Raw genomic sequence first — 72,089 nt, 5'->3', positions numbered from 1 at the left:
CTCAGAGATCCTGTACTAATCTTTACATTTTTGGCTATTTGGCGAATAGTAATGCGCCGATCTTCCAAAATGGCAGCCTCAACTTGACGGACAGATGCCTCATCAATAGCAGAAGAGGTGGGCGACCAGATCTGGGAGCTGTTTTCACAGACTTCCGGCCATGTTTGAATTCAGGATGTCAGCGTTTTACAATGTCATATGATGGGGCATTATCACCATAAGTTTCTTTCGTTTCATCAAAACTCTCCTGTGGTGTGCATCTTTTCAAATACAAAAAAAAACGGATCACTGCTCGACATTCATCAGGCTCCATTTCACAACTGACTCAGTTCAAACACATTTAAAACAGAAACCACAATTAGTACAACGCTGTAATTTGCCACATATTCCGTAGAGATATTAATCATTGCACATGCAAAATTTCAGCTAGATCAGACAACTGAAAGTGGGTCAGAAGCATTACTTATTGCACGCCAATCGTATCTTTATTTTCTCATAGTTTTTCTACAAATAAAATGTGGCTACAATTTATGCTTGTGACAAAAGAAACTTGACGCACGTTCCAAGCAGAAAACAACAAGACAACGAAGCAAAAACGAAACAATGAAATGGAAGGTTTTCTGATATTTTTATTACCGAAATGTTTTATTGCTGTTTCTCTTCCTGCGTGAACACAAATAATGAAATGTTTTAGATTTGGTATTCTCGCTTTTCTGGAACAGGTACTTGACAAAATACAGATGAATATGAGCTGAACATTTAGATTTTGACTGCTAGACAACATTTTATAAGTGATTTTGGTGATTTTTTTTGATTATGTGGAAATTTTATGAATGATTTCTGGTATAGTGATGATAGCTCAGTTTGAGTTTGTTGTTTGCTTTAAGCAATATTTGTCAGTAATAAATAATCAATTCTGGCTGAATAAATTTCTAAGTCAAAAGAGGTAGACCTTGTCAATTCTTTTGTTTTTTTGTTTGTTTTTTTTACAAGGAGGTCACCACTTATGGAGGATCGGAAGCCACTCAGGAATAAGGGTAATTGCATGGACAGTACGTTATTTTTAAGATTTCATAGTGTCTACTTAAGGGGGTGGTTCATCAGGAATTTGTTTACGTTGGATTTGAAGACATCCGAGTTGTAGTCAGGTGGGAAACTTCAAAAGAGGCCTGCAGTATTAATGCTGGAGGCCCTCATGGGTCCATCCTGGGCCCAACTCTCTTCCTGATCTACATCAATGATCTCCCTAAACATTCGTTCTATTTATTTCAATAGCTAAATTACTTTTTTAGTTGGATTCGCGTCCACCAAATTGCCAAATTTAATTCAGAATTTCTTTTAGTTATATCTACTCAATACAGTCAGTGCAGCATCGATCCTCACTGCCATTCCATCAACCATATATCCGGATTCGACACCGGTTTTCACAAAACTCCGAACAGAAGCAGCGCTATCCACAGAATAGCGAGTTGTCAAACGTAAATTTTCAAAAGTCGTCTAATTGTCCTAAAGATGGTTTAGAAAACTGTTGACATATTGCAATTAAATGTTCCATTGTCTTCAGCGACCCTTAAGTGACAAGTTTTTCTTTTTGTTTATTTTTTTGCACTAAATTAGAGTTTGCGCAGCACAAAAATATCTCCCACCGTCGCATGTAGGGTTATTTTTCATTAATAATTGGCTTGTTGTTACTTTTTTGTAATAAATAATAAATCTTATTTAAGAGCTTTTTTGTGTGGTTAAAATATGGGTATGTACGGTATTTTGGATTATTTTTTCCTCTATTTTATAATTTGCATGCATCTAGTTACAATAAAATATATTATTATTATTATTATTATTATTATTATTATTATTATTATTATTTTTATTGTTTTATTATTGGGGGTTAAGTCCAACGACAGTATGTAAAAAACTAGAAATGCTGTGTACGCTTTTATGCCACATAGCAGAATGTGTCGCCAAAGATAAAACGTACATCGGTATAACTCGGACCAGCATCTCTCGTCGACTAACATGCTACCTATCTTCCCCGTATAGCTCCATTAATCAGCAGCTCACATAATACCACACCCCCAAAACCGAATTTAGAGACATACTAATAAAGACAACTGCCATTTTAGCTGCCTCACACCGTGATGTACGACTCCCAATCATTGAAGCTAAATCCGTATTTAAAAAAAAAACAACCATTAATCAAGCTCATTACGAAGCGGATGGCACACTTAAATGCTTTTAAGTATTTTTAACGATTTTGAAATATTTTAATCGTCTTTTTTATTTAATTCATCTAAAGTTTTTTTATTATGTTCCATCACTCGTCTGAGGACGACTTATGGAGATCGAAAACGTTCGTGAATACGGTAAATTTCTTTTTGAACTCAAACAGCATGTTCCGAATTTAGAGACATACTAATAAAGGCCACTACCATTTTAGATGCCTCACGGCGTGATGTACGACTCCCAATTATTGAAGCCTTGTAAATCCGTATTAAAAAAAAACATTAATCAAGCTCAATAGCTTCCCCGTATAGCTCCATTAATCAGCAGCTCACAGTATACTACACCCCCAAAACCGAATTTAGAGGCATACTAATAAAGACAACTGTCATTTTAGCTGCCTCACACCGTGATGTACGACTCCCAATTATTGAAGCTAAATCCGTATTTAAAAAAAAAAAGAAGCATTAATCATATCCGTAGTTAAAAAAAAAACAACCATCAATCAAGCTCAATACGAAGCGGATGGCACACTTAAAATCTTTTAAGTATTTTTTAACGATTTTTAAATATCTTAATCGTCTTTTTTATTCAATTCATTATCTAATTTTTATTAGTTTCCACCACTCGTCTGAGAACGACTTATGAAGTTTGAAAACGTTCGCGAATACGGCAAATATCTTTTTGAACTCAAACAGCATGTTCTGAAACTAGTCCGTCAAAAAGAAACAAAAGGATTGTAAGAGAAACAAGAAAGAGTTGTCTATGATATTTAATAAAACGTCCATAAGTTAGAAAAGCTGCCCAATTATATTAATGAAGAAAAATATATAAATGTTTCGCGAATATTGTATATCGTTATTCGTATGCATAGGTGGTTGCATATTAGATGTTCAAGATGAATTCAAGGGTGGTTTGCGAGTGTTCTGGTATTGTTTATATTCCATAGTATAGAAAATTATTAAATCATTTCTCTGATAGTTTAATAAAAGTAGTGGATGATGGGCCTACCTCTCTTCCTGATCTACGTTAATGGTCTTCCAAATCACATCCTTACATCATTCGTAGACATTTATGCTGATGACACTACTATCTATAGTAGCACATCTAAGACCGTAAACGACCAAGTTCTCTCCGATTCTCTCTCCTCTGATCGAGCGCATGGTACAATAGGGAAAGCGGTGGTTGTTACTTTTAATGCATTTAAAACCAAGCTTTTATCTTTACATCATCAACGCTCTGATCCCCATCTGACATCAATTGAAATGGATGGCTCTCGTCTTGGGGAGGGGCCATGCTTTGACAAGCTTCTGAGAGTGACATTTACTCCTGATCTGAAATGGAACACATATTAAATCCATTGCCAAGGCCGCTGGAAAAATGGTTGGATCCTTCTATCGATTTAGTAAATATCTTACTGCTGATACAATTCTCTATCTATATAAGAGCCAAGTATGTCCAAGGATGGAGTACTGTTACCACATCTGGGCAGAAGCTGCTAGAAAGGACTTATCCTGCCTTGATAGAGTCCAAAATAGACTTCGTAGCCTCGTAGGAGATGTCCTTTTCTCTTCCTGAAACCTATTTCTCACAGAAAGGATGTTGCGGGTTTGTGTCTGCTTTATCGTTATTTTCATGGAAAGTGCGTGACTGAGCTCCAATCTATGGTCACCCCTCGCCAAACTTTCACAAGAAACATCCGCCTAGCAGAAAACACTGTCAATAATTTCCTTAACTCTTTGTGCCTAAACGTAAACGTCGATTCCATGAGCAAATCTTCTTTCTTAGAACTGCTCGCCTGTGGAATTGTCTTCCGTTTTCCTGCTTTCCAGCTGATTACAATATGTTTGTCTTCAAGTCTAACGTAAACAAATTTTTGATGATATAAGTTAATAAATTTACTGAATTTCCATTACTAACGATGACTATATTGCCGAATTTCTACTGTACACTCTTTAACCATTACCATCGAGGGACCTGCTGGCCTTGATAAGTGTTGATGCCTATACATAAAAACAGGTTAATCAGATCATAATCACGGACTATATTCAAATGTCAAATAGTTAGGCAGAGCGGGTCGTCGATAACTTTCACATAAAATACTTACCGACAGATAGGATGTTGTAATAGTTACTGAAGTTGTACGAATAGCACTTTACCCAAATAGACCTATCGGCCGCATGCCAACGGAAACTATGTTTGCATGGAAAATAAAATAGGCGTTGGGAAAACTCATTTTGTTGGCAAATAAACTTGTAAAATTCTCCTTAAATAACGGCTCGTCTTTTCCTAAAAAAGTGTTATTCAAAGTTTATAAAACATAACGTTTTTGGAAGTGGACGAAATGATAGAAATAGATTAAAAGAAGACCGTACATTAGCGCCATTTATAATATAACTAATTTCGAAAACCTTAAGTTAATATGTCAAACTGGCTTTAACTTTTCACTAACTAATGAATCTAATATTTTACCACGACGAATTTGAGAAACGCTAATATATATTATATTCGGGAATTTACTACGACGAACCCCAGGCTTCTCATAATGTTACATGTTCAAATATGAAAAGGGAATTTAAGTATCCCCTAGGCTTCGATGCTACAAGAAAAAGAAATGCTAAATAGTTGTTTTTTTCCTGTAGCATTAAAAAATCTCTTGAAAAGCGTGGGGGTGTTATGAGACCGTTACCTTCTCATCGATAGACTTTTTCAAATACGATATTCTTCGGCAGGCGAATAATCACGGGTATATGGGACTCAGTCGGATATTAAACCGGACAAAAAAATTTTCCAAATGTTTTCCAATAGTCTGAGAATGTGTTTCTTTGTCGATTCCAAGGCTTCGAAGCTTGTATGAATGCACGCTTGACTCTTTAGCTCGCACCTTTAACTAGTCATTTCTGTACGCCATCCACAAACAGACACGTTTCAGCTAATTTTCCAAACATTATAACTAAAACTTATTTTTATAATTCAATGACCAATTTTATTTCGATAAACAGTAATTCTTAATATCAAATATTTATACCAAGATAATTGGCCCTTGCCTAGTCTAATATCCAACTCATCATCCGATATCCCTCTGGCCAGTAAGCTTAGCGTACGTCACCATTTTTCTTTGTATCTTTTCCGGAATATCACTAAAACCTCTACAGTTTTCTGGGTTTCTTTCAATGTAGACACCTAGTCTACACCACTTTTTGTGAAATTTCAGTTCCTATGGTGTATTTTAAAAGGGTTTGATGGAGCATAATATAATCTCTATTTCTGATTTGAAAATTGCAAATATTTCACGTTTTATGAAGTTATTATATAGACACCAATAAAAAGATTTTTAATTCATTCTATTTTCTTTAGACGATTTAAGCCTAGGACTTAAATTTCGAGACACGTTGTACTAGAGAAAAGTTTGTATGAGATTAACATAAATGTTGGTAGAAATAACTTAGGCGCAATAGCTGAGTATATTTATCAATTCTATTTGGATTAAATTTTTTCAAGCGGAGATAAAAGTTGTACAATTCGGGAAGTTTACCTCACTTTTCTTTATACATATATTAAAAAATATATATTTAAAAATATATTAATTCTAATATTCAGATGATAACGTCTAACTGTGATAGCTGTTCCTATGTTTGATATCAGATACAATATGTTCTATTTCATCTAATTATTTCCGATATTAAACATTTTTCCAAATAAAATGGATTTAGCGTGTCGCGAGATAGGATTTCCAAAAAACTTGATGGAATAAATAAGGTTTACCTAATGTGACCTTGAATAAAATTACATTTTATTCAACGCACACATCCAAAAATATTACTACTGAAAACGTAATCGTGGTATTTGTGTTCGTTTTTGCGATAGGTTTGGAATTTATTAAATTATTTACGAAAGTGCATTTTACCGAAATGCGAGTTGGGAATACTATCCCCTTTAACCACTTTGATACCCCCATATAGGGAGCGGCATATATATCGTTTTAAAAAATATAATTATCCACTGACACGTCTTTCGTCATCTACAGCTAATCAGAGTGGCTTAATCTAGCGATATATATATATATGTATATATATATATATATATAATATAAAGCTGAATGTCTGTGTGTGTGTGCGTGTGTGGGGGGTCACGAATAGGCACCTATATGGGTGACTATTATAGAAAACTGATCACATATAATGATAGAAATGTATCGAGACACAGGAATGGGCATGTTTGATCTGGCAGAACGGTGGTTCATTAAAATTGTGCGGTCTGCGTTCGCGCCTGGCCCACAGAGTATGGAAATTAAAAATTTTAAAATAAAAAGAAAGGTGTACAAGTGTTTTTGATATAGATGTACATAATAATACTATGATAAGTATGTTTTAACTTAAATAGGGATGGTATAATAAAATTGCGCGGCCCGCGTTCGCGCCTGACCTCCATAGAATGTAAATAAACACAACCTTTAAAGTTTAACAAGGTGTTTTAATATAGATCCACAGAATATTGTGAAAGTGTTTCAGTGTGAACAGGTATGGTATAATACATTATGGGGTTTATCTATTTTATTTTTACTTTCATCATATTTTGCTTTGGTTTTGATACCCCCAAATTCAACCAAAAATTACAACTCTTCCTTTTGTTCTTTATATATATATATATATATATATATATATATATATATATATATATATATATATATATATATATATATATATATATATATAATATCTTGGAAGTTTTTTAATCTTTAAAAGTATATAAAAATGTTATTTAATATTTATATTTTTCATCATAATTTATTATACCATACCTGTTCTCACTGAAACACTTATCACAATATTCTGTGGATCTATATTAAAAAAAAAACGTGTTAAACTCTGTGACATATTTCCATTCTTTGGAGGCCAGGCGCCAACGAACACCCCATAATTTTATTATACCATATTTCTTCAAACTGAAACATAATTATCAAAATATACTTACGCAGATATATATGAAAATCTTTGTTAAAGTTTGTGCCTATTCCCATTCTGTGCAGGCCAGGCGCGAACGCAGACCCCACAATTTTATTATACCATCCCTATTTAAGTTAAAACATACTTATCAAAGTATTTTTATGTACATCTATATCAAAAACACTTGTAAACGTGTTTCTTTTATTTTTTTTTTATTTCCATACTTTGTGGACCAGGCGCGTACACAGACCCCACAAATTTAATATATATATATATATATATATATATATATATATATATATATATATATATATGAGTTTATTGCTTTTGAGATGTTTAGTTATCAATGAAATTTAACGAGATTAATACAAGAGTGCTCAACACATAATCCAATCCACCCGCTATTTCCTCCTCATTACATAAACTAAATTATATTTTTCACATCTGACGTAACCTCCTGAATTTAACTTCCTGTGACGAAGAAGAACCGATATTTTCATTGCAAATTCTGTTTTCGTATAAGTTGTATTGCCTGAAGATGTCTCTAGTTACTCATAGCTACCTGACCGAAACATGCTCAGGACTGTGTAACTATATACTGCTGCTCATGTAAATATAAATAAAGAACCTTGAATGTCGTACAGATGCTCGGGTTTCAATCCTGGCTTGAAGTACTTGCCTGTCTAGCCGCACTGATGCGCTGTGAAACAGCGAAACAGTAGTGTGTGTGAAAATATATATATATATATATATATATATATATATATATATATAATCGTTCACATTCAGCGAAACAGAACTTAATACGCTAATGGAAGTTTGTGTATTAATTCCCAGTATACCCAAACCAAGATAGGGACCATTAATAAAGGTTTTTAAAATAGATAGTTATAGGCACTCCAAGAAAATATCTATATTAATAATGACAGTAATAAAGGATAATTCTAAACGGATGCAAATGCTTTAGACACAGCGTGGAGAATTGGTATGAACTGGAAAATGGAAATGCTGTAAAATCAATTCATATATATATATTATTAATTACAAAATACAAGTGATGCGGATAAATATTCACTATAGAGTCTCTAATAAATGAGTATATCTACAGAGTAAAAAAGTTAGCATTATAAGAGTAGTAAGATGGTTATAATGTTAGGTCAGTACGTAAATTGAAATCTTTTAAAAGTGGGAAAATAATATATAGGCATATAAGTCTATAGGATATACCATGTTTAAACCACCATTTAATTTAATGGGGATGTAACAACATCCAGAAAAAGATGTCTTGAAATGTAGGTAATAAAATTCATATTGAATTTGATACAATTAAAATAGTAAATACTGTCGGTAAGCTTATTAAAATATATCCGCTCATATAGATCGGCGCATGCAAATAAAAGTTCCGATGTGGAACACGCATATCATGAAACGGAAAATGTATATAAGAGGTCTGTAACAAGATATGCTTTGGGCATGCGTGGAAAATTAAGGTGAAGTACAGTTATAAAACATTGATTTTTTTTTTACCCTCTAACTTCTACCGAAACCAATATGATTCCAGAGATGAGAGACTAGCTACAAATATTTAGATGTGCTGGAAGCAGACACCACTAGAACAACAGAAAGTAAAAAAAAATTGGAAAGGAATATCTCCGAAGAACAAGAATACTCTTAGAAACAACACTATACAGTAGAACCCAAATTAAAGGAAAAAAACACATGGGCAATATTACTTGTAAGATACTCTGGGCCATTTACAAGACAAACCAAAGAATATCTTAGCAAGAAGACCAAGACACTCATAACAATGCACAATGCTATACATCCAAATGATTACATTGACCGACCCTATGTAAAAAGAAAAGACGTTTTGGGGGTTATTCAGCATATAGGAAAGTAATTAGAAACACGCATAATGCAAAACATAAAAAAGAATAATAAATGCAGCTAAAGACACAAAAAGTACAAAAAATATGAAAAGAAGAAACAAGAGATTCGGCTATAAAAGAATACTGCCAATAGAAAGAACTACATGAACGATAGAGATTAATTGCAAAAGAGTAGACTAAAAAACACTTAGTTACGAAAAGGAAATTTGCACAGAAAAACACGAATCTTTAATAACAGTCGCACAAAATGACGCGAATAGAATCAACCTCATAAAAGCTAGGATCGACAAGACACAAGAAAACAGCAACTGCAGACTCTGCGAACGAAGAGACGCAGCAATGAACCACATAATGAACGAATGCGGCAAACTAGCTCAAAAAGAATAAAAGAATAGACACGACCAAGTGCAGAAGATAGTACGCTGGCACTTACCCAAACAACTTCATCTTGAATATCTAGATAAATGGTAAAAGCACAAAACTACAGCAGTACTTGAATATGAAAGTCATAAACTGTTATGGGGCATGTATATACAAACGGATAAAGCCATATAAGCAAGACGACCGGATGTTATACTAGTTAACATGAAGGGAAAGACCTGTTAGATTGTAGGGGGTGTTGTCTCAGCAGACTATGGAGTGAAGCTAAAGGAGACGGAGAGGTGAATCAAATACACTGAATTGGCCAGGATCTCAAAGGAATATGGAAGATGAAAAAGTCAGGATAACACCGTAGGAGCGGTAGGAAAAATACAAAAAAAAAACCTTTGAAAATAGAAAGAAAGAGATCAGACTAAACGGGATGACTCCTCAGATACAACGGATAACAGTAATTAGAACTGATGAAATATAAAGAAAACACCTTGAATGCGGAGATTAATACAGAGGAACAACAGACACAGTGGACTTGTAAAAACTGCTACAGGTGTAAAACACGAATGCTCATCACAGGGAATCACAAAAACTGATTTTTTATTTAATTATCATTTATTTATTTGTGTGCGTGTCACCAAAAACATACACTAAAACAGTGCCAGAAGGGTCAAGGAGGATGGAAAGACCGAGGAGAGCAAGCACTAACCAGACCTTCGTTGGGCGAGTGCAAAAAGGACTGGCATCTTGAGGAGGGTTGTTTCCACGAAAATTACAGTGAAGACCAATGGTCGCTACCAACAAGAAATCAATATAAAGCGATGGCCGCGATAGCAAAGCAATCTGCAATTGCCATCGACAGAGGTTAGGATTAGTAGAAATCTGGGGAGATCTGTTGTCACTCAGATTCCAGAGAATGCCACGAGTTCTTTTCAAAGAGAAATCTTTGATGATAGCATATGTTACTATTCCTCGTGAGTAAAATAATAATCTTAACATATAAGTTAAAAGTAGTATTAATAAATTTATGGGACTTTTAATACATAGATGAATTGAAAATACATGATTAAATAAGAAGATATCGACATTATATATCATACCTTATTTTTTATAACATTTCGGAGAGTTAGGTACTTAATTCAAAGGTAATAAAGGAAGCAGGCGAAATTAAGAGATCAAAGAGTTAATTAAGTATCCCCATAGACAAAACACTATACTTAATATAAAGTCTATTAATATTTCTCTTTTTCTAGTTATTCATATTTTAAAAAAAAAGTACAAATGTTTAAACTCATCTAATTTACATAATCATAACCATCAAAAATATCAATGCTCGTCGTTATCAATTACATAACTGCGAATGTCTTAATGTTGTCATTGTTTTTGTGATCTAATCTCTATAACACTGCTGATGGTAATAGGTAGCAGGAAGGGGATTCCAAAGTCTAGCTGTCTGGGGAAAGAAGCTATTAGAGTTAAAAAAATGTCCGGCATTTTGGAACCTCAACAATGAAGGGGTGAAATTTTGTTGCTAACCAAGTTTGTCTCAGTGTTCATGTATAATTATATAAAAAGAACCATGTCCGTGTTTGGATGTGCTCGTTCCCTTTTGCATTCAGAAACAGCTGGGCGGATTTATTTTAATTTCATACGAAGGTACTTGTGTGTGCGGGAGTGTTCTTACATAGGTTTTCTATCTAAATGCATCTAATAAATAGATGACGCTGATGTTATATAGAACAAGAGAAAATAAATGAATAAAAATCTTGGTTTGTATTTTTTTTTTTTTACTAAAAGTTGTCATTACACGTTATTTGCGGCATCACTTAAAAAGTCTCTCGTTTTCAATTGTCCACTTTAGCCTGCCGGGTGGTTTCTTTTTTTCTGACCATACGCTTACCACAGCCGGCCAATCTCATCTTCATTTCTCACGTTCATCTTCATCGAGTGTATCACCAAGCACGTTGTGCATATTTCTCCCTTTTTTCTGTTTTTAATCGCGCACATTTTCTAATTGCATATGTTTTTTTTCCGGCTGTTGCTGCTGCTAATCATTTTGCAGACAGCTATTCTTTGTAGCTGCTGATACCTTTCCAAGACATGCATTGTTACAAGTATCGAAAATCTATTATGTAAAAAAATCCGATTAAAAAAGGAAGTCCGATTTGGTCCAAATTTAAAACTTTTATACAACCCAGCATAACAATTGCATTTGAGATGTTTTATAATATTAATAAAATAATCTATTGAATAACTTTCGCAAGAAATAAAACCAACATTCAACGATAGGTAAGTATGTTTGGGATTAAGATTGGCACGATAAATATTTTACAATATTCTGGTCTCGTAATTCTCACAATATTCGGACAATGTGACTTCCGATCAAGTTCGGGTGCATTTAGTTGCATTCGTACAGACTTTTGCACGGAACCCTTCATAAGAGAAAATCTGGGGTTAGTTTATTCGTGTCATGCTAGTCATGATGGCTTAGAAGTCTTTAGTATTTCTTAATCGCATGCTTAATATTCGTATGCACCAATGACGTAGCGGATAAAGTGCTGTTATTATTCAGTTCTAAGTGTAATTTTCCTGGTGTTATAGTGTCTAATCCATAGTATTAGAAATACTAATAATTATATAGTAAGGAATTATACAGATAGAAAATAAAACAGGATATTTTCAGTAGTAAAGCCAAACCTATAAAACTAACTGAACATTAGTTTATAAGACAGAGGTGCGTTCGAAAAAAAGGGTTTTCTTTTTAGAACACAAATGAACCGTGATACTTGATTATTTTGTGTTTAAGTAATTATGTATAAATACTTTGATAAGATCAACAGCTGGTTCTTTGATCAGACAGAAACGCAAACGATGTTCAAAGCAAAATAAATTATTTCTTTAATTACGTAACCCGATCATTTACGAACTGTCATTTGCTTTTTTTAACGCTGGGGGGGATGTTTTCAAAAATAGTGTAATGTCCTTGCAGAGAACTACGAATTTCCCAGTTGGCTTGATGAATATTTGACGGTCTTGCAGCGCGATTTGCTTATAGGGTTTTTAGCGGCATTATTTCTAACCACCACAACTGATAATCAGAGGCGGCAGGATCAGTTGAAGTTTGAACGATTGTAATTAGGAACGAGCAAACCATGTTTTTTTTTTATATAAATAAATATAACTGTAATATTTACATTTAACTGATTGATGAAAATCATAATACGACTTTTTATCTGAGAGTACATCTTCCAAACTCCTTGGCCTAACGTTCACAGGAAACGTGAGTTGGAACAATTATATTGAAAACATTGCCAGGGCCGCTCCAAAGAAGGTGCGCACTCTCTACCATGCTAGAAAACTACGAACACCCGAGAGTATCATATACCTCTATAAGGCAACCATTCGCCCATGTATGGAGTATTGCTGTCATATTTGAGCTGGTGCATCTGCTACTAGTCTCTTGCTCCTTGACACGGTTCAAAGGAGAGTCGCAAATCTGATAGGCCCTGAACTGGCATCTAAGCTTCAGCCTCTGTTCCGTCGACGAAACGTTGCATCCATCTGCCTGTTCTACAAGTATTTTAATGGTGAATGCTCTGACGAACTGCAAGCACTTGTGCCACCACGACGTGAACACCCTCGACAAACCCGACAGGCTGCTAAATCCCACCCCACACAGTAGAGATCCCTAGATGTAAAAGATCTAAACTTTGGAATTCCATTAAAGATCCCTGCTTCTCCAACTGTACTGACGTGCAGAAGTTACAATGTAACGTGAACCGACATCTTGCTGCCCAAATCCCTACATAGTACCCCAGTAGTTTTTGCCTCTGATAGTAGCCTCCTACGCCAAAGTGGCAATGTGCCTTGTTTGGAGTGAAAATGTAATAAAAATAAATAAATAAAAGATAATATTAACTGGGAAGTTGCTGACTAGTTTTGTTCGATGGACCGCCTCGAACGGAGTCGAAATTGAAACTGTAAAACTTATCTTATTACTAGGACTGTGACAAGAGAATATTCTTATCATTGTTTTGACTCTCTAGTATATATCCGACACGGTTAGACACAGTTAATCAATCAAGAACCACATCACTCTATACAAAAGCATATAAGATATCAACGGATAAACACTAAGGTGTCAAAATAATGAAAATAATATGCTGTTGCCACATACCTAATTATTACATAGAAACAAAAACGAGATGGGAAAGTATGTAGATTTATAGATAGATAGATAGATAAATAGATAGATAGACACAATGAGATAGGAATGAGTCATGAATGCATTTCCAAGTGACAGGGAGATATGTTCTTTTATTTTTTAACTTGATATCAATCAAAAATTCAAATTGTGATTTTATTCCCCATACGTGAACCCTTCAAATTTAATTGCATTGACACGCTCGAGATTTTTTTAAACTGTTACATTCAGCTAAAATCGAAGCTGCTTGGCGACACAGTCTGAAATCTGAAATTTTCGATATTAACGTCTTCTGCAAATACAGGGTGGCCCATGTCACTTTACATTTTCAAAATTCAATAACTTTTTTTCTATTAAGATATTTTAATTTCTTTTTTCAGAATTATAAAATAGAATCTTTGGAAATTTTTTGCATAGACAAGTTTACAATAGAACAACGAGAGAAGATAATTGAATTTCACTTTGAAAACGGAAGATCTTATATGCGACATTTCAATGTTCATTATCCTCTTAAAAGGTATGCTACTGAATTTGTTCAACCTCAGTTAGTAAACATGCCAGGGTATTGGTGGAAACAAAATGGAGCACCTGCACATACAGCTAGAGCAATAATGCAGTTGTTAACTGTGATGTTTCAGGATCGAAAAATCTCTTGAAATTTCGATTTTGAATGGCCTCAACGTTCATCTAATTTGACAGAACTAGACCTTTGGCTTTGGGGATATCTTAAAGACAAAGTGTATGCAAATAAGCCTCGAAGTATCCAAGAACTTAAATAAGCCCATCGATACACCTTCTATTTGCCGATACATTATAGCGTTGAAACTGAATTCAATAGATGAAGTGGTAAATTTCATCAGCTCAGCGAATATACTTTCAGAAATGGGATGAGGCGATATCTGACTACGATATCAAAAATTTGTAGGATATCTATAGTCTCTGAAATCGGGACGCAAGTAAACAGGTTGCTAATATCATAAGAACACATAAATTTATTAACAACCTTAGACCGTTGAATAAAGACTTTGCAAAACCGAGAATGGGTACTACTTTAGAAACATTATCTTTCGTAATTGAATCTGTACAAGTTCAGACACTATACACTGTGTAATAAAAACAAAGAATTAATTAAATACAGTCATTTAAAAAATAGTTATTAAATTTTCAAACTGTAAAGTGACTTATTGGCCACCATGTACAATGAAAGTAAGGTAAAACGTTTTATACACGAGAAGCTTAAACCTCCCCAACAATTTTCTATTTTTTCTTGATTGACAAATCATTATTACATTTTTTAGTGGAAACAAGTTGATGAATGTTCTGTGTGAATCACCAAATATGTAGCATCTTCGTCGAATCATTATGACAAGAAAAATAAATGAACAACACAAAACATCATGGAAAATAAATAGGGAAAAGCAGGAGAAATGCCGACAGGGTATGTCAGTTTATCTAACTATCTCTATCTCTACTATTATATAAAAGTAACTTTGTGGATGCGTGAGTTCCTCACAGGTTCCAAAACGGCTGGGTCAATCGAAAAATATCCAATGCAAAAGTAGCTTTTTCTATAACTTAGATAAAAAACAATAATTTTCACATTAGACTATTTCAAGTTACTCAGTCAAGGGAGATAATAAACTCTCAGAAAATTATGTTTCCTGAAAAAAAGCAGATATATTATTGTCTGGAGATGTAGCTTAGGGGTAAAACATTCGATCGAATAATCCTCTGTTTAAGCCTGGGTGTACCTCACTATATTATTTTAAGTAAAATAAAAATAAAATTAAGTGAAGTTATTTTACTTATTTACTGTATTTTATCATTATCTATTTTTAGACTCCATTTTATCACCTCCTATTCTTATTTTTAGACACCATCTTTTAAGTTACTGCGCTATTTTATCCCAATTCAATTATTTCTAATTTAAAAAAAATTCTTTCGTAATCTCGTGTCATTTTATTTATTTAATCTATCACCGCTATATTTCCAAACACAATTTTTAATCTCTACGATATTTTATCTTTTAGACGTAATCCACTACACAAGTTTACTCTAATTAGTTCTTCCCTCATAAAATGTATATACATGTATATATGACATCTAATTTACATAAGGAAAACACGCTGCTCTCCCCCATCATTATATATAGCCCCAATCCTCCGACTCTCTCGTCAATGACCATCCCTCTTGAAGAAGCCCGCATAAATCGGGCGAAACGTTTAGTATCCAGGTCCTTCCACCTCCATTTTATTTCATATCGTCGGATTTAATCCAGCTCAACAATCATATATATATATATATATATATATATATATATATATATATATATATATATATATATATATATGCATACACATCAACACGTGTTACGTAAGTATTAATGATTTTCAAATGGAAACGAATTTTATCATAGAACATTAACCGTCTTCTTCAAGTAAAAATATATATTTAATTACTGGAATCGTTTCGAAAACCATTGCTACATGGCACTTGGAATAAGTATCCACACTTTTTTGCACAGGAATTTTTAGTTGTCACATACGTTTGAAAATTCAGTATAGTTTGAAAATTCAGTATAGTTTTGGTATACACCTCTTAGGATAGCTTGCCAATTTTTATTATTTCAAATTAAAAGAAATGGATACACCAGGTTTACTCCCTAGTTAAAAACTGGTTGTATCAGCTGGTAAATTTTTAAAATACAATCTGGACATGAGGACATTTTAAAAGAAGGATATGCAATAGAATTACGTTTTAAACTTAGAACATCTATGAAATCATACTGAAATCTATGAAATGTTTCAGACTGTCTTTGAACTTTCTTACATAAATCAAGCATCAACTTTTGAGTGGCGTCTGTGATATATGATGTGAGGTGTGGGGAGAATAAAAATATCAGAACATAAGAGTTGGTCGGTCAAATAAAGATTTTCACAGAGAAGGACCGTCGTGTGTATATAAACACAATATTTGCAAAGTTTAATGTCAGTGAGGGAATTGTACACGCAATTATTTCAAAGGAACCGAAGAGGCGACAGATGGGCGCGAATTTTGTCACAATTGTGCAGGTAACAACTCTATCCGTGTCACAGACTATTTGATAAAGATTAGCATCAAGACAGTTATTCGCCTTCAATATAGTACAGACTTGTCTCCAGTGGCTTTATCTTATTCCCTAAGCTCTAGGATAACCTTAGAAGCTTTCGTCATTAGATAATTTTGGAGCTGAAAGAGGCTGTGACAAGGGGCATTGATAAGGTCACATAGAATTGATTTTCGTGCGCTTTCCTGAAGTTTTTATAACGGTTTAAGTTCATTGCAGCCAAAGGATATTACTTCGAAGGGGAATACATTTTAAAGGATGTACTATCAATAAAAGTTCGCACAGAAAAAAAAATGGAAACTTATTGATAGTTCCTCGTAGTTAACAATGATCAATTGGTACATTTTTCCTTTTAAGCCTTGATGAAGTATCTATCGCTGACCATGGCAGTCCGTGCATGAAAGTCATGGGCGAGTAAAAAAGCAGTCGCACAAAGACCAAACAATTTCTTACCACCGATTTTATTTTTGTAGAGGTTATAAATAAATTCAGCTTCGGAAGTGCTTGCGCCAAGTGTATGTGTATGCGATAGGGGGAGACTATTTTGTACCAATTCTCATGCTTAGCAGGAGACAACATTACCAAACAAAGCTGGGCATTTGACTAGTAATGAAGTGGAGTATCTGGTTTGATTGTACACTTAGTCTTAGTGAAAGTTAATGTTTATTTGAGCGAAATAATTTAATATTTTTCCACTTCAGGTTGACTTTCCAGAAAGCTAGCTCTTCATCACATTAAACACCAATTTTATTTCGCTTTGTCCCCTGAAGGACACAAGCCAATAAGAACATGAACACGCCTCCCGAGACATTGCTGTATCAGTGCATATGAGAGTGGTCTCTTATTTGATACGACACGCTGGCTTGTTCGCGACATTACCATTAAATAACAGTGCAATGGTTTCTATTTAATTATGAGTTCCCTGTTCGCTTATAGTTATAAATTCTAGTGTTATCGTTTTACGATAGTAAAAAGTAATGTGAGCATTTGTTATTGGTTGAATCGGAGCGAATATTTCTGCACTCAAATTCTTGTCACAATATTCCCCTTTTTAGTTTAGTCTGCTTACTAATCGATTAAGCACTTAACACTATCGATTAACAACTTAATAGTATCGCTTAAGAACTTAAGTCTATCAACTAAAACTTAACATTATCGATTAACAACTTGACACTCTCATCAAAGAGCAAATATTGGTAAGCTATCTGGTTTATCATCATGACCATAGTGGGAGCTACACTGAAACTTTGTTCTCGGTTTCCAGGTATAAAACTTGTTCAGCAATAATAATAATAATAATAATAATAATAATAATAATAATAATAATAATAATAATAATAATAACAAATTTGGTTTGTTATCAAAAAGCAAACTGTACAACTATGAATGAAGTTTCTTACCTAAAAAATAACCCCCAAGGAAAAAAATACCACGAGTCTGGTTGAAAAATGTCTAATAATAGTATTTGTGTAACCAATTTAATCACTTTTTTAATTACAGTTGACTTTCTCTGAATATTTCCTGCTGATACGACGCTCTATTATATGCACAAGAGAAGAGCGGACGAAACTAATTTAAGACAATTGCAGACTTTAAAAGAAACTGACATCAGGGACATAGGTAAATGCAGCCGTAAAGCAATAGTAACGTTTAATGCTGATTTGCTTAAGCTGTTCTCCTTAAACAATTAAAAGGCGCTTCCAATCACGAAAATCCATGACAAATTACACATATCCTAAGAATTCTTTCTTCGAACTTCTTAGCTTTACACACATGGAAATCTAAACGTAAATACATACATTGAGGACATTGCCAAGCTGCTTCAAACATATTTGGTGCTCTATCTCTCTCTCTCTCTCTCTCTCTCTCTATATATATATATATATATATATATATATGTTTATATATATATATATGTTTATATATATATTTATATATGTTTATATATATATATATGTTTATATATATATATATATATATATATATATATATATATATATATATATATATACTGGATATTAATTTGAAAAAAATACGGTTTCACAAAGATAAAAATGTAAAATAACATGACAAACAAAAACTAATAAAAAAAAACAACTCACATCCCATCCAGAAAAAATTACAAAATAGTTATAAAGTAGTGTTATATAATTGTGAAACACGACAAAGCATATGTTATTTATCTTTCTGTCGATCTATCTATCTATCTATCTATCTATCTATCTATCTCTCTCTCTCTCTCTATATATATATATGTATATATATATATATATATATATATATATCTGTATCTATGTCGATAAACAAGAGGTGAGATGTAAAGCTATGTTTTGATAAGAATTGTCAAAACATATTGAAGTGTAAAGTTATCAATAGCTAATCGGAAAGACGTGTTTATTGTCACGTGTTCTGCTTGACTGGACATAGAGTCAAGTTTTAATATGAACGGTTAGAAGAGCGTATGGGTTAACGCTGGTCTCACCCACCTTGCGTGGGAGCTAGCCTGTCCCAAGATTGAGGATTAGAATTATCACCCGATCAAAGATACTTACTCTCCATTCTTCTCCGATCGCCCCCTGGAAAGGGAATAAAATCTATATAAAACAAACAATTGTCTTGGAGTTGAAATGTATTCGTCCAACAGTTTTCATCCCCCCCCCAACAACATATGAAATCCAAGGTGGACCCAAAGACCAACGACGTAGTTGGAAAGTTTATGAAGTATATCGAAATACAGGTATTTTTATACAGGTGTTTATGTTATGTCTGACACACACGAAGACAACACATTTAGACGATCACGAAACATAAATAGACTGCAACACGATAATTTTTTGTTCAGATAGTGAAGAAGCCACTGTATAGAATTAAGTTACATGACACGTACATATAATCTAATTCGACAATAATATATACGCCTTTTTGGATTTCCGTGCCAGTCGCCTTTCGAGGGAGGTATCCAACCTTGAAGTTACTGCGGAAACAAAAATGCTCAGCGAGTTTTAAAAAGAAAAGAAAACAACAGAGAAAAAAGGGGAAAAAACTAGGAAAAATCAGACACAAGGTTTTAAAAATAAATTAAAATATAACAAAGTAATGTAAAATTAAAGGTCCTAGTAAGAAGAAAAAGAACGATAAACACACATACAGAAAGCAAAAGAACCATCTTTTAAACATCTTTTATAGTAAGAAAAAATAAATAAAAGTGACAAAAAGTAAATAGATATTTGTTAGTACAGGGTGACCAAAAAATAAAAGGGAGGATCCAACTCTAATTAGGCTCCGTTATTTTTAGTGTTTTGTCTGAATGAAATAAAACTTTGGTCATAACTAGTATATTATATTCAAAACATTACATCAAAACACTAGGGTCTTTGGCTTTTTTTTTCTCCGTTCTACAGCATATGTTCTAGATGGCCTCCATTTAGCTTTTGTTTTGTTTTTTGGTCACGCTGTATAATTAATGAAACGGGTGATATGCCGTAATCAGCTATTGAAAATGTTCGCGAAAAACAAAATTAAATTGCTAATTTTTAATATAAAATACGGAAACCGAAAAGAATGGAAAAGCAATTTTGATGTGCAGATCATTGCAAGCTCACAAAAAAGAAAAAAATATGTATCAATGCAGACAAAGCTGGAAAAATGAAGGAAGAAAGAAAAAAATGAGAGAAAAAAGTTAATGTGTTGTAATGAAAATTGTTACCAAACGTGCCTGTCAATGTGTTCAAGAAACTTGTTAATCAAGCTGCTGCCGCTGATTTGCAAAAGCAACATTTTTGTTTAAACAAAGAAAATAATGCAACGAATTGTGTAATTAAATTGTGTTTGTTCCTTCTTGACGTTCTCAGCTTTAATGTTTAAAAAAATAAGACACTGAAAATTGATATCCTTGGATGTATTGACAAATAGTGATAATGTACGTAAAATTATCGAAAATAAAAATGCAGTTATCTCATGTCATAATGATTGTGTCTGTTTTAAGAAAGGAACACAAAACAAGGAGAATGTGCGTAGATGTATTGGAAATTTTAATGCAATTAATATGGTTGTGATTGCTTTAGAAATCTAAATGGTGTTATAGTGGTTTGATGTTTTTAAGACATCGTTGATTCCCATTTTACAAGTGTCTTTGTTTGTGATGTGGCGCCCAGTGAAATTTTATTATAAATTAATTGAATTTATACACACACACACACACACATATATATATATATATATATATATATATATATATATATATATATATATATATATATATTAGTAAAAGTATCCGTCGTTGACTGGATCCCAAAACAGCCTACAGAAAATGAACTGTGATTTATGAAAGTATGATAGGTTATGAAAAGGAAGGGTTGTAAAGAGATAGCTTCGAATTTGGAGGTATCAAAACAAAAGCAAAATATGATGAGAGTAAAAATAAAATAGATAACCCCCATAATTTATTATACCATAGCTGTTCATACTGAAACACTCATCACAATATTCTGTGGATCTATATAAAAAAAACTTGTTAAACTTTGTGACATATTTCCATTCTATGGAGGTCAGGTGCGAACGAACACCCCATAATTTTATTATACAATATTTCTTTAAACTGAAACATAATTATCAAAGTATACTTACGCAGATAGATAGGAAAAGTCTTTATAAATGTGTGTGCCTATTTCCATTCTATTGAGGCTAGGCGCGCACGCAGACCCTCCCCCCAATTTTATTATACCATCCCTATTTAAGTTAAAACATACTTATCAAAATATTCTTATGCACATCTATATCAAAAACACTTGTAAACGTTTTTTTTTAATTTTTAAGTTTTTTTTATTTCTATACTTTGTGAACCAGGCGCGAACGCAGCCCCACTATTTTAATGAGCCACCGTTCTTCGAGACCAAACATACCCATTCCTGTGTATCGATATATCTTCTACCATTATAGGTAATCATTTTTTTTAAAATAGTCAACCATATAGGAACCTCTTCGTGACCTGACACACACACATACACACATTCAGCTTTATATTATAGATATATAATGCTCCTCATCTTTAGTTGAGACTATTGAGAAGTGATACACGATTACCATTAGAGTCTAAGCGATGCTTCTTTAAATATAAGTTTAGAATACAAATGCCGTACAAAACTATTTAATAAGATATTGTTTTACCGGTTCTGCTTATTGGCATATAGCTTTAGATTACAAAGGCAGAAGAACACTAATAATAGCATACTGTTCTAAGGTTCTCCTTCAAACATAAGTTTGGAGTACATAGGCAGTAAAACTATGAGATAAAATATTGTTTTACCGGTTCTCCTTATTCAAATGACTGTTTAGAGTACAAAGGAAGTAAAAAACTATGTAATAAGGTATTGTTTTACCGGGTCAACTTTCTTCAAATATAAGTTCTGAGTATAAAAGCAGTCGAAAACAATGTAAGAGCGTATTGTTTTATCGGTTCTCGCTCCTCTAAATATAAGTTTAGAGTACAAAGGCAGTACAAAACTATGTAATAAGATATTGTTTTACCGGATCTCCTGCTTCAAATATAAATTTAGAGTACAAAAGCAGTACAAAACTATGTAATAAGATATTGTTTTACCGGTTCTTCCTCCTCTTAATATAAGTTTAGTTTAGTCTGTAGAAAACTATATAATAGAATATGCTTTATATGTCCTCCTTATACTATATATGTTTACCGAACTTAGGCACTAAAAAACTATGTAATAAAATATTGTTTTACCGGTCTTCCTCCTTCAGATATATGTTTAGAACACTACGGCTGTACAAAACTATGTAATAAGATAGTTTTACCGGTTGTCCTTCTTCAAATATAAGTTCAGAATACAAAACGCGTACAAAATTATATAATGATATTGTTTTACCGGTTATACTTCTTAAAATATAAGTTTAGAGTACAAAAGCAGTACAAAATTATGTGGTCAGATATTTGTTACCGGTTCTCGTTCTTCAAATACAAGTTTAGAGTACGCCAGCTGTACAAAACTATGTAATTAGTTATTGTTTTACCGGCTCACTTTCTTCAAATATAAGTTTAGAGTACAAAGGCAGTACACAATCATGAAATAAGATATCATTTTACCGGCTCTCTTTCTTCAAATATAAGGTCAGAGTACACAAACAGTACAAAATTATGTCATAAGATTGTGTTTTACCGGTTCTCCTTCTTCAAAATAATTTCAGAGTGCAAAAGTGGTACAAAACTATGTGGTAAGATATTTTTTACCGGTTCTACTTCATCAAATATAATTTTAAAGTACAAAAGCAGTACAAAACAATGTTGGAAGATAATTTTACCGTTCTCTTTCTTCAAAATAAGTTCAGAGTAAATAAGAGAGTGCAAAAATATAAGCGTAAAACCGAGATCAATTAAAGACTCGTAATTTTTTAGATAAAAATTCATTCGGGTGGGATATATCTTTCTCCATCGATGCATTCATCGATTCGTTCTTGCTCATCTTTTTCTGATGTTGCGCAGGTGTTCAGAATATTAACGTATGTTTCCGGCATATCCACAATCTTCGCGGGAATCTTCTGTAATATCCTGGTAGAAATGCCTTTGACTCTATTTAAAAAGCACTTGTTTCTTCGAACTTATTCTTCTCCAGAACTGTCTTAAAACCTCATCTTAGCATCGACTGCATGGCCACTGGGGATCCAGTGCATGTAAATCATGTCTGCGCTATTAAAAATAACTTTCTGGGTTGATGTGCTCTGTCTTGTCTTCTTGTGTCTGGGAGAGCCAGTATGCTTCCACTGGGAACCATGTCTCTTGGTCTCTCGTCATAGCAGTAAATTAAGATTTTATGGCAGCTCACCAGCGCATCAACAACTTCATGGTCTTGAGCATCTCCCTGTTGTCATGACAGTGTGTTTCCTTCTTATGTTCTCTGAGCACGATTGAAACAAATTCGGGTAAATCATCCGCATCTTCATTTCTGTCCAGTAATAGTTTGTATTGTTCCCACACATACATTAACTTGTTCACTTATTGTCTCTATAAACACATAACGATCATTATCCATGAAATTCTTTATTTGGTGAACCAACTCCAGTATATTGACATCCTTTCTCCTTCCACACTTTTCATCATCCTTCACAAACTCACTGCCTTCCTTGAATCTCTTATGCCACTCAAAAAATTGATGCACGATTCGTGCCATATGGTCTTAAAGCAACCTGAAGCATCTCATGTTTCTGTTGCATCTTCTCAAGTTGAAAACATAATTTTATTGCATATCATTTATTTTTTAATGATCTCACGTGCAGATTGTACTTTTGAAGATTCAACAGCTGTGATAATCAGACTGTATTAGGGTGTATTTCAATTCTCGGGGCAGCTGTTTATTCCAATCTGGCATATTAAAAAATTGGTCCGAAGTCTCATAAAATTATAGCAATAACGTAGTGAAATATCAAGAGTCTACAATAATGTTAAATACTTGTACAAAAAAGGAACAGCAAAGTATTGAAGGCATGTTATATAAGATGGATTTGATGCTTGTCGATCTGAGATGATTTTTAGCAAAGTGGATTGACCCTAATTTTTTTTTAATGCATCGTCTATATTATCAAAAATAACATAATAAACAAATTGCGTCTCTATTAAACATTATCAACAAACGGCTTCTCTTATCCATGTATTTTCCCCTTGTATTACTTACGCTGTAATAAGGTTATGAAGTCATAAATGATATATTCTCCAAACTCTCTGTTTAGTGGATGATGTTGTTCTTTTGCAATATAAGAAATGATTTCTTTCCCCTTACTTCCGATGCAATTCTGTAGCTGCAGGACAGTCAAATTCGAGCCAAGATGAAATACTACACGGTGGAACGATACATTTGTCAACCTAAAGAAAACAACACTACAGATTTATTTTAAAACTTTTATTGAAAAAAATCAATTAAGATAACTTGATTATGTAGTAGAGCTGGCATCTATTCAATGCAATCGCCTTCAGCCTACATCACTGGACGTATGAGTCCAGAACTGAGAGTATGCCTTTTCCACAATCGCCGGTGGGAGCTCGGAGAATACTCGGTGGATATCGGAGATTAAGCTGGCTTTTGTACTGTGCGAGCTATATGATGGTGATGTTGCCGACGTCTCGGTTAAATGAAGTAATCCGGCGGATTCAGGTAGGAGTGGGAGGGGGGCAATGAGAGAGGGGTAAATAGTCGTAATACTTCTGAAGCCAAACCTGGATCTCTTTAGACTGCTGTTGTTATATATATATATATTATTGAATATTTACCCCCCCAAACAAGGCACATCGCCACTTTGTTTTAGGGAGCTACTATCCGGTACATAAGCATCATGAGTAATTTGTAGGGAGTTGGGCAGCAAGATGCCGGTTCACGTTAAACATGAACTTCTGCATGTCAGTACAGTTGGGAAGCAGAGTATCGGAAGGGAATTCCAAAGTCTAGCGGCTCTGGGGAAGGAACTACTGGAGTAAATGTCTCTCTCACAGCTAGGGATCTCTACCGTGAAGGGGTTGGATTTAGCTGCTTGTCGGTTTTATCGGGGGTATTTACGTCGAGGGAGCACAAGTGCTTGAAGTTCATCAGCGCATTCATGTGTAAAATACTTGTAGAAAAGGCAGGGGGTGCAACATTTCGTCGATGGGACGGAGGCTGAAGTTTAGATGACAGTTCAAGACCTAGCAGATTGTGCGACTATCTTTTGAACCTTGTCTAGCAACGAGAGACTAGTGAAGTAATCCAGCGGATTTAGGTAAGGGTGGAGGGGGAAGAGTAGGAGAAGGATAAACAGTCGTAGTACTTCTGAAGCCAATCTCTTTGGACTTCTGGGCTGGAGAAGGGTTATGCTGCCACACTCAAGGTCTAACAGCGACCATCTGATTGCACCAGGTAATCGCCATGCTCTTCAGCATGTTAAGATACACTTTTGTGTTGACTTTCAAGTCGACTTCGAAGATATAAGGCAGCATGATGGTTCCCTCACTTGAACCCACACCAAAGACCATAACCGTGGCCGGAACCTCCGTTTAACTTTGCCATCACGCGTTGAACCGTCCGGATTTGCATTTAACAGTTGCTGGCAATGGTTCTGTTGTTATAACCTGGATAGGTAGAGAGCCGCCCGTATCTAATCTTGCTCGTTTAATACTGTGCCACTTACAAACATGATAGAAAGCTCCTAGTGGCCTTGGGATTTGTACATACTTTGCCAACTAACAAATAAAACAAGTGTTTATCAAACAGAAATAGAATCATGTCGTTTTTTCTAGTGCGACAATTTTCTCGTTCAAATGTGTATTCAGATATCTTTAAAAGTGCCGTCGAGAACACTGCCTAAAACAGACTACACAATTGGTTACATAATATTGTTTTGCGATTATATCATCTCTGCAATGCGTTACCTTTTCTTACATAGACGTTGGATGATATTTCCAAAATTTACATGATATGTGTTAGATACAATTCAAATTATTGAATTCATGTTCACAGAACACTTAGCAAGGACTCATCTTCCTACAAACAGTGCAAAGTAAGGTTTTTTCCGTTTTTAATAGTTAACATCAAATGAAAGTCTCATAAAAAAATTATATCCAATAACTTACCACTCATGGAGCACCTTTCATAACACAACATTACACAAATTAAAACATATTCCAAGTAAATTAAGATGTATACTGACACGTCACCGAACTTATGACATAATATAATAACACGTAGAAGTAAGAAACTGAGCACGTTATAATAGGACGTGTTTGATAACGTGTAATATTATGTCGAGTAATTTTTGTGTACGTTAGCGGTATAGTAAAACGTTATCTGACCCAATCAGTAGCAAATGCGACATCTAAATAACACTTTACGACACAAAAATATAATGTTCTAATAATGCATTGCTTAAAACTGCCTTCACTCAGAAAAAAATATCAATTATCGTATATTGAAATGATTCAATCTCCGTTGCACTATCCTATTTTTTTCGCTTCTCATAATTAGATGTGCATTTTAGTACGATGTTGTTATATATATATATATATATATATATATATATATATATATATATATATATATATATATATATTATAAGGTAAAATTAAAAGCCAAGAACAATGCGAGATTTTTTTTTTATATAGAGTAAAATTAAATGAAAACAAAAGAAATAAATTTCTTTTTTTTGTTGTTTGTTTTTTCTTTTTCACACAAATTTTAACTCTAAACAACAGTATTTTTTTTTTCTGTTGTATTCAATGGTGTTATAAATAATATAACACCATTGAATACAACAGAAAAAAAATACTGTTGTTTAGAGTTAAAATTTGTGTGAAAAAGAAAAAACAAACAACAAAAAAAAAGAACTTTATTTCTTTTGTTTTCATTTAATTTTACTCTATATAAAAAAAAATCTCGCATTGTTCTTGGCTTTTAATTTTACCTTATAATTTTCTTCAACAATGCTTCAAGCAAACTACAACCTACTTATATATATATATATATATATATATATATATATATATATATATATATATATATTATTGAGTATTTTACCCCCCAAAAAAGGCACATTGCCACTTTGTTGTAGGGGGCTACTATCAGGTACATAAGCATCAGGAGTACTTTGTAGGGAGTTGGGCAGCAAGATGTCGGTTCACGTAAAACTTGAACTTCTGCATGTCAGTACAGTTGGGGAAGCAGGATCCTGGAAGGGAATTCCAAAGTTTAGCGGTTCTGGGGAAGAAACTACTGGAGTAAAACGCTTTTTCACATCTAGGGACCTCTACGGTTAAGGGGTTGGATTTAGCTGCTTGTCGGTTTTGTCGGGGTATTTACGTCGAGGGGACCTAAGTGCTTGAAGTTCATAGAATGGTGGCCTTATAGAGGTATCGGATACTTTCGGGCGTTAATAGCTTTCTAGTACGGAAGAGAGAACCCACCTCCTTCGCAACAGCCCACGCAATGTTCTCAATATAATTGTTTCAACTCATGTTTCCTGTGAACGTTAGGCCGAGGAGTTTAAAAGTTGTACTTTCAGATAAAAGAGTTATTGGGCATTGTTGTTTGTGGTAGGGAAGGTTTCTTGTAATTATTTTGCTATTCGAGTCATTGTCCTCAGATTTGCATTATCTAAGCCTGAGACTGCAAAAGACATGTGAGAAGAAAAACAACAACAACAACAACACAGATATTCGTATTATACGGATTCTTCAGTCATGTTTACGTTTTGGTCCGTTAAACCTCAAACCTGTCGAATTTTTCAGCAAAACTGCGGAATTGGGAAGGAGTTTAGAGCGGAACCCTTTATTTACTTCAAGGGCGTAGCATGTTGATGTTCCGTCAGTAATGACTGGGTAGACCTCCTAACTAATTCGCAGCAAGATCGACATAGATACGCATAGATATATAGATAGCTTGACAGACAGATAAATAACAGATAATTGATCGTGTTTCACAACTATATAGCATTCTTCGTCCTTTTTTATCAAAATGTATGATAATTCATTTTCTACTACTCGCATTAAACAAAAAAGAAAATTCATATGCACGTCCAAACTTGGAAAATGGTGAGATCCTTCTACCGCTCACTACTAATGCATATCTCACTGCTAATGCAGTTCTTTATCTGTACAAAGCCAAGAATGGAGTACTGCTGCCACATCTGGGCAGGAGCTGCTAAAAACAGCCTATCCTGCCTTAACAGGATACAAAATAGACTTCGTGGTTTAATGGGGAATGCCCTTTTCTCTTCCCTGCAACCTCTCTCCCACAGGAGAGACGTTGCGAGCCGTCTTTGTTTTATCGTTATTACGATGACAGGTGCTCGTCTGAGCTCCAATATCTCGTCCCCCCGCCAATCTTTCACGAAAAACACCCGCCCGGCTGAAACTACCGTCAATAAATTTCACCACTCTTTATCTGGGCCAAATCCAAACGTAGATTCCATGAGCAAAGCTTCTTTCTTAGAACTGCACGCCAGTGGAACTCTGTGTCACTTGCCTGTTTCCCACCTGACTACAACTTGAACTTCATAAACAAACTCCTGACAAACCGCCCCCTTAAGTAAGACACTCTATCAAAACCCCCAATACTAATGATTACTACAATACTATCTCATTTATTACTATACACGAAATAACCCTTATCCATGAGTGGCTTTAGGGCCTTGATAAGTCGTAACCCCCATGCAAAAAAAAAAATTACCGTTTACAAATAACGTTTTTAATATTTACCATGAGAAAGAAAGCGATCTAATTCAAATAGTTCCACTAAATCACCTGATTTATTTATACATTGTTTTCGATTTGAAAGTTTAACATATGAATTGTTCTAATGTGTTTCCAAATAAAATATACACTTGGATGTTATATAGATTTTTTGGTGTAAAATGTTAACTTTAAATAATACGCGGTTAAATGCGGTTTATATTTCAATTTTTTGTGAGTTTCTGTTTCACCCTTCTTGTGAAAATGAGTTTGGTTTAATTAAAGAAATATAATAAAAACCAAGCACTTTGGAGATCTATTCGCAAATGTGTGGCAGAATCAACTACTTATATTATATGCGACTTTTCCTTACACTGAGATTTATTCACTAGGCACTACTGACATCTAGACACACAAGTAATGAAATTACCAGACTACTTGAATTGCCATATAAACGCAAATAGAAAACAAAACAAAAAAAAGAGACAGAAATCAACAAACTAATTTTTAATTAATGATAGGAAATAAAATCAGACAAGCAAACACGTACACGTCGGACTTACTTTTATCTGCTCCATCGGGCTAATACACTCATACTCTTCCGAAATACGACACAGCCAAACATAGCATTAAAACTGGTAATGCCAGACAAAAGTTTAAAATATATTTTATAGAAACGAATTGCAAAACTTATCAAGAATTCCTGGTAAAAGTTATTTATAAAAAAAAGAAATCGATGACTTAAGTACCATCAGCTATAATCGAAACCAAAACCAAAACTTATGAAGAATTTTGGTAAAATTATTTAGAATAAAATAAATGATTTGAATGCCGTCAGCTATAATCCAAAACCCCTATGAACAATCCTTGGTGCAATTATTAATCACAAGAAATGGAAGTCCATCTATAATATAAATCTCACCTGTATGTTTCAATGTATGTATGTATGTTTATATGTCTGCCTAAAAGCTGCGACAGCGGCGACAGATTTGGAAGGGATCGAAATTATTTTAAGCGCAATCCTTCGGGCGACAAATATCGAAAATTTGTCCAAAAATATTAATTGCTTCACCATCAACTGGACACTTTCCTTCGGGGAGGGGCATCAAAAATTCGTTTCGTCATGACGTTTGCTGAACACGCATGCGCAACAAAAAACGTTATTTCTTGAATTGGTTTAAATATTTAAAAAAAAAAAAACGGCTTAATTTCGTTCACGCGATAATAGACCAGTTGTTATAGTAGCCTCGTCGTTTTCTTAAGATTGCACGTTCGAGCCGAGATACCAGATATTTGTTTCGATTTTTAAAGCTTAAATATTTAAACAGGGTCATTTTTTTCGTTTTTTTGTGCCATTCGCTTATTTATTTATTTTTTTTTTGTTTCTCCAATTTTTCTTAGTTTTTACATCATTCGCTTATTTTTGATTTTGCATCATGTAAAAACTACTAACACCCTAACACCCGAAAGTATCCTGTACCCCTATAAGGCAACCATTCGCCTATGTATGGAGTATTCCTGTCATATTTAGGCTGGTGCATCGGCTACTAGTCTCTCGCTCCTTGACAAGGTTCAAAAGAGAGTCGCAAATCTGATAGGCCCTGAACTGGCATCTAAGATTCAGCCTCTGTCCCATCGACGAAATGTTGCATCCCTCTGCCTGTCTACACGTATTTTAATGGTGAATGCTCCAACAAACTGCAAGCATATGTGCTCCCACAGCGTGAACACCCTCGACAGACCCGACAGGCTGCAAAATCCCCCCACACTGTAGAGATCCCTTAATGTAAAAGATCTTTCTCTTCCCCAGAACAACACGACTTTGGAATTCCATTTCAGGTCCCTGATTCCCCAACTTTACTGACGTGCAGAAGTTCAAGTGCAGCGTGCACCGACATCTTGCTGCCAACACCCCTACATAGTACCCCAGTAGTAGTTGGCCCTAATAGTAGCCCCCTACACAAAAGTCGAATTATGCTTTGTTTGGGGTGAAGATGTAAAACAAACAAAAAATATATAAACTGGGAAGTTGCTGACTTGTTTTGTTCGATCGACTCCCTCGAACGGAGTCGAAATTGAAATTGTAAAACTAATCTTATTACTAGGACTGTGACAAGAGAATATTCTTATCATTGTTTTGACTCTCTAGTATATATCCAACACAGTTAGACACAGTTAATCAATCAAGAAACACATCATCTATATATATAAAAGCGAAAATGTATGTATTATGTGTGTATGTATGTATGTATGTATGTATGGATGTATGTATTTACGCTTTTTCTCGATGTCCACAAAAGGCTTCTTTCAGAGAAGCGCTTGCTCGCTTCACTACTTCTTAAAACTTTTTATATAATCTATAAATTGTAATATCTCACACTTAAACACGGAGCTCGCCTGTCTATTTAATTTTATTGACTTTCAAACGTTAATTATTCGACATTTCCCGCATCGGCACCCGTAACATTTTGTTTTCGGTATAAAAAAAGCGAAACTCGACTCTAATAACAGCCCCTGCACCCCCCCTGACAGTCCCCCCCGCCCTCTGTGGCACGGGGGACAAGATCAAAGTGTAGTATCTTGTTCCGGCAGATACTGCAAGCTTTGACTAGCAAAGACCAGATGTGGGGGCAACCCCACATGCCTGACCTTTAACCAGCTCCCATTTCCCACCTCTCGGGAGCTGGTCCCCTTTTTCCCTTCCCCCTCCCTTCACTCCTCACATTAAAAATCGGCCTTGTGCCTAATTTGCTCGGTGGGGGAGCAAATAAATACCATCTGTTCCGGCAGATGCTGCAAAGCTATGACTAGCAAAGACCATATGTGGGGGTAACCCCACATATCTGACCTTGGTCACTGAAGGGGCAACCCTTCATACCAACAGTTTCTAATCCAGCCCCCACTTCCCTCCTCTGGGGAGCTGGATCCCCATTTCCCTCCCCCTATCTCCACATTAAAAACGGCCTCCTGCCTAATTTGCTCAGTGGGGAAGCAAATAAATAAACAGCCTCTGCACCCCCCGACAGTCCCCCCTCCCTCTGTGGCACGGGGGACAAGATCAAAGTGTAGTATCTGCAGAAGCGAGGTTCCTTTTACAAACCTAGTGGAACGGGCAGTCTATCAACTAGACGGGGTTGGGAGGGTCCTACTAATCACCTTTTGTTTTTTCTTCCCCCTCCCTCGACACAAATGAATTATTGTTACCATTTTATTGTTATCTTTTTTGTTTTTACACGTCAATAAAAAATGTTTTAAAAATTGGGAGTTACTAGGACGTCCCCCAATATGAAAGGGTGAATGCGGTATTATGGTGAAAGAAGATACTAGCTGGGAGAAACTTTTGACTTTGTTTAGTTCTGGAGTGACAAGGATGACCAACGACCCCCAAAATCCCCCCTTTTGAGTTGGCCATGTGCCTAAGTTTTTTGTTCATCGTTGATTTTTTTTCTGTATTTTTTTTAACATGAATAAAAGATTTAATATCTCAAAGTGTAGTATCTGTTCTTCAGATGCTGCACTTAAGATAATTTGTACCAGTCAATGGAGGGGAACCCCTCTATACTGGGACAATTATTATTTTTGGTAACCAGAGTGCCCCCTTTTTGCCTACTTTTAGGGGAGCTGGTTTTTACCTCACATTAAAAACGGCCTTGTGCCTAATTTGCTCAGTGGGGGAGCAAATAAATACCATCTGTTCCGGCAGATACTGCAAAGCTAAGACTAGCAAAGACCAGCTATGACTAGCAAAGACCATATGTGGGGCTAACCCCACATATCTGAACTTGGTCAAGGTAGGGATCACCCTACGACCACAGTTACTATCCAGCTCCCATTTCCCACCTCTCCGGAGCAGGATCCCTCTTTCCCTCCCCCCTCCCTCCATCTCCACATTGAAAAGGGATCACCCTACGACCACAGTTACTATCCAGCTCCCATCACCCACCTCTCGGGAGCAGGATCCCCCTTTCCCTTCCCCCTCCCCTCATCTCCACATTAAAAACGGCCTTTTTGCCTAATTTGCTCAGTGGGGAAGCAAATAAATACAACAGCCCCTGATCCCCCCCTGACAGTCTGTGGCATGGGGGACAAGATCAAAGTGTAGTATCTGTTCCGGCAGATACTGCAAGCTTTGACTAGCAAAGACCAGATGTGGGGGCAACCCCACATGCCTGACCTTTAACCAGCTCCCATTCCCCACCTCTCGGGAGCTGGTCCCCTTTTTCCCTTCCCCCTCCCTTCACTCCTAACATTAAAAATCGGCCTTGTGCCTAATTTGCTCGGTGGGGGAGCAAATAAATACCATCTGTTCCGGCAGATGCTGCAAAGCTAAGACTAGCAAAGACCAGCTATGACTAGCAAAGACCATATGTGGGGGTAACCCCACATATCTGAACTTGGTCAAGGTAGGGATCACCCTACGACCACAGTTACTATCCAGCTCCCATTTCCCACCTCTCGGGAGCAGGATCCCCCTTTCCCTCCCCCCTCCCTCCATCTCCACATTGAAAAACGGCCTTGTGCCTAATTTGCTCAGTGGGGATGCAAATAAATAAACAGCCCCTGCACCCCCCTGACAGTCCCCCCGCTCTCTGTGGCACGGGGGACAAGATCCAAGTGTAGTATCTGTTCCGGCGATACTGCAAAGCTAAGACTAGCAAAGACCAGCTATGACTAGCAAAGACCATATGTGGGGGTAACCCCACATATCTGAACTTGGTCAAGGTAGGGATCACCCTACGACCACAGTTACTATCCAGCTCCCATTTCCCACCTCTCGGGAGCAGGATCCCCCTTTCCCTCCCTCCATCTCTACATTAAAAACTGCCTTGTGCCTAATTTGCTCAGTGGGGAAGCAAATAAATAAACAGGCTGAAAGCCACTTGCCCGCGCGCCTTCCGGGGCCCGGTTGACAAGATAAAGGGTAGTATCTGTTCCGGCAGATGCTGCAAAGCTAAGGCTAGCAAAGACCAGCTATGACTAGCAAAGACCATATGTGGGGGTAACCCCACATATCTGAACTTGGTCAAGGTAGGGATCACCCTACGACCACAGTTACTATCCAGCTCCCATTTCCCACCTGTTCCGGCGGATGCTGCAAGCTATGACTAGCTATGATTAGCAAAGACCAGATGTGGGGGCAACCCCACATGCCTGACCTTTAACCAGCTCCCATTTCCCACCTCTCGGGAGCTGGTCCCCTTTTCCCTTCCCCCTCCCTTCACTCCTCACATTAAAAATTGGCGTTGTGCCTAATTTGCTCGGTGGGGGAGCAAAAAAATACAATCTGTTCCGGCAGATACTGCAAGCTATGACAAGCTATGACTAACAAAGACCATATGTGGGGGCAACCCCACATGCTTGACCTTTAAGCAGATTCCATTTCCCTCCTCTCGGGGCCCGGGTGACAAGATCAAAGTGTAGTATCTGTTCCGGCAGATGCTGCACTTAAGATAATTTGTACCAGTCAATGGAGGGGAAACCCTCTATACTGGGACGATTATTATTTTGGGTAACCAGAGTGCCCCCTTTTTGCCTACTTTTAGGGGAGCTGGTTTTTACCTCACATTAAAAACGGCCTTGTGCCTAATTTGCTCAGTGGGGGAGCAAATAAATACCATCTGTTCCGGCAGATACTGCAAGCTATGACTAGCTATGACTAGCAAAGACCAGATGTGGGGGCAACCCCACATGCCTGACCATTCACCAGCTCCCATTTCCCACCTCTCGGGAGCTGGTCCCCTTTTTCCCTTCCCCCTCCCTTCACTCCTCACATTAAAAATCGGCCTTGTGCCTAATTTGCTCGGTGGGGGAGCAAATAAATACCATCTGTTCCGGAAGATACTACAAGCTATGACTTGCTATGACAAGCAAAGACCAGATATGGGGGCAACCCCACATGGGTGACTCTTAACCAGCTCTCATCTCCCACCTCTCGGGAGCTGGTCCCCTTTTCCCCTTCCCCCTCCCTTCACTCCTCACATTAAAAATTGGCCTTGTGCCTAATTTGCTCGGTGGGGGAGCAAATAAACACCATCTGTTCCGGCAGATGCTGCCCTTAAGATGGTTTGTACCAGTCAATGGAGGGGAAGCCCTCTATACTGAGACAATTATTATTTTTTGTAACCAGAGTGACCCCTTTTTGCCTACTTTTAGGGGAGCTTGTTTTTACCTCACATTAAAAACGGCCTTGTGCCTAATTTGCTCAGTGGGGGAGCAAATAAACACCATCTGTTCCGGCAGATACTGCAAGCTATGACTAGCTATGACTAGCTATTACTAGCAAAGACCAGATGTGGGGGCAACCCCACATGCCTGACCTTTAACCAGCTCCCATTTCCCACCCCTCGGGAGCTGGTCCCCTTTTCCCTTCCCCCTCCCTTCACTCCTCACATAAAAAATTGGCCTTGTGCCTAATTTGCTCGGAGGGGGGGGGCAAATAAATATCATCTGTTCCGGCAGATACTGCAAGCTATGACTAGCTATGACTAGCAAAGACCAGATGTAGGGGCAACCCTACATGCCTGACCATTAACCAGCTCTCATCTCCCACCTCTCGGGAGCTGGTCCCCTTTTTCCCTTTCCCCTCCTTTTACTCCTCACATTAAAAATCGGCCGTGTGCCTAATTTGCTCGGTGGGAGAGCAAATAAATACCATCTGTTCCGGCAGATGCTGCAAGCTATGACGAGCTAGGACTAGCTATGACAAAAATGACCAGATGCGGGGGCAACCCCACATGCTTGACCTTTAACCAGCTCCCATTTCCCTCCTCTCGGGAGCTGGTCCCCTTTTTCCTTCCCCCTCCCTTTACTCCTCACAATAAAAAATTTGCCTTGTGCCTAATTTGCTCGGTGGGGGAGCAAATAAATATAACAGGCTGAAGGTCACTTGCCCGCGCGCCCTCCGGGACCCGGGTGACATGATCAAAGTGTAGTATCTGTTCCGGCAGGTGCTGCAAGCTATGACTTGCAAAGACCAGCTATGACTAGCAAAGACCAGATGTGGGGGCAACCCCACATGCCTGACCTTTAACCAGCTCCCATTTCCCTCCTCTCGGGAGCTGGTCCCCTTTTTCCTTTCCCCCTCCCTTAAAAATTGGCCTTGTGCCTAATTTGCTCGGTGGGGGAGCAAATAAATACTAACAGGGTGAAAGCCAGTTGTCTCAAGAGAGCTAAGTAACGTTTGTTCAATGTCGACTTCGTCGTATCAGACTGTAGCTTTCATTTCGCTCCTCCTAATAAACAGGGAGCGGGATTTAAAAACAAGTCAACCGATTTATTTACCTCATTCGAAACTGTCCCGCACAAAATGCTTACTGCTGAATACCTATCGCCGTCACGTCAATCAAAACCGCGCACCTGCTTTTTTTAACACTTTATTATTTTACAACTGCGCGTCGGGAAGGCTTCGGTGTTTTTTCACGGGCACCTGTTTTGGGAACATACCCCAAAAAACACCCGGGCAACGCCGGGTAGCCCTCGCTAGTTCTATGTAAAAGTATATAAGATGTTCGCTGTGTTTTTCTGTGTCTCTTTTTTTTAGTTAAAAAGGTTATAATAGTTAAACAGGGTTATTACGTTCGCTTTATCTTTATTTTTACATTTGGGAGGGGGATTTACCCTCACACACAACACCACACCTGGTCAACGCCTGGTACTCTCGGTAGTAACAAACTCATAAGAGTAGTGGTCGATGGACAAAAATAAGAGGCTTGCAGTATTAATGCTGGAGTCCCTCAGGGGTCAATCCTGAGCCCAACTCTTTTCCTCATCTACATCAATGACCTCCCTAAACACATACTTAAATCATTCTTTGACATCTATGCTGATGAGACGACCATCTATGGCAACACGTCAAAGGGTGTAAATGACAAAGTTCTCTCTGATTCTCTCTCCTCTGATCTCGAGCGCGTGGTTCAGTGGGGGAAGACGTGGCTGGTTACCTTTAATGCATCCAAAACCAAACTCCTATCCTTACATCATCAACGCTCTGATCCCCATCTGGCATCAATTGGGATGGATGGCTCTCGTCTGGGAGAGGCCCCGTGTTTTGACAAGCTTCTTGGTTTGACGTTTATTTCTGATCTGAAATGGAACACGTACATCAAGTCCGTTGCCAAGGTCGCTGGAAAGATGGTAGGATCCTTCTACCGCTCCAGAAGATATCTCACTACTGATGCAATTCTCTATCTATATAAAAGCCAAGTACGCCCAAGGATGGAATACTGCTGCCATATCTGGGCAGGAGCTGCTAAAAACAGCCTATCCTGCCTTGACAAAATAGACTTCGTAGCTTAGTGCGGGATGCCCTATTCTCTTCCCTGCAACCCCTCTCCCAAGAATAGACATTGCGAGCCTATCCTTGTTTTATCGTTATTTCCATGGCAGGTGCTCGTCTGAACTCCAATCTCTGGTCCCCCTCGTCAATCTTTCACGAAAAACACCCGTCTAGCTTAATCCACTGTCGAAAATGTCCCCAGCTCTTTATCTCTGCCTTAATCAAAACATAGATGCCATGAACAAAGCTTCTTTATTAGAACTTCACGTCTGTGGAACTCTGTTGCGTCTGCTTGCTTCCCACCTGACGACAACTTGGATGCATTCAAGTCCAACGTAAACAAATTCCTAATGAACCGCCCCCTTAAGTAAATACTTCATCAAATCCCCACTCTGACGTAATGTACTTGCAATAATCCTTATCGCTTCCTGGCTTCCTGGCTTGATAAGTGGTGACCACTGTGTAAAAAAAAAAAAAAAATTAAACGACAGTCACTCGGGTGTAAGCGTGACACACAAAATAAATAACACACACGCTATCCTATTTATATATAGATATGTATACAACTATCCCCGTCTATTCTGACAACTTATCAACCGTTTTGAAAGTTTTGGGGAGTGCAGTTTGTTGAATGTAAGGACAAATGTCTATAACTTATGATCAGTTTATTTGATTATCGTTAAGACGCTTAGAGACGATATTGCTTAGCGAGGATACTACATAAAAAATAAAATTAGAATTACGTAAGATTTCCAGCCGTTTATGGACTGAATGGACGAAATTAATCTATCTAGGATTTATACAGTATTTGATCTGAAATGTTGTACATATTCCAATTTAAATATTTCCTTGTTGGATCAGAGCTAACAACAAATTTAATGTAGTGAGAATCGCATAAAAATTGGAACAATAGCTCAAATAAAATGCAATTTATAAATCATTATCTAAAAGACTGCGAACCATATAACAATGATTGAAACTACTCTAATAATTCGCGAAATAAACAGACTAGTATCTTTATACATCCTATTCGAATTCCACCAAATTTTGCATGAAGCAATTACAAACAAATTGCACACATATCTAGAAAATTATCAGAATTAATAATTAAATGCAAATGCTACACATCCACAAATATTATGTGAAAGCCGGCAAGTATCCTAGCTAGAAGTTTCTGTAGTTTACCGCTTAATATACTTGATTAAAAATGATTCCATTCTGTGTGTTTATGGCTGAAACCTTACTACAGGTTATGATCTGTAAGATAAAAAACACATATATTTACATTTTTATATCACCATAAATAAATTAGAAAAGATTTACTTAAAAATACTTGAGAGATCCATGAATTTGACTGTTCATTTTTCGAGCGAAAAAATCCAATACAAAATACAATTGCGAATTACTTAAGAATTGTTTTGCGTATGGCTGACAGAACAAGAGCAAGTATGTTCCATGGAGTAAATAAAATGTTCCATTTAGAATTCCATGCAGATTCCAGAGTTCGACAAAATAATTCTTGAATGTAAAAAAAAAATACACACAAAGAAAATTGGAAGTGTTCTTCTACCGAAACTTTGTGAATATAACACATTAATATGTCCGGAAAAAAAAACAAAAACAAAAACAGGCAGGCTATAATTCTCGATGCGAATAAGAATCGATAGAAGAGCTTTGTTTTAGGGCTAGTTAATTATGGTAGTTAACGTCAATTATTCTCATGGTACGATTATAATGTGTACGTTTATTGTAATAGACGCGTGTAGAGCTTAACAAATCTTTTTTTAGGGTGAAAGATATATTTTTAATATCAAGTGCAAACATTTCTGTTGGTTTAAGGGATTGGCATCCTAAACTATTATAAACAGTTCTAATTTATTTTATAGGCATTATTATTGCCTAAACCTATTATTTTATTTTATACGTATTATTATTACCTAAACCTATTAGTATGATCAATGTATGATCTTTGATTATATTAATAAAGCCTCCGTCATATTCTACTTCAATATGATCGCCCAAGTTTACAGCCTTTGTTACTCTACAGAAAATAAGCAATTTTCCTCTATAATTATGTCAGCCTTCACACAGTGCTCTTGGCCAAATGTCTCATGAGAGAAATTAATTGGAAAATTTGGCCATTCTTGCAAATTCTCATAATCAACATTCTTCAAATTATCAGTTACTAGCATGAGAGGCCGGCGTTGCCCGGGTGTTTGGAGGTGTGTGTTGAGCAAAAAAAAAAAAAAGCTACAAAAAGTGGTAGTAGGAAGACAGGCTCGAACCCGTACCGTCAAGAAGGAAAAGAACGTGAAAATGTGACGTCTTAGCTGTTACGACCACTGCCAAACCGGAATGACGTAAGTTTAAATTAAAGCTAGACAATCGAAAGGAGAGGATGACTTTCGAAAATATCGGCGAAAATAGTGATGCCTCCCTGTAGAAAAGTTGTCAGTGGAGGGTGAAGAAGTTAAGGTTATAGCGAATTATTCGGTATTTTTCGTAGAAAGAGTCGAGCTTCAAAAAGATACTAATCCTATGAAAATCCGTCGCCTGTGTCGAAAGTTTTAGGCAGACATACAAACATACATACGTATATTTTTGTATTTGTAGCTCTTTGTGTAAAATTTCAAATGTTTGGACCAGAAAGTGTTTGAGTAATTTGGGAGAGACCGCAGAGATTTTTTTTTTAAATTCGACCTCTATTATGACCCCTAAACATATATAGTTTTCGGCTCAAATACAGTTATAAAGTTAGATCTATGTCAAATGAGCCTACATCTAAAATTTCAAGTGTATATACCAAAATTGGCGGAGGAGTTTGATAGAGTTTTCAAAGGTTAAATCGTTGAACTTTGACCAATTGATAACCAAATTACTGACCGAAAACCGATTAAACAGGTATGCCCAAATCACAATACCCTTTATGTCAAATCTGGAGCATCTAAAATGCAAATTAACAGATATATTCGGTAGGAAAATGTATTCACACAGACAGACACGCACAGACAATTTCACTTTATATGTATGTATATATATATATATATAAAGATATATATATATAAAGATATATATATATATATATAAAGATATATATATATATAAAGATATATATATATAAAGATATATATATAAAGATATATATATATATAAAGATTATATATATATATAAAGATTATATATATATATATATATATATATATATATATATATATATATATATATATATATATATTGGTCAGGGATTGATGTGCATTTCTAAGTATTCTTGTATTTAGTTTAGCGTTAGTAAATAAAACGAACACAAAGTTTTAAAACATCTAAAAATAATGTAACTTCTTCAATAGAAAATTAAACTGATGAGTTTAAGTGAAACGTTATTATATTTGGGCCTAAAAATATTTTAGATTTAGATTAAGTGGATTCAGATTAAACTTTGTAATGTTGTTTGATTCCAAACAGTAAATGTTAAGAAGTCACAATTGAGGTCAAAGATAGGAAAAATTGACCTCTCATCCAATTTTTGGTGTAAACATTTGAAATTTTACATAAAGTGTATTCAGACGTACGGCAAGCGTTTTACTCAGTTTTGGGTCGACAATTTGGCTGCGAAGGTGTAAAAGTTAAAAAAATATTACCTTTGCAGTCTCTAGCACACTACTCAGCGAATTCTAGGTATAAACATTTCAAATTTTACATCAAGAGTTTTCAAATATGCAGCAAGCTTTTAAATCAGTTTTGAGACGAAAATTTGGACCCACTAGGTGAAAGTTGAAAGAAGTTACCTTTCCAGACTCTACCAAACTCCCCCGCCTATTATGGGTCTGAAATTTTAACGTACTTTACCTGGACATAAGTCAACCTTATATATATATATATATATATATTATATATATATATATACATGTGTGTGTATGTATGTGTGTGTGAGTCTGTATGTTTTCATTTCGATACTTTTTTGTGACTAAGAGCGGAGGTCGGCTTGAAATATAAAAAACAATAAAAATATAAAATACAAAAAGTAAAATCGTGTTCATGCTTCAAAAACCATCATGGTCTTTAAATCACAATATATATATATATATATATATATATATATATATATATTGTGATATTGTGACTGTGTACCTCCAACTGGTACATATATATATAAATATATATATATATATATATATATATATATATATATATATATATATATATATATATATATATATATATAAATATAAATTTGGTTCGTTCCGAACGAATAAAACCATATTTCTACGTTACCAATTTATTTGAAATTTTCAGACAACCCATCTGTAGAGTCGAGGCATGTTTTTTTTATGTTATTAAACAAAATTTACCTCGCGAATTATTAAAATATTAAATAAAATAAATATATATATTTTTTAACCGTGGTGCGAATCTGTTTTGTTGATAAAACTGAACTTCCGGTTCGATTCATTTCACAGCCACGAATTGACGAAAGATTTCATTTTCTGTTTAGTAAGTAAAAAAAAAAAACAGAAAAAAACATAATTCATTTTTTTATCTTCCAAATTTTTAATTTACAGTTTTTCTTTATTATATAAAGCCAAATAAAAGTTTGTCGCTTGCTTTTTGAGTTTTTTTTTTGGTTTTTCGATATAAGATTGGTTGGAATAAAAAAAACACGATTTAAAAAATAGCGCGGATCACTCTCTGCATTAGCACCGAAAAATGTTACTAACCATTTAGTAATAATTTCTCACTTTTACAAACATTTGATTTTAAATTTCTTTCTAAATGACGACTTTTATCGACTTTTTTTAAATATCTCTCCAAATGGCGTTTATTCCGAAATCCGTTGTAAACATGGAGAGGTTGAGTGTGTTTATTGTGAAAACCGTTCTTAACATTTACTGATAACTTCTCACTTTTACAAATATTTTTTTTTAATTTACATGCGGGGATGAACAAATTGTTGAATAGTGCGAAAACAAAACGTTTTTGCAATACACTTCGGGATAATTTTTTGGGTAAATATTTACATATAGGTCCACCTCCAGAATTTTCTTTTTTAAATGACGACTTTTATTGATAAATTTACTTCTCCGCAGCTTTTATTGATAAATAAATCTACTTCTCTGCCACGGGCACTGAACCCTCCTTTTTTTAGTAGTATTTTCGGGGGGGGGGGTATGCTGACAACAAATATCAGTTAAATTTTGCAAATAGCCCCGCCCCTCCTAAAGTGGTGTTTATTCCGGAAGCTGTTCTTAAGATTTGGAGGTGGGGGGGGGGTGATTCCAATGTGGACCTAATCTAAAAAAAAAAAGGTTTTTATGCGCACATAAGCAACTATATTTTATTAACTTTTTTTTACTTTTTTATTTAAAAATTAGTAAATTTCAATGAATACAATAAAAAATCATTTATCATTTATATGTGGTTTTGGTTTTGTGTTAAATGAAACTTTTTTTTTCATTACAACAATAATGAACCAATTTAAATCTTCCGGCATGCGTTAAAGGGTTACGAAATTAGCAATAAATTGTTTAGTTACTAAGCCAACGGCAGTAAATAAAAAAATGGTACGTGCGCATGCATTAGCCATGAAAAGGGGGGGAGGCTAAGGAAGCGACCATTAAATAATTATGATGGTTGCCATGGAACTCAACGCCCAAGGTGTACCTAAAGTGGCACTTATGCACTTATGTTATCGTGCTATTTTTTAAAATAGTATTTTCATGTTAAATTCAAATTTTACAATATGTTTTTCTTTTATTAATTTGTTAAGTGAAAGTACAGATAACCCGGTCGGTTTCTAATGTGAGGAAAATCTAGCCCCCCCCCAAAAAAAGGGGTACTCTGGATAATAACAAAACATTAAAATTGCCTCAGTCTCGAAAGATGTCTTCTCTACTGAACGAGGAAACAAACGGTGAAGTGTAGTTTACCTTCTGTTTCTCTCCCCTCTCTCTTCCTCTCTTAATATCACTCTATCCATCTCCCCCTTTCCCTCTCTCAATCAATCTTTCTCTCTATATAACCCTCTCCATCTCTCTTTGAGCCCCTTTCTCTCTCTAACTCCCTCTATCTCTCCTTTCCTCTGTCTCATCCCTCTCTTTTTCTAACTCTCTCCCTCTCTCTGTTTATCTATCAATCCCTTTATCTCTCTATCTCCTTCTCTTTCTCTATTTTCCTCTCACTTTCTCTTTCCTATCCATATATCTTCCTCTCTATCGGTACATCTCTAATCCCTCATCCTATTTTAGTCTCCTACATTAATTAAAGTGAATAAGGCATTGTCAAAACATGGATAAATCCTATTTTTGTCACCTAATTTACTGACTGTGAGAATAGAAGTTGTTTGGAAATTACTGCTACCTTGAACAGCACCAGAAGTAACTGGTAAAACCTTTCTAATAAAATTGATTTTGGCAGCCATTTGTAACAAAATGACATAGCCTTAGCCCTTGCTGCATGAGGAATACCTGGGACATTGCTGCCAAGTAGAAGAATTATTTATTCTACTTTAAAACATTCAATTTTTCCAAAATCTCATGTTCGACATCTCCAAAACATCCAATATGGGGAAAAATATTGCAGAAATGCAAACTTATTGTTTACGATGAATGCACAATGGTACGCAAAAAATCACTTGAGGCCCTTGGTCGATCCTTGCAAGATTTGCATGGCAATGTCAGACCATTTGGGAATGCAGTAATATTGCTTGCAGGAGATTTCAGACAAATGTTACCTGTTATTCTTCAATCAACACCAGCAGATGAAATAAATGCTTGCCTCGAATACTCTATTTTTTGTTCCATGTGAAGACATTAAACTTAACTCAAAATATGCATGTACAGTTGCAGACTGTTCGATCCGCACAAAATCTTTTGCATCACTTGTGGGAAACTGGGTACGAAAAAGTGCCAGCTGATCAGAGTTAAGGGCAAAATTCTTTGACTTTTAACTTCTGTAATTTCTGTAATTTTATTTTATAAAAAGAATAGTTAGTTTAAAAGGGTTTTTGCAGATATTCAAATTATGAGAATTCCATTTGACTGAGTGAATGAGCTATTCTTGCAGGTCAATACAAAGATGCCCATGAACTTAACGCTATTATTCAATGTAAAATTCCAAGTGAGGTTGTCAAATACAAATCCATCGACACTGTTGTGAAAGCAGATAAAGTGGTTAATTATCCAACAGCTATATTTGCCAGGGATGCCACCGCATTTATCGCAACTGAAATTTGGTGTACTAATTATCATGTTGTGAAATATAAACCAATCCAAGCTTTGCAATGGCACATAGCTTGCAGTAAAAAAAATTTAACAAACAATATCATAGAAACAACAATCTTAACAGGACCTTTCACAGATGAATATATCTTCATTCTATGCATTGCTATGATTCCACCATATACATCATTACACTTTAGGAAATTGAACTTTCCAATTGTATTGTCATTTGCAATAACCATCAACAAAGCACAGGGAACAATCTTTACAATTGTGGGCCTTACAGTTACACACTGACTGTGTTTCCACATTGACAATTTATATTACTTATTTAATAGTCAGCAAACCGGAAAATCTCTATATCAGCTAAGAAAATGGAACAACAAAAACTGTGTACCCATTCAAAATGGAAAATTACTCTGGATAAGAAACATGCTTTTTCTCATTTTGGAACTTTTTCCATTGCGCCAATTTGAGCTACAGCAACGCGTGGCAGGGCACAGCTTGTATATATATATATATATATATATATATATATATATATATATATATACATATATATATGCTAATTTACATTTACTTATGAAGAGTACATAGGACCTGAGAAAGTTGTAAACTAAATTAAGAATAATACTTTAAGATATATATATATATATACTATATAAATATATATAAATAAATACAAACATACATACAAAAAATACAACATTCCCACATATACACACAGGAATGTATATACATATATATATACACGCACACATATATATGCATTATGAAATTATCAAAGAATATCCAATTAATGAAGCAAACTTATACACATAGAGGCAGCGCTACATTTGTTGGAGGACAGTCACCTGATCTAGTAAATAAGTAAAAAATGAGATAAGATAGTCCGAGAATTCGAACCTAGGAAATTAGGTTTGGATTTAAGATTCAGGAGAGTTTAAAATAAATAATACAGATATGTTATTGAAAATGTAATGTAGAATTATTCATTGTTTAGTTTCACATAAAATAGTTTAGAGAAGGAAATTGATGATGCAATTCTGTTTATGAAAATGAAATGAAATTAAATAGAGGGTATCTAGATCCGAACAATAAAAAAATATTAAACATTATTGTACAAGAGGTTGGCCCAAAATGAGGTTAGATAAATCTTCTTTGCAAGCATGAGTTGACGATGCACGTGTTTTGGGCATGTTTTAGACAACGTGAAGCATGTCAAGCCACGGGAACGATATGCATGTATTTTGACCATGCAATGACGCCATTAGTAAGAGGCGAGTTTTCAATATAGTTAGAGCTTTAAGAGAGCAGTCATCAGTCAGAGAGAGAAGTCAGGAGTCGGACAGGGTCGACAGACTGAGCTGGCATCCACCTTGGAAGCGAAGTTAGAAACTGAAATCATGTAGAAACTTCGAATTACTTGATGCCATCATATGTTTTAACAGCTGGCTTGTGTTTTGTCATTCAACAAACAAAGGTACTTACAAGAACTTGTGTTCGACACATCTGTAAAAAGAACTTGCATATAAACTAATCTAAGAATGGGTCTCTATCATCTTAAGAAGGTGTCTCCCTCTCAGCTATTAAGTAATTACCGGGTCCTTCCTTATGATAAAAAAAAACTGAGAATCATTATCTCACAAAATATGTGTTAAAGAAAGATAATGTTATAGAAACACTCTCAGAACATTAAGAACTATATAAATGCCAATCTCTCTTCTATCTATATATCTAATCCCCTCTCAATGTGTATTACATGTACGCTGCCGCTCTATATAGAGGGGCAGCGTACATGTAATACACATGTATCTTGTCACTATCGTAACAAAATGAACACTCAGCAAATATACAATTTGTCAACCTCTAATAGGAATAAAATAGCGCACTGTGAGGATGAGCAATTAAATGTATTAAATAAAACAAGAAGAGTAAAAGTTTTAAACACACGTATCATATCGTCCGATCAATAAAATAAGGCTGATATAATAAAGAATTTTAGACCATGGCATTTGTAAGTAAATACTGTCCATCAGAAGAGGGGAAGGGTCAGAATAAGATAGACAGTAATATATATATATATATATATATATATATATATATATATATATATATATATATATATATATATACTCCACTATGTTGCCATAGACGATTTACTGCTTTGTTTTTATCGTTCTTCTGTTTTAAGCGGTGTTTTTCTTAGGAAGCCGCCCAATTTAATTTGAACGTGTTATTTATTCATTTATTTATTATTTTTAAAAACAGTAATCTACGGACACGCGTGTTTCGGAGCCGTACTCCTCATCAGCATAGCTTGACTGTTTTTAACAATGATAAATAAATAAATAGATAAATAAATAATACGTCCAAATAAAAAATGGGCGCCTTTCTAAGAAAAACACCGGTTCTCCGAGACGGAGACATAAAGAGATTCATACTTTTGCAGTTTTAATAAAAGAACTACAAGACGTCTCCATTTACGCTGAATAGCAACATCAATATATTAGATATGAATGAGTCCGCTGAGGAATTTACATAGGTCCCACTAGTCTATATATTGTTACGATAGCGGGTGTGTTGTGTTGTGTGTGAAGCTTACGTCTTTTTCTTTCGAGTGGCTGTCGTTTAATAATTGTTGTGTCTTTCCATTTCTTGTAAGAAATGATTTTGCCAAGAAGTTTTCATATGTTTTGGTTTCGTTCTCGATTATAGATGATAGCACTAAACTCGTCTATTTTTTTATTTTTGAAATCACTACTTGATATTGTTTTTAACGGTAATGCTTACATTATTAAATACGAATATTAAATAACTCACATCTGATTCGTAACAAATAGTGAAGGAGAGGGAATATGGTGAAGAAAAGGGTGATTTCACGTGAATGGATAGTCTGGTGAAGGGTAAAATATCCAAGAAGATCTATGACTTACTTGTAGTTTCATCAAATCCTTTTGCAACCAAAATCTGATCCCGCATTTTGCTAAATCCTACATTCTGATGAGAAGGAAAGTATTTCTTCGAAACTCCGCGGATTAAGGAATATCCACTTATTTTGTGCTTTCTTTTAAAAATTAAATGTTTTTAACTCTTCTTCAAAGTGTTTTAAACATGTTTAATTAACTACTTGTTCTTATTATAAGCTCCATCTCCTATTCGGTTTTATCGAGCTTTTACCGCCGGTTTACATTACTTTATAAATATTAACTCTTTAATATACTTTAGTTTTTCCATCTTGGGCTATTTTGATAATCTTAACTGTAATACGTATTATATATATATATATATATATATATATATATATATATAGATAATTATTTTTTTACTATAATAATCATTAAATACCTACAGACACTAATGTTTCATCCTTTCAAGAATCTTCAGTGCAGGTTGTCACGATTAATTCCAGTCGAACGATTCGAACCCCGCATCACAAGACATCTCTGGCTCAGTTTAGCGAATACCTAATCCATTCGGCTACCATTAACCGCGTGAAATAACGTCGAATTTAAACATTTTCATTTTAAATGTTCATTTATGTGGGTCAGAGAGTGATCTAATCGTTATACAATGATCTATGCATAAGGGCTAAGCTGACCGACTTTTTTAATTCACCTGAAAGTGCTCAAAGATAAGAAACGAATAGATTTATCTATCTATTTATCTATCTATATATACATATATATATACATATATATATATAGAGAGAGAGATATATAGATAGATAAATAGATGTAGATTTTGTAAGGCAATCTGTAGACGTTTGTAGCAGGAACAGAATGATATATATGCAAATTACCATATCGTAGCAAGATTTTACGTAACAGCGGGAGCAGAGGATACGATGAAAAGAAGAAAGAGATGTTTTATCACGTGGAAGGGAGACAAATAACCTACCGGCGAGAGATATTTTAAAAACCCACGTTGTTGCGATTTGATTTGAGTAAACATGTCGACGCGGGAGGAAATCCCCATGCGTTTTACATACAGAGTTTTGTTAACCACATGCGAACAAAGAGACGTGTTAATCCAAATGCCGTCGTAGTTTGCAATACGGCTTTAAATACTGCCGTGTTATAAAGCTGAAAAAACATTTTTTCGTTCATTTCATTACTTTTCACCTCTGTTTATATGCAACGTGTTGGGTCGAGTGAAAATAAAAGATTATTTTGTGCTGTAAAGACTAGACCATTTTTCAATAAAAAATATGCAATCTCTGGTCCCCCGTCGCCAACCTTTCACGAAAAAAAAAACAAACAAAACAAAATGCCGGCAACTAACGATAAAAGAAAAAATGCCGGAAATTATTCTAATAGAATAGATAAAGTTAGGACTTTACAAAAAAAAAAAGTTAGAACTTTTTTTTTTAACAAAAAAAAATGTAAATTAAATATTTTGACACATCCGACCGTAACGACTTTTATACTATAAATAGATAGGCACTCGACCAAGTTATCCGGAAGTAGAAATCTTCTTTCGCTCTAGAAAGACATATGCCAGCTACCAGTTGACAAAAAGACGGAGAACGGAATCTTCTAGCGCAACAACGTTAAGTATTTTTTGTTAAACTAATCCTAAATGTTTTTTTCATTTTACCTTGTTTTTAAACGTGTTTTTTCGTGTTTTATTTATGTATTTTGTCTGTATTCTCCTGTATTCTCTTGTATTATCCGCGCACCTCATTCTACAAAGTTAAACAATAAAAACAAACAAAATGCCGGCAACTAACGATAAAAGAAAAAATGCCGGAAATTATTCTAATAGAATAGATAAAGTTATGGCTTTATTAAGAAGAATACTTAATATATACAATTACTGCAAGCTTGCATGTATTATAAATGTCTTCTTCTTGCTGGCAAATCAAACCATCTAATATAGTTAGCCTTATGTTCAAGTACATTCGAAATATAATACAGAGCAAAGAAACAGTTACTCATTAAAACGAACAACCTAAAGTAAAACCTTGAATAATTATCTAAACTCGAATGTTAATTAATATAAAGCCTACATTACAAATTGATAATAGTTAATTATTGGATTTTAATTAATTATAAGATGAAACTCTAATGATTTAAACTCGATAGATGACGACAAACTTCCACCCATTAATATGGGAGTAGAGATTATTATCAAAAGTGTCCTGAATTGTTAACTGAGCACCGGACTTACTACTTATATATAAATAAGTCACTTTCCCCCATCCCCCGTTTTTTCTTTCTTTTTAGATGGAGAGTAGATAATACAGTGGATGTGTTATCGGCAGCTCCAGTAACTCTCGCTTCTCCTATTTTGTCATTCAGTCCTCATTCAATGAGTGATTTTTCTGACAAAGGGTGAAGAAAAAGCTGCTTAAAGGTCGGTAGTACTTGGTGGCCAGTAGTCTGAGATGTCGGAAATTTTTCTGTCTCAGTCTGTCCTTGTGGCAGTGTCACTAGTAAGGGTGCTGCAGGCAAACGTTTGTCTGGGCTGACGTTATCCGCCTGATAGTCAGTGACCCGAACCTTGGATTAACCACTAAGGAGGCTGTCCTATCAGCAGGCGCAAAGTACTGGGACTGCTGTATTGCCATTTGGTGAGCGGATCTGGACCATGCAGTAGTCTCTGGTGGGGCCTCTCGATGCCATACTAGTGGGTAATTGTTATGGCTTTACATTTTCGTGTGCCACAAAAAAATTCCTATCTTTTTCTCTCTTAGTTTCCCTCTCTGTGCTGCTCTAACCAAGTATGCCGACCTTTTCCACAAATCCCAAAACCTCAACATGAGATATCTCCAGAATAAAAACTCGATTAAACCTAGAACCCCACCTTCCAACGTAGACCCCTACTACCATGTCTCCTTCTCCAACATCAGGGGTCTACGTTCCAACCTCCCAGAGGTTGAAACCCAATTACAGGAGACGAAACCGGACATATTATTTCTAAGTGAAACTGGAATAGGGCCGACCACTTCCCTAAATGAGTTCATAATTAATGATACTTAAATTTAACAGCTAAATCTGACCCCCAAGATCGCCATGGGCATGAAATATGTGCCTACATTAATGGTGGCTTCCCGTGTGGCAGGGGTATCTCTAGAGAAGATCCTAATTTACCCTATATGTGCTTCAGGGTTGCACTTGCTTACACAACTGCATTTATATTTGCCCTCTATAGGCCCCACAACATCGGAGTTACTATCTTTAAGAGCATATCTGAGAAAATAGACCACATACTGTCTTCACATCCCTCGGCTAACATCCACATCTGTGGTGACTTCAACGTCCATAACGTGGAATGGATGACCCATTCAAATAAGACAGATGATGAGGGGAGGTTTTGTCATGATTTTGCCCTTGCTTATGACCTCACTCAGATTGTTTGCGAACCCACCCGTGTGCCCGATACACCCGGTCAATATGCAAGACTCTTAGACCTTTTTCTCTCAACTTCCCCTCAGCTATGTTCATGTTCCGTTCATACTCCTCTAGAATGCTTCCACCACTCCGTCGTATCAGTTAAGATAAAAAACGAAATGTAATAAGTCCCCAGACGTACCCCTCCACCGTACTGTATACCGATACTCTATGACTGACTGGGATAGCTTCCGTACATTCATATCTGATTTACCTCTGCACTCCATGTTTAAAAAGGATGTGCCCTCTATAGTATCAGATCCGACCGTATGGTTAATTGTAGGCATAGACCAATTCATACCATCTAAAAAATTCCAACAAAAACCTAACAGCCAGCAATGGTTCTCCCCAGAATGTGCTGCTGCTATCGCGCACAGAAACCACTTTTTCCATAGCTTCCAACGTAATAGATGCACTGAGACTAAAGCTGCTTTCAGGTCTGCCAGCAACCACTGTAAAAGAGTAATAAAAAATGCAAGAGAGCTATATGCCCAGTGTGTTAAATCAACGGTAGCTGATCAGCGGCTTGGATACCACCAGTTTGGCAAATAACAAATAGGATCCTGAACAAAAGTGTGCGTTCTATCCGAACCATTATCAATGGACCAGAGGCCATCTCGTCAGCGTCAGACAAGGCTAAACTATTTGCAAAGAACTTTGCAGCTAATTCTACCCTATACGACGAAGGCCATCAACTCCCCATATTTCCTCCTATAACACAGAACAAGCTAGGTAACATACAAATATCCGTGTATGATGTCGCCAAGCTAATCAAGAACCAAGATTCCAGTAAAGCAACTGGCCCTGATGGCATCCCAATTATAGTATTAAAAAAGCTTCAACCAGAACTTGTTCCCTTACTTACGAAACTATTTAAGCACTGCCGTAAGGAGAAGTGCTGTCCGACTCCCTGGAAGACCTCATCAGTTTTCCCTGTATTTAAGAATTCAGGTGATAAGTCATCTCCCTCTCAATACAGACCTATAAGTCTCCTGTGTATTATGAGTAAGTTGCTGGAATCCATATTAAATAGAGAAATAGTCAACCACCTCAGCAGGAATAACCTTCTTAGTGACACACAATATGGTTTACGCTCTGCTGACGGTTATATCCCACAGGATTAGTGAATCTCTTGACAAAGGCTTCCTTTCTAGGGCAATTGCTCTTGACATATCAAAGGCCTTCGACAAGGTATGGCATAAGGGTCTACTTAACAAGATTTCCAGCTACGGTATAACTGGAAATGTTTTCTCAATCATTAAATCATTTCTCTCCGATGGGCTCATAAGAGTAGTGGTAGATGGACAAAAATCGGAGGCCTGCAATATAAATGCTGGAGTCCCTCAGGGGTCAATCCTGGGCCCAACTCTCTTCCTGATCTACATCAATGACCTCCCTAAACACATACTAAAATCATTCGTTGACATCTATGCTGATGACACACCCATCTACGGAAACACATCAAAGGCTGTAAATGACAAAGTTCTCTCTGATTCTCTCTCCTCTGATCTCGAGCGCGTGGTTCAGTGGGGGAAGATGTGGCTTGTTACCTTTAATGCATCCAAAACCAAACTCCTATCCTTACATCATCAACGCTCTGATCCCCATCTGGCATCAATTGTGATGGATGGCTCTCGTCTGGGTGAGGCCCCGTGTTTTGACAAGCTTCTGGTTTTGACATTTACTCCTGATCTGAAATGGAACACGCACATCAAGTCTGTTGCCATGGTCGCTGGAAAGATGGTTGGATCCTTCTACCGCTTCAGAAGATATCTCATTATTGATGCAATTATCTATCCATATAAAAGCCAAGTACGTCCAAGGATGGAATACTGTTGCCATATCTGGACAGGAGCTGCTAAAAACAGACTATCTTGCCTTGATAGAGTACAAAATAGACTTCGTGGCTTAGTGGGGGATGCCCTTTTCTCTACCCTGCAACCTCTCTCCCACAGAAGAGACGTTGCGAGCCTATCCTTGTTTTATCGTTATTTCCATGGCAGGTGCTTTTCTGAACTCCAATCTCTGGTCCCCCCTCGCCAATCTTTCACGAAAAACACCCGTCTAGCTGAATCCACTGTGAAAATTTTCCCCGACTCTATATCTCTGCCTAAATCAAAACGCGGACTCCATGAACAGAGCTTCTTTCTTAGAACTTCACGTTAGTGGAACTCTGTTCCGTCTGCCAGCTTCCCTCCGGACTAAACTTGGATGCATTCAAGTCCAATGTTAACAAATTCCTAATGAACCGCCCCCTTAAGTAAACACTTCAGCAAATCTCCTCACGAACATAACGTACTTGCAATAACCCTTATCTCTGAGTGGCTTCCGGGCCTTGATAAGTGGTTATCACTGTGTAAAAAAAAAACAAAAAAAACACCCGTCTAGCTGACACCCCTGTCAGTAATTTTCCCCACTCTTTATCTGTGCCGAAATCACAACGTAGATTCCATGACCAAAGCTTCTTTCGTAGAAGTGCACGCTTGTGGAACCCTCTTTTGTTTGCCTGTTTCCCACCTGACTACAACTTGGATATCTTCAAGTCCAACATAAACAAATTCCTGATGAACTGTCGCCTTAAGTAAGACACTTTATCTAATTTCCATTACTAGCGAGTACTACGATATTATTTCATTGATTACTGTACACGCAATCACCCTTATCCCCCGAGTGGCCTCCGGGCCGTGATATGTGGTGATTTCCGTGTAAAATAATAAAAAAAAAATGGAGGGGTACCTCTAGGCAGAAATCAATTCAAAGAAAGGATCAAACAGCGATCCTAGCCGGGAAGCAAAACGTAGTAAAAGAAGAAAGAATGCCATACATGTTTTTCCCCTCCTGTTTCACTAATAATATTTTTCCCCCGTTTTGTGGGTTCTATTTAAGTTGAGTAAAGGTGTTTGGTAGTTTTAGTTCACTAGCAGCATTATAATTAATGGTAAAAACAAAATGTTTAATGTTATGAACCGGTTATACAATATTATGTAGGCAATAGTTTCATGCGGAGTTGATGTACGATATAGATGTTTATGTTGGTTAAGAAAATGCTACAAATTTATTCTATTGAGTTGTGATAGATTCTTGTAAATTTATATTTGGGCTGTTTCATGGACTTCCTACTTCCAGATTAGAATGCTAAATATCCCAGTGTGTTTTATTTCACAGATTACTTCAGTATTAAAATTTTATGCACAAAAAAGTAGTCTAATGTTTAGCACTGGCTATACTAAGTAACGTAAAATAGTTTGTGCAAGCTTTAGCCCCGTCTCTGGCGTTTTATTTTCGGTATTTTCTGAATTGGATTCTTATCAATCGAATATCGAACACGGAAATATTAATCTTTAATGTACTCTTTAACTTTAAAACTTATGCCTCGCAAAATTGCTTCACATTCATGCCAGACACTTGACGCAAACGAAACGTTATTACTAGGGCTGTGACAACAGAATATTCCCATTTTTTTACTCTCGGGTATATATCCCACACAGTAAGACACGGTCAATCAACTGAGAACCACATAAGTCTATATAAAAACATATGATATATTAAGGGGTATATACTCAAGGATCAAAGCAATGAAAAGAATATGATGTCACAGTCCTAGTTATAAATTAATCCTAATGTTATATTATAAACCCTTTTGTTCAGAATTCCAAACACAACAACCATTTGTGTAAGCAACAGTCCGTTTTTTTTTATTTCTTCTGTTGTTCGTGCTTATGGTAGATAGAGACAGAGAGAGTGGGGGAGCGACAGAGAGAATTATCGTGGCGTCCACTCGGTTTACAAGCACATCTCCAACTGCAATCTTTTTCCTTCAGTCACTTTTTCCTGTCAATCTTTTCAAAACATCCGCATAACCAGATTCCTTTGTTACATTTTTCATAACAATAACAAGGTTTGTTTATATTTGTGAGAAATATTGAAACAATTCCCGTTTAGCTTGTCAATTTCTGACATTTCATCCGCAGACGCGTGCCACATTTTAATTCATGAACATACATATATGTATATACATCTATACACACATATATATACTAGCATGTCAACCCGGCTTAGACCGGGCCATTCGTGTAACACTAACACAAACGTAATCTACGATCATGATACAACGCGATTACATTAAAGGGCCGCTGCAAGAAAGGTGGGCTCTCTCTACCGTGCTAGAAAACTACTAACACCCGAAAGTATCCTGTACCTCTATAAGGCCACCATTCGCCCATGTATGGAGTATTGCTGCCACATCTGGGCTGGTGCATCTGCTACTAGTCTCTCGCTCCTTGACAAGGTTCAAAAGAGAGTCGCAAACCTGATAGGCCCTGAACTGGCATCTAAGCTTCAGCCTCTGTCCCATCGACGAAATGTTGCATTCCTCTGCCTTTCTGCAAGTATTTTAGTGGTGAATGCTCTGACGAACTGCAATCACGTGCCCCCACGACGTGAGCACCCTCGACAAACCCGACAGGCTGCTAAATCCCACCCCCACACTATAGAGATCCCTAGATGTAAAAGATATTTTTACTCCAATAGTTTCTTCCCCAGAACCGCTAGACTCTGGAATTCCATTCCAGGTCCCTGCTTCCCCAACAGTACTGACGTGCAGAAGTTCAAGTGTAACGTGAACCGACACCTTGCTGCCCAAATCCCTACATAGTACCCCAGTAGTTTTTGCCCCTGACAGTAGCCCCCTACACCAAAGTTGCAATTTTCCTTGTTTGGGGTGAAAATGTAATAAAAAAAGGGGGCGTATGGATAACGACGAATGTGTTCGTAGACAGTTTGAAAGTTAGAGAGATTTATGACAACGAATCAGATTTCTCGGGGATGGTACGTCAAAAGCAATGAAATATGAAAGGCGGCATGAAAGTATTTGGACAAGTTTCTAATGGCTCAGTTTATGAACGAAATACGTAAGTGTAACCTTTATTTAATAAGTTAATAAACGGAGTGCTCCTGTTTGATAACAGGATTACTTAAAATATATAAGAACAAACCGAATTGCAACAAAAGTAGAAAATGCAAGAATTATTGCTTAATATATTGATAGCCAACCAATACTGAAGAATTTATAATGCCTTAGGCAGTTTTATATCGGATGTAAACCGTAATTTTCTCCGATAAGTTAGCCAAAATGAACCGTAAGTGGTTCGTATAATGTTAGTACAAGACGATTAGCAGTAAAGAGATAAAATTGGTCACAAATAGGCGAGCAGTCAAACGTAAAAAAAATCAACAAAAGTTGCAGTGCAAAAGATTAGATTAGCTAGTATAATCTGACTACCAAGAAACTAAGCGGTAAAGAAACAAAATAATCCGCCAGACTAAACAAGAGGCTGAAGCATTATATGTGATATTAGTCGGAGTACGAATTTGAGGTAATGCTAACTAATTCTATCAAGAATTTCAGAATGCAAGTTATAACCAAAGGAAAACTAATTTGGGAGTTGACGTGAAAATATTTCATATACAAGCACAAGAATACAAATACTAGTGCCATAACTGGCGTGATGGGTAAGCTGAAATTTGATAGTTTTAAAAGCCAGTGAGAAAAGAATAAAATTTTAAAAAAACCGTCGACCTGAAATATAATAAACACATTTCTGAATATAATTAACACATATTTTATGTACATAGTCGCGATAAGATATAAGTTAGCACTATTAGTAAGAGACCAGGGATTTACTGATACGAGACCAATAAACTTCAAAATTGTTCACAAAACAAGGATTAGGTTTTTTTCTCGATTTACCATGCTTTGAAACATTGTAAGCGTTCACAAAAATTATTTTGAACAACTAAGCTAAACGATTTCTGAATTGATTCAGTGAAATTACTGAAAGTGAAAAAAAAACACATTAGCGTTAATTAAACAGGTAACCGAATCTTTACCGTTCAACGTACTAAAACTTTAAATATTAAAAAAAAAACATGTCGGAATTTTGATGTTATGTGTTTTTTAGTGTTTTTTTTTTTTTTTACTTCGTTGCAGGTTCTTTACAAAGTAATGTAAATCATTTCTTTTCAAATAGATAAATCCGAATCGTAGCCCCTACGCGGATATAGCAACGGGAGCAAAACGTGTATGACAAATAGCCAAACGATTAGGCATGCCCAGGTTACCTGAAAGAAGAATAAATAAAAAAAAACATATTAGATTTGGAACGACGTGCGCATCGAGAGAGAATTCAAGGATGTGCCAGCAAGATAGATTTAAAAAACCTGCCTGGAGGCGACTGGACTTGAGCACTCGTATCAGCACGAAATAAAAAAAAATCCTCGTGTTCAACACATTAAAATTTTGTTTACAACATGGTAAACGGAGAGACATGAAAAACGAAAATACAAGTATTGTTTGGAAAGTACCGTTAATAAATGCTTTTTTTAAAACTGAAAAAAAGCCGACTTAAATGTATTTTAATTTTGTTCTTTTCCAACTATCTGTGTAAGCAATGTATTTACTCGAGTGAAAATGTAACGACTTCCTTACTTGCTGAACTTTACTTTTTTACTGTATGTTGTACTATTAAATCTGTTCGTAAACTGTAAAACATGTGTTTAGCAAATTGTTTTTTTTAATAAATTTATTACAGGTATATCACTTCCTAAATCGAGTAATCATTTTTACGGTTTGCCTATTTATTTTCATACCTGGTAGTCTTTATTTGTATTTTCATTCTGTATTTATTTTTAGAAGCATCTATGTCCACAGTAGATTACGACTTCATCTTCAATATCTGTTTTCCAGGTAACAGGACAGTTTTTTTTTGCATACGTGCAACAATTTTCTTTTTATATACGACCATTTTTGTACGCTTTTTCCACATTTTTTTTTTAATTTATATTCGAATTTCGTCGCATTATCTGTATTCTTGATAAGCTTTTTTCTCCAATCCAATAACTATTTTTAAAATAATTATCAGACGATGAAATTTCCGTTACCTTTCGCACCAGAACGTTTAGGGGCCTTTCCATAATAATAAAAAATTATGATCTAATATCTTTGTCTTTCTTTGCCGTTTGCCTTTGCAAAAACAATTACACATCAGAACATTCAGCTGGAAAATGTAAGTTTATGATACCAGTTTCCGTGACAAAATCACTGTCTTTATGTCTTTCGATATTTGAACACTTGTATCACGTATGAAAAAGACTCATGCATTGATAAAATAGTTATTGTTTCTATTAAACTAGCCTGTGTGCCGGCGTTGCCCGGGTGTGTGTTGAGCAAAGAAAAAAGTGGTATTAGGCAGGCGGGCTCGAAACCGTAGCGCAATCGAGGAAAAGAACGTGAACAAAAAATTGTATATCTGCAATTAACCATTCTATCAGTTCTGATACTATAGAGGATACGTAACTTTTAAGCATTGAACGCAGAGATAGCTCTTATATAAATGCACGGAAGCTATCCCAGTCAGTCATAGAGTATTGATATAATGTGCGATGAAGAGGTACGCCTGCAGACTTATTACATTGCATTTTTATCTTAAATGATACAACAGAATGGTCGTAGGATCCAAGTGAAGACAAAGCGGAAGCTGGATATAGTTTAGGGCAAGTTGTAAGAAAAAGGTCAAAGAGACGTGCATACTGGCCGTCAGTGTCGGCCACATGGGTGGGTTCGTGAATAATCTGAGTGAGATCATAAGCAATGGAGAAATCGTCACAGAACCTCCTCTCATCATCGATCTTGTTTGAGTGGGTTAACCCTTCCACATTGTGAACATTGTAGTCCCCACATACGTGAATGCTAGCTGAAGGATAGGTAGATAGGACGTGTTCAATTTTCTCAGATATGCTTTTAAAGATAGTAAATCCACTGTTGTTGGGGTGATAGGGAGCAAATATAAACGGAGTAGTCTTAGCAAGTGCAACCTGGAAGCACATATAAGATAAGTTAAGATCTTCTATAGAGATGTCCCTAGCACATGGAAAGCCATCTTTAATATAGCCACTTATTCCATGCGCATGGCAATCTTGTGGGTCAGATTTGGAAGTTAAATTAGAGTATCCTTTTATTACGAGGAAATGCAAACATTGATACACATATATAAATTAAATTAAAAATAAAAATTGCACAAAACTATCGTATCATCAGATCAATAAGGACTAAAATAAGAGTATGAATGAACCTTTTTAGGCCATTGCATTTCAAAGCTAAATGCTATAATTCAAATAGAAAAGTTAATCATACCCAATATGAAAATTTGCAGAGTACTAATTCTTCAAACTGCAATTGCCAAGTCTCCCACCAATGCCCCTTATTAATGACTGCAGAGATGCGATTTATTCATGCACTAGTATTGAACTGCCCTCTACTTTCCTAAACGATAATATAAATCATAATTCACACTCCTCCTCCTCCTTTATCTAATACAAACTAACACGAAGGGGGGGGGTCGGCTTTGCTCGGTCGTAAAATACACTTAAATATGATATTTTAATTTGACCAGATTTCGTATATATTATTACAGAGTCGTGATTTTAAAAATAAAAATTCTGTTCAATGTCAGTTTCCCTTATGAATAATAAGTCTGATTTCGTCTCCTGTAATTCGGTTTACACTTCTGGAAAGTTATACCGTAGACTTCTGATGTTGGAGACGGATACATTGTAGTGAGGGTGGTCTACGTTGCAAGTTTGGGATCCGGGTTTAATCGTGTATTTTTTCGTGAAACGTTTCATGATGGAGCTTTGAGATTTGTGGAGTAGGTCGACAGACTTGCTCTAGAGCAGGGCAGAGAGGGACAGTAAGAATAAAAGAAACAAAGAAGTTTTTCTTTTGTAGCACATGATAAGGTAAAGCCGTAACAATTACCCACTAATATGGAATTGAGAAGCCCCACCAGGAGCTACTGCATGGTTCAGAATCCATTCACTAAATAGCACTACAGCAACCCCAGTACTTTGCACCTACTGATAGGACAGCCTACTTAGTTGTTTACCAAGGTTCGGGTCGATGACTATCAGGCTGATAACGTCAGCCCAGATAAAACGTTTATCTCCAGCAATCTTACCAGTGACATGGCTTCAAGGATAAACATAGAAACCGGAAATTTCCTACATCTCTGGTGACTGTTCAAGCAAAATACTGCCAACCTACAATAAGGCTTTTTCTTCTCCTTTCTTCAGGAAAATCTCTCATTAAAAAATGAGGACTGAGGGACAAATAAAGAGAAGCGAGAGTAACGGGAACAGCCGATAACGCATCCACAATACATTCTCTACTCTCCATTTAAAATGATTTTATTAACTTAATAAAAGCCCAGTTGGCGTTTTTAAAGGGAAGTATGGTGATAGATTCCTCTTTCACTAACTGTTACTGAATACAGTTGCCTAATTATCTAAACGTGATTGACATAATAAGCAGCAGTTATGAACGGGAAAATCTATTATTAAGTAAAACAATACAAAAATAAACATTAAAATTAAATTCTGAAATAAAATGTAGTTATTAACATTTGATCCTAAAAAGATAAAAATATGAATTAATATTGTAGCTACTTTTCTTATATAATTACAAATAAAGATGAGTGTTATGTAAAAAGTAAGGGGCACCAGATGTTAGTTTTAAAATGATGTTTTGAAAAGGTTAGCATCGGACCCAGTAGGCAAGTGTAAAAAGATAAGAGGCGTTTAATCCTAGCAATGCTGAACGATTGTCATTGTTCTCGCAAATAACTAAATATTGTTTATGTAAAAGATAGATATTTAATTCATGAATGATTGTTTATTCTTTTAGAAACAATTGAATATTAAATATGTCAGTTAAAAGAATGGACAATACGAGTTTAGATAAATAATTAACAAATAGGTTAGATATTCAAATAAATAGGTTATAAATGGAGCAATTCAAATTTGGAATTCCTTGTTTGCCAAAAGTATGATTTGGACATACATAGGTAAAATCCACGTGAATAAATTACACAAGGCGAAGCCACCCCTCTGACGTCATTGAGAAAGGAGATTTTCAATATATTGAGGCAGGGTTCGAAGTAAGGCAGTCCGTTATCAAACGAGAGTCTGACAGCGACTTAGTGAGAGCTGATGCCCTCTTTGGGGCAAGAAGGGGTGATAGAACAATGTAATTTAGAGGGATTGACTCCTTGGCCATCATCATGATCCAGCTGGTATGAATAAAGAAGCATCTATATTTGTAAACTGTTGTCTTCGCCTGTCATAGTTCCACCAAAAGGAATATGTGAATCTGTTTTGTGTGTCATCTTGTAAAGGAACTTTGTATCCCTCTAAGTATTCTGTGCCTCTTCCACCATAATCAGTAATGGTTCCCCACCTCTGATGTAAAAGTACTGTATTACACATTCTCCTCCTTCGATAATGAATTCGCATCTCCTATGTGACCTGTGGTTGTAATCTATATAAATGTCATTATCATCTTGGTTCTGAGTCGCCTGTTTATTTTATCATCACATAATAAAACCAAAAATCTAATAGGGAATTAATTAAAATGAATTTTTAAAAGACTACGTAAATTAGCTAGATTTTTTGCAGGAGAATGCAATTCCACAACGCATATATAACAAGGTTGTATTTTCTTTTTAAATAATAGAATTATTTTTAATATGAACTTCAATACAAAAAAATCATAGGGTAGTATATATATATATATATATATATATATATATATATATATATATATATATATATATGTATGTATGTATAAGAAAGAGAGAAGGAGAGAGTAGTGCATATATGTAATGAGAGAGTGAGAAATAGTTATAGTAACCCGGATATAAGGTACCAAATTATAGGAAAGCCGTAAATAATAGATATTTTCTTTGGTCCTCAATCAGGCCCTGTGTTAATGTACAATGTAACCCGGATATAAGAACTTCCGGTTTGAGTTTAACCCAGATATAAGATACATGTAGCCCTAGAAGATAAGTCGTTTATACCCACATTACACTATATATATATTTTTTTTACATAGGCATCACCACATTATCAAGGCCAAGAGGCCACTCAAGTATAAGGGTTAAAGAGTGTGCAGTAGAAATTGGACAATATAGTAATCATTAGTAATGAAAATTTGGTAAATTTGATAACTTATATGGAACGGCTCATCAAGAACTTATTTACGTTAGACTTGAAGACAACAATATTGTAGTCAGCCGGAAAGCAGGAAAACGGAAGACAATTTCACAGGCGTGCAGTTCTAAGAAAGAAGCTTTGTTCATGGAATCTACGTTTAGGTTTAGGCACAGATAAAGAGTGGGGGAATTATTGATAGTGTTTACAGCTAGACGAGTGTTTCTTGTGAAAGTTTGGCGAGGGGGGGGTCATAGATTGAAGCACAGTCGAACACTCTCCATGAAAATAACGATACATCAGAGACAAACTCGCAACATTTCTTCTGTGAGATAGAGGTTGCAAAGAAGAGAAAAAGACATCTCCTACGAGGCTACGAAGTCTATTTTGAACTCTATCAAGGCAGGCCAAGTCCTTTCTAGCAGCTCCTACCCAGATGTGGCAACAGTATTTCATCCTTGGACGTACCTGGCTCTTATATAGATAGAGAATAGCATCAGCAGTGAGATATCTACCGGATGGATAGAAAGATCCCACCATTTTTCCAGCGGCCTGGGCAACAGATTTGATGTACGTGTTCCATTTAAGATCAGGAGTAATGGTCAAGCCAAAAAGCTTGTCAAAACTAGAGGTCTCCTGAAGACGAGAGCCATTCATTTAAATTGATGCAATATGTGGATCAGAATGTTGATGATGTAAAGAGAGAAGCTTGGTTTTAGATGCATTAAAAGTAACCAGCCACTCCTTACCCCATTGTACTACATGCTCAAGATCAGAGGAGAGAGAATTGGAGAGAACTTGGTCGTTTACTGTCTTAGATGTGCTACCATAAATGGTAGTGTCGTCAGCATAAATGTCTACAAATGATGTAAGAATGTGATTTGAAAGATCATTAATGTAGATCAGGAAAAGAGTTGGCCCCAGGATGGACCCCTGAGGGACACCGGCATTAATACGGTGAGCTTCTGATTTTGCCCCTCAACTATTACTCTTATGAACCTATCAGAAAGAAATGATGTAATAATTGAGAAGACATTTCCAGCAATACCATAGTTAGAGATCTTATGAAGTAAACCTTTATGCAATACCCTATCAAACGCCTTAGATATGTCAAGAGCAATTTCCCTAGAAAGGTTGCCTCCATCGAGAGATTTGCTAATCCTATGAGATATAACTGTAAGCACATCTGTTGTAGGTCTAGCAGAACGGAAACCATATTGAGTGTCACTAAGAAGGTTATTTTTGTTGAGATGGTTGACTACTTCTGTATTTAACACGGATTCCAGCAACTTACTCATGACGCACAGGAGACTTATTGGCCTGTACTGAGAGGGAGATGAGCGATCACCTGAATTCTTAAATACAGCGCATACTGATGAGATTTTCCAGGGAGATGGGAAACTATTCTCCTTAAGACAACGTTTAAACAGTTTTGTAAGTATGGGCGCTAGTTCAGGTTGAAGTTTTTTGAGTACTATAATTAGAATACCGTCAGGGTCAGTTGCTTTACTGGCATCAAGGTTTTTGATTAGCTTGGCAACATCACGTATATATATATATATATATATATGTATATATATATATATACATATATATACACATGCATATATATACATATACATATATATACACATGCATATATACATACGTATATACATATATATACATGTATATATACATATATATATTTATATATATACATATATATATACATATATATATATACATATATATACACACATATATATACATATATGTATACATATATATACATATATATACATATATATACATATATGTATACATATATATACATATATACACACATATATATACATATATACACACATATATATATACATATATACATATATATGTATATATATACATATATATGTATATATATACATATATATGTATATATATATATACATATATATGTATATATATACATATATATGTATACATACATATATACATATATATACATATACATATACATATATACATATATGTACATATATACATATATATACATATTTATACACACATATATTTACATATATATGCATATACATATATATACATATATATATATACATATACATATGTATACATATATGTATACATATATATATATACATGTATATATATATATATACATATACATATGTATACATATATGTATACATATATATATATATATATATATTGCATTCATGGTGTCTACAATATTAAAAGTTATGTTTGATCTTATGTCTGTATAACGTCAAAGAAAACAATGAGAGATGAAAGGTGATAGACTCACGGAATGGGGACACTAGAATACAAACAGTGTGCAAAATAGAGGAATAAATACAAGAGAGCTCGTAAAAAGAGAAAAAACAAGGCATAAATATTATGACGAGCAAATGTTAATCTGACTTGAATGAGCTTCGTACTAAAGTAATACCGTAATCCTCGCAATAATAGAAACCCATACATTTGCAATAATAGAAAACCATAGATTTGCGAGGACAATCAAGATGTTTAGAGGCAGAATTAGTTTTTAACTACATACCGTGTTATAACAACTGGTCGTTGGCTACTTGAATTTCTAAATACATATCTGAAGAAAAAGGAAATGAATCCAAAGTTTTTCAGAGTGCATAAATGTATAAAATAAGATGGTGCCGTTCAATGTGCGTATATTCATATTCATCTCATCGTAAAAAAAAGTCTGGGTGTGATGAGTAGAACTGATAAATGGGTCTGCGAGCAACGAACTGTAATAATGCGATACGTGCAAAATCGTTTATTGGCATTTTCTGAAATTTGCAAACCCAGAGGGGAAGATGAAATTACATGAGCAGTTGTATCACAGAAAAAAAAAACTAAGCATTTCCAATAAAATCCCGAGCAGCTGTGTAATTAACTTGCATTGCGAGTAAAACTAAAACAAAGTTCAAATAAAATAAATATTTCAATAGATTATGAAGTAGAAGAAAGTCCCTTAACGTGGCGTTCCTACAACATCGGCAATAAAATTATTATTATTATTATTGTGAGAATGTTCAATTGGTTGACTTGCCGAGGGTAGGTCAGTGGGGAAGAAAGGGGTGCTGGTAGTTGTGACCAACACGGGCGGTGGTCCGTTAATCAAAGAACCTGAGTGCCTATTCATTACAAGTTAAATAAACATTTCAGTCACGCGTGAATCTCGTTGACTGAGAGTTGGAGTGGATAAAAAGGGGTGGCCGCTCTACTGTTGTGGTAGTAGTTGTTGCAATCTTTTAGACAAAGTACACTTCGACCATCATTACCCATTTGTTTCTTTTACAAGGAAAGACTGCTTGTAAGCAACGTCGACATTTTGTTGCAAGACTTAAACCGTCTTCCCCCCCCTACTCGTCGGTATGCAAATTCCGATAATATTAATAAACCGACGTATGTGACTAAGATACGACTTTTAGCGGATTTCCAGGTCTTTTTTATACTATTTCCAATTGTCGAAGACACATGAAAATTCAGTATATTATTGCTACACATTTTCTGAGATGACTGACTAATTTTTATGATTTTAGGTCCAAATTTGAATGCACCGTACTGCAGCATGATTGTTACAGTTAGTGAATTTAAAAAAAAAATGCAATCTGGGCATGAAGACAGGTTAGAAGAAAATAACATTATTATTATTATTATTATTATTATTATTATTATTATTATTATTATTATTTTTATTATATGTTTCTATAATATTTACACAACTTATATCTATATAAAATACAAATAAAAATATGTACAATTGATAACATACTTTGTCATAATCTTTATGTTTAAAAAGATTGCGTTCGCTATAGCATCGGACTTAAAGAATTAATAAACCGCCCGCATATACAAGTAGGTAGCCCCCAGAAACTGAATAACCTGTGATGAGTGTACTGCGAATATTACAGAGAGTAACAACTATTTCAATTGCTTTGGACGAAATTTCAAAGTATGGTTTATTTTTCTGGATCAGAAATATGTGTCACGGTTAGACAAGATTCCACGATTGATTTTTGATCTTTGTTGTTCTGAATCTCGTTGCGGGTTGGTATCTCATATAAGTCGAACCCGACATCCATTTTACTATCCAGTTGAGTATTATTGCCGACAGCCTGCGAATACGGTTCTCGTATCTGGTTCATTATATAGTTGGTAAAACAGAATAAGATTCATTTTTATAAGTAATCGAAAGAAAACCTTCTCTAGTTTTCAAGGATTCCTTCGTGCCATTTTTAACGCTTTAGTATCGTATAAGGCAAACATCCTCGCCACGCTACCTCACTGTTATTTGAAAGCAATGTTTTCATAGCCTCATAAAAGATAGCGTAGTTTTATTTGTGATCATCCGATTCACCCGCAAAATAATTACATTTTTTTTTTGGTAGCTGGACGCTTACTTTCGTAAGTATTGGTGTTTTCATATTTTAGTATTACCGATTATTTTCAAAATCTAATTAACTCAATAAAGTAAATATTTCAAAATTCTGTAGATCCCAGTACGCCCCTTCAATAAGGTTTCATACATCTGCGTACAAGATTTAAAATTTTCGTAGACCCTTTAAAGTTCAGTATATTATTGCTATATATCTTATGATATGGATGACCAATTTTTATGATTCCGCGTTCAAATAAACAACTCCAGCAGAACTTGGAATATTCTTTAAAAGAAATACGCACCAATACAGACATTACTACCTTTGACTTTGAGTTATTCCCTTAACTCAAAGAACCTCCAAGATTGTTAGTTATGAGAAGGGCTCGGACAACAGCATATTCTTTTGACTCTCAAGTTTGGGTCCGTTGGTATCTTATATGCGTTTATATAGAGCGATGTAGTTCTCGGATGATTAACTATGTCTAACTGTGTCGGATATATACTCGAGAGTCAAAACCATGATGAGAATATGCTGTTGTCGTTGCCACAGTTATAAGGAAATTTAAGAGATGAAACGCGCTGTGGCGTTGGTCATTGACACGCTCACACAAGAGGACTTCTATGGGATCCATTAGAAAGTGTGTAAACGATAAAACACAGCAATGAAGCCGGAAGAGATTACTTCGAAGGAGACTTTAGTTTCATGTGTGTACTATCAGTAAAAGTCTTAATTCGAACAATTCTGGAAACTTATTTAAGGAACCTCCTATACCACGGTTGCCTATTTTTCGGTCAGATTTGACAGTTACAATACAAAAAGGGGCGATAAAATTGTCGTCCGTCAACGTTTTCGTTTGATGAAAACCGGTTTTCCTTGTTTGTTGACGACCATCAACTAGTTTGTCAGTTGTGTACAAATCCCAAGAACAATAGTGTTAGGAATTAGAAAGGAAAGTGGAAGAGAAATTCAACATAAATATAATATACGCGTTCTATCTCAGATCAGAAAAGATCGGACCCAGAATTACTGGCGTTGTGCTTTGTTTTTGTTTTTAAATGAATAACAAATGAATACGTTGTTATGAGAACGCAGAAACAAAGAACAATAGCATCTTATTGGTAATGGTGCATAAAACTAGACCCTAAGTTTCAAAAATGGCGGCAGTCAATTGAAGTATGGAAGCACAACATTGAGACAATACTTCCGCTATTCTTTAAAACTGCTTACTTATATATTTGGAAAAAATATTCAGATTATATTTTAGTAAAATATTGTTTCTAACATATTTACATTTTCTTTATTAAATGTATTATATTCAAATATAATTTATTTACATATTCTTTCTTTAAACCTGTTCAGACTATTTCGATCATCTCAATTTAGAAAAAATATTGTTTTTATAGTTAACTATATTTTACGATTATTTTTTCACACTCCCTCTTATAATAAAAGTATATTAAAATACGTAAACTTTCTTAATCAATCGACCTGGTGTGTTTCAATGTCATAGAAATATTTTAACGATTTGACAAAAGATAAACATGGTTATTTGAAAAAGATGTGCGATTACAAAACACAAAATCCATTGATAAAGAAAATTTACGTATTTTTAAATGTTTTTATTTTAAAGGGGGTGTAAAAAAAAGCCTAAAATATAGTTAACTATAAAAAATAATATTTTTTTAAATTGGTGACGATCGGAATAGATTGCGCAGATTTAAATAAAGTGGATGGAAATAAAGTATATTTTAATATAGTGCATTTAAAATAAGAAAATGTTACTATATATTTTTTTTAAAAAGCATAAATATGTTAGCAAAAATATATTAAAAAAGGCTAAATATATGCCCCAAATATATAACTGAGCAGGTTTAAAGAATCACGAACGTATTGTATCAATTGTGTGCTTTTATAACTCAATTGACAGACCTGCCCAATCTTTGAAACTTAGGGTTTCGTTTTATGTACAATTACCCAGTTGTTCATTACTAATAAGGATGCCTCTTTTAAAACATGATTGAACCATTCAAAATCAATATATCATTTTTTCTATTTCACATGCGCAAGCTTGACAAGAAGTATATTTCTCTTTTTTCTTCGTTTGTCTATGAAAAATTCGGTTTAATGTTATGCTTTTCATGCTGATAACAGACGATAGAAGTAAGTACGTAAACTTGCCTCTTCAAAGAGTAGCAGATATGCGTCTCTCAGAAATAAATCTTCAAGAGAAGACAACAATTATAAGCACCGGCAAATATTTGATAAGCTATCAGAAGTAAAACCTTATGAAAGCGCATGGCTATAAAAAGGACGAATGGAACAACCGTCATCACAAAATTGGGCAAACATTTCAGACAACATTATCAAGAAACTGGCAAGAAACATTATATCTTACAAAGAAAAGAGCCTTAAAGAGCGACCACATCTAGATCTACGTGAATGATGGCATTCACATTTTAAATTATAATTTAAATTTCTATCCATACATTCCCTAAGCTCATAATTAATATGCGATCAATTTGCGGGTTAAGGTGTTAACTAATTAACCCTATTTGTGTCTGGAGGCAGAATAAGATGGCGTTATATTCTAAAATAGTGATTTAATCATTATATTTGATAGTTACTAAATCGTAATGCATAGTATATTACATATATTGAACCCTGCTTATATTATCATATCTATTTAAGACATCCACGTTCTCAAATGTATGGAATAATTCCAGGTTTCAAATATAAAATACGTCTGAATTAATTAAGCGAGTTTAATTAGTGATAGTATTATAGTAGTTTGTATTTTATTTTTAAAAAACGTTTTGGAGTGAAGCCAATCCAGAAAAAAAGTTCATTATTTTAGGTAATGCAAATACTATTACGATTAACAATGGCGTTAGCATAATATTACTGATCACTTTCGTTATTATAACAATTTAGTATTAATTGTTATCATTTTTATATTTAAGTTACCATCACCTTATATACTACACTGTTGATACTGTTATTGTCTAGATGGGTTATAAATATACTTACACAATTATGGTTACCTGATCTACATTGCGTGTAAAATTATTAACGAGATAACATTTTTCCCCCAGTTTTAGAAACTTACCGGTAGGTTCGTATCAAAATCTTTGGAAACGTTGGCAATGCTGAGCTGCGCGTACTGGGCAACTCTAGTACTGTTCCGCACAATGTAAACAGCTTGCGATCGCAGTAGTTAAATTCATGATATATTAGGTGTGTCAAATTGTTAACAAGGCAGTTTGTTTCGTCAATAAAATGGGTCGTACATGTGGTTTGAGTAAATCTCAAAAGAGTACTATTACAGAAAAGCAAGCAAAAGGTAAAGCTACCTTCAAAATATCGAAAATGATAGGAAGATACCATCAAACTGTGAAAATTTTGTCAGTGACCCTACAAATGTACGTAAGAAAGCTGATAAAGGTAAATCTACAGTTGTTTAACGCCGTTCTTTACTCCAAATTAAACGTGAAGTTGTTAAGAACCCTGGGCAAGCAAGACGAGAATCATTTGACACAACCGGATTGAAGAATGTCTCAAAAAGTATTCTATATCGCCTTTTTAAAGAAGTGGCAAAGTCTATTAAGCCTGTGACAAAGCCCCCATTAAAGTAACATCACATACAAAAATGATTTAAATGGACAAAGGGCAACATGAAAACAGAAAGTTTTGTTCAGGAATGAAGTGTGTGTCACTCTTGATGATCCAGATGGCTGGAGCTAGGAATGGGTCCTAGATGAACGATATCGTCATCAGAGTTTAAGGCGCCAGCAAGGTGGTGGGATATTGATTTGACCTGGAATTACTGGAGGTACTTTGGTTGGCCCATGGAGAGTCCAAGAAAGCGTAAAAATTACGTCAAATTCTCACAGATTTTCCGAAGGAGCACTTTGAACCATGGCTGAAGAAGCAAAGGTTGACGTTCAGAAGAACCCTTATTTTTATGCAGGATAATGCTCCCTCGCCTGCACCAAAAAACATTTAATGTTTTAACTCGTTTTAACTCTTGCGTTTTAAAATATTTTATGAACTATTTGTCCTTATGTATATATATATATATATATATATATATATATATATATATATATATATAAGCAGTGGGTTAAAAAGTAATAAAAAGATTCTTTAAAAGTTGGCTTATCAGGATATGCAAGGGTCAGCACGTATTAGCTTAAATACGATATAGTAATTATAAATTATAGGCAATACAATGCCATAGATTGCAGTACATTTATTTGTCGATACAATAGGGAAGAACAATACTTAGAGGAGGTGTTATATGCGGTTTATATCCAAGTATCTTAAAATTTAATGCTTCTGATGATAAGAAAGTCTACAGTGTTAGGTTGCAAACATTTCAATGCAATATCTAGCAAGGAGGATAATTCAAAGAATTAATGAATCTGGTATATAGATGAATGATGGATGAGAGTTGACTTTTAAGTATATGAAACTAATGTATGTGAATTTGTGTTAGCTGGGTACTTGCGAGAAATAAGAATCTATGAAGAATAGGAAGTCTGAGTAATAAGAGGATATTATTATATGAGAGAGAATCCTAACAATATACAAATGTAATGTAGCCCACATGTGTGTATAACAATATTATCAGAGTATTCTTAAGAGGTCTCAATTTACATATGACTGTAAAGCGTTCTAGAAAAGTGGTTCATCCAGTGTATATTTATGACAGTACATGTAACGTTTCTGCTGGTTGTTGTTGGGATTATCTAGTATTCGCTATTTAGTGTTGCTGTGTGTACATATATTATGTTTATAGACAGACCGTAAATAAGAGACGGACATCGTTGTCGGTAGAAACACGAGCAATGATCATCTTTCCATGCGTCCTGAAATTAAAATCATCTATAATAATCCTTCCGTGCGTTCTGAAATTAAAACTGCTTTTCTCCGAAAGTGAAACGTTAAGGTGTGAATTATATTTTGATAGAATCACTAATACCTTGTTCGTTAGCTTTTCAGAGTTGTCACGCTTCGTAGAAGACTACATTTTGCTAAGTCGCTCCCTTCTGACTTCCACAGGCGTCCGGTCAAAACCACCCGTCCATTAACGGATGTCATATCGAATTTATCTGCCTCGTAACTAAAATCAAAAACCTATACTTTTAATAAAGCCTCTACTATACTTTTAATAAATCCTCTACTATACTTTTAATAAAGCCTCTACTATACTTTTAATAAAGCCTCTACTATACTTTTAATAAATCCTCTACTATACTTTTAATAAAGCCTCCACTATACTTTTAATAAAGCCTCCACTATACTTTTAATAAAGCCTCCACTATACTTTTAATAAAGCCTCCACTATACTTTTAATAAAGCCTCTACTATACTTTTAATAAAGCCTCCACTATACTTTTAATAAAGCCTCTACTATACTTTTAATAAAGCCTCCACTATACTTTTAATAAAGCCACTACTATACTTTTAATAAAGCCTCTACTATACTTTTAATAAAGCCTCCACTATACTTTTAATAAAGCCTCTACTATACTTTTAATAAAGCCTCTACTATACTTTTAATAAAGCCTCCACTATACTTTTAATAAAGCCTCTACTATACTTTTAATAAAGCCTCCACTACACTACTTTGTTCTTGTTTTTTTTCTTTTTTTGTCACGCATGTTATTTATATCATCGTAAAATTAAACCCCACTCGTCAAATTAACATCATTTTAACCTTTCTAAGAACTATAAAATGTAAATATTTCACCGTAACTTCGCATCCATAACATTAATTTTGAGATTCTACGTTAAACAATCATGATAATCGACCATTAT

The sequence above is a fragment of the Euprymna scolopes genome, chromosome 19 (assembly GCF_053919585.1).
Source record: "Euprymna scolopes isolate OS-2025 chromosome 19, ASM5391958v1, whole genome shotgun sequence".
NCBI classification, from domain to species: Eukaryota; Metazoa; Mollusca; class Cephalopoda; order Sepiida; family Sepiolidae; genus Euprymna; species Euprymna scolopes.
Note: the sequence above shows the minus strand (reverse complement) of the source record.